We start from the raw sequence: 53,442 nt of genomic DNA, 5'->3' as shown, positions 1-53,442 counted from the left end.
TATCTCCAAGAACTAACAAACTGAAATTTCATTTTAATGGCATTTTGGATCCTTGGCATGAATCAAAGGTCTTGGTCTACTCAATTTTGAACCAACACAGAACAGAAAGATAATCCCTGCCCTGAAGTCTTCAGCTTGTACAGTAGCCAGAATCTCCAAAGCTACTAAGTTCAGCTGATGCTTAATTCTCCTTGCTGTATGATCCCACTCAATGGCACCATGACTGATGGAAAATTAGGTGCTCAAATGACACCCCCCAACACAACAGAATAAATGATATTCCAAGATGAAACAACAGGACACACACCAGCTTGTTTTTAGTGTGTCTGGCCCCAGCCTGTCAGGATAAAAGGCCAGCTACTATGAGGTTCTCCCTTACAGCCAAATTTTATTTCTGAGCCTATGGACTACAAAACAACCCCAGCAACCACTGCCAGCAAGCACTGTTCGCACCATTCAAAAGAAAGAAAACAGAACTGATCTGTCCATCTCCTGAGGCATTTGAGTGAGTCGTATAGTTTCAGGTCAGGCCTGACAGATTAATGGATGTGCTTTCTTCTCCACATCTAGCAAAAAAAGGAGAAAACCAGTTGCACTTGTTAAATTAGCTCACTCTCTTTAATCAAAGCTTCTTTTAATAATTAAAACCGCTCCCCCAACTCCCGTCTTTCTGACGATACCAGACCGTCTGCTTCATAAATAGCTTTTGACTCATAAATAACTACTTTCTTCACCAAAGAAAGAGTGATGATGGTGGACTAAATATAATTAAGGTATAATGAATAATTAACAGAACTAGAAATGCATTTAAAGAGACTTAAGAAGCAAAGCAAAACCCAGGCCCTTTAAATGAAGAAAGATATTCTGCATTCCCAAGCTGCCATGCTGGGCCCATGAAAAGAAGTGGGATAATGAAAACAAGTGAGCACATTTAACCAAGCTTAGCATTGCTTCCCTGCTGCATGCAATCAACCGTATCCATAGCTTTGATGAGACTGCAAAGATCACTTAAATCTCAGCTGCAGGATTTTATGCCAGACTTACTGAAAGGAAGGAAGCAAACAGTGCAGAGGTTTTATGCTTGCTCTACGTTCGAAGCCATCTCTCCTGTTTTTAACCAAACCAGTACAGGGATATTAACACACTGCTAGGGGAGTTTGTAACATGTAACAGGAACATGACATGTTGTACATTAGCAGCAACTTTTATAAAAGTAAAGCAAAACAGAAGCCACAAATAAACAGAGAGCTGATTAAAATAGGCTCTACAGGGTGATTGTGGAATTCAGCTGCTATCACTTCACTGGAGAGTCTCCTCAACATAGATAAATGAGGTAAATCAGCCTCTCGGGCCCACTGCCCTGAGACATGACAGATTCATCAGCTCTAACTGAGAAGCCCAAGAGGGCAGGGGTCTGCATGTCTCCTGCCTAACCCAGAAGTCGGTGGTGAGATGTAGCTATGAAACCAGAAGTCTTCAGCAACATGCTGGTTTCCCACTCCAGCAAGCCCCGTGACCACACCACAAGCCTTGTTTCCCCTCCCCTCCACCACTTCACGCACACCGGTTTCAGCAGTGTCTTCCTTGCTTTAGCTTCTCCCCAGCATGCCCCAGGGGGGCTGCACTGCCCAGCCCTGCTGGAATGGCCACCTTTAGCCCCTTTTGGGCCAGTGTCACCAGCCTAGCTCATCCTGGGGCCGGGGACAGATGCCGCATCGCCTTTTCACCTGGAGCCTGTTCCACAGAGAGAGGTGGGACAGGGAATATCTTAAGGTACGACAGATTCCTGACCACAGCGAGTCACGCTGCTTTTCAAAATAAACAGGCCCCAGGCTCTGAGCGAGCAGAGGCCAGGGAGCCATATAAACCTGTGCCTGTGATCTCAGTAAAGCCAGAGGGCAGAGGATCCAGGCACTGTCCAGATCCTTTTTCCTGTAGGACATACTGCATGTAACACGGACAGCAGCAGAAGACTTAATGGAGGCATGGTCAGGGCCTGATTCCTCACTGGCAGACACCACCTTGATGAACCTGGCACACGCAGATGTCCTACTCAACGTGAAACGCTACACTATTTCTTTCTGCTCGTGAACAGAGCAGACTTCAGCATCACTGGGACAAAATCAGTGGCTGATATTGTGGGCTTTTAAGAGCGACTGCTGCACGTGGGGGAAAAAAAAAAAATCAGAAGACGACAAGTGTCCTCACGGAGATCTCTGCTTCTTATCTGTATTCATCTGTGGTTTAACGACTACTGGTTACCACACACCACTGGTGTGCAGATCAGATGTAAAGGGCTACGAACTTCACTTGGGAGAAAAATCAGGTCATAACTTCAGGCTTTGTAACTGCATCCAACATTTCATAATAACCATTGTTAATATTTATTTAATAATGCAGCCATGAAGTGGATTTTCTTTTCAGACCATGGGAAAAAGCAAGAAAACCCAAAATTAACATTAGCAAGAAATCTAATCTTGACTCCAAATAACAACAGCAACACAGGAGCAAACGGCAACAAAGAAAATCTCTGTGCAGACCTCGTGAGCACAAGCTCAAAGAGCTCTGTCAAACCGTAAGCTGGAAAATGTACAAGGCTACAGAGGAAAACCCAGGAGCTGAAAATATGAAGGAATGAGACAGGTTATGAGTTGAGAGCTTGTCTGTGTGAAGAAAGGGAGAGTCAGCGCTAGTCTAAACAAATATGCCTGTACATCTCTTTCAGAATACCTCCCTCCCTTTGGGACAGCTTTAGTCAAAAGCAAAAGTGACTTTGATCAGGCATAATTCTTCTCGTTTGCTGGAAAAACCCAGCACGATTGCAAAGCGACTGCTATGGTTCCTTTAAAGAGACTTGCAGTACAGTGGCATGAGAACGACTTCGCTCACAGCAGGGGACAGCCAATGCCTGGTCTGAAGCTGACATAAATATGGTGTCATGTGCTCAGGCTGGTAGGTTAAAAACGTACTTACGTGCCCATGTCTGGCCTGGACTAAATCCATTGCATGAGATGATTCAACAACACATGGAGTTGACATTAAAGAGCTGAACTATCGCTTCTGCCTCCCTATGGGCTGTGGGCTGGGCACGCCAGCAGGGAATAGTACAGATAATGATACAGAATGGAAGGGTTTGACCCAAAACAAAACTGTTGAGTTTGGAAATGGGCTACAGAGTCTAAATCTAACGAGTAGGCTGACTAAAAGCAGAGACATCAGGAAAAATGTTTATGCATTTGTAGCACTGTACACCCACTTTACACTCTGTTTTGCTATAAATGACAGTACAAGTGCAGAACAACAGGGAATCAGCTTCTGCAATATATATATGAAGGCTGGAGTCTAGATGCAAAAGTCACACTAAATTAACCTAGGGATGCAGATTTATGACTGATTTACTGTGGCTTGGCAATTCACTCTGCTACGGTAATTGAGTTTGTGCATGTTCTCAGCTGGTGGCAGATGTACAGTAAAATGCTCTAGGTTACATTCCTTCATTATGTTTACATTAACGTGCCTACCTTGCACTTGCTGTGAGTTAAGATTACAGAGAGAGTGATTTACCATGGCTCAGTTAATGCATGGCAACCTGTTTAGCCATGGAGATATGCGTGTGTGTCTGAGCCCACCTATCAAAGGAAATATTCAGGTCTCTGTGGCAGTTCTCAGGGCATCTTGTAGGAAACATGTCTGATTGCCTTTTTGATAAACAAGCTCAGTAAATTACTTCAAAGATGAAACCAGAATCACTCAAGAAGATTACAGAGAGTGAAATACTAGGAACCAGAACATGATTCAGAGATATCAGTGAAAGGGAAAATGCTAGTAAATTCTACCTTGTTCTTAATTAAAAAAAAAAAAAAGCAAAGGGAAGTTTTCCATGAAGCAGACTAATTTTCAGATGCTCTTCTTTGCCCAGCCAGTCTGACAAAGAAAGGCTGTCTGTCTAAAGCAAGGTGCTTGGAAACAGATTTTAAAACCAAAAGCCTTGGAGTAAAGCTGTCACCCTGCAGTAGCAATCACTGCACTTCCACCGAAGTGGCGGCAGCAGTGGGGTAGGGCACCCCCGTTCACGGGGGTCATCCCAGCGCATCCTTGTGCCAGAGGCGAGACCAGAGGCCTTAGGAAGTATATTTACTGCCTGCAAGAGGAGGAGCTGTCTGTATGTGCACAAGCATGCTGGACAGGTTAATTCACAATCAGAAAAGACATTTTTGCATTAAGACTTGTCCTCCAGCTGTCTTTTCACCCTAACTACATGTTCCCCAAAAGTATGAAATCCATGCTTATGTTTTAGGCATAATAAAGTGGATTTGAAATTTTCACCTCTGTCTACAAACACAGTTAGGCCAAGCCATGACCCAGAAGAGAGACAGCCCCGTGGCTGTATGGCGCCCAGGGTAATGGAGTCCATGCTGCAGCATGGCGAGCAGAGGTACAAAGGCTTTTATTTGTTTCTTTTAGGATCTGTGCAGAAAACATTTTAGGTTATTTCCCCTTTTTGTTTGGCTTTTAGAAGGCTAATAGTGGAAGAAACTAACAGCCCTGGTCTGACCAAACCCAAACAAAACCCAGTCCCTCTGGTTATTTAGACCTTTTGGGGAAATCCCTCCTCTTCTGATCATTCCTCAAAGCAGAAAGTCTTCAAGTAAACTCTGATAGGGAAGTTTTCACCTTCCAAGGAGCTGCCAGTCAGTGCCTGGAAAGGCAGCGTTGCAGTGACAGAGCATGCCAGACCCCCAGTCTGTCTGGGACTGCAGACAGAAACCTCTGCCCTCTGGCTGGCAAGTGCAGTAAGCAAAGAGAAAATCACTGAGGAAAAGAAAGGGAGCTGTGAGTCCTCAATGAAGGGATGGAGAACTCAGCCCCTACTGATTGTGTAGGCACAGTCCCACCCTGAGACCTCAACCTAGAGAATCCCATCAGGAGACCCAAAACCACAGCCTGAACGCTTACAGGAAGGGTTGTCACCTCTGGGTGCTCAGAGCAAGTGTCCAGCAGCTGAATGCCGGCACTGAAAGTGGAGCTGCAGCAGGAGTGTCAAGGACTCAGTTAAACTTGGTCACGGACAGTTCAGGTCTCATCACTGTGGTGATCATCCCCCAGTCATTAGAGAGGGGGTTGCACATCAAGCAAGAGCACAGTTTGAAGGGGCCAGAACTGTTTCTCCCTGCTATGGGGTTCACTTGAGTGTTTGGCTGTAGAGGAATGGGTGGTGATGGTAGTTATTGTCTGTCCACATCACAGTCTCACTGCGTTCCTGTCTCCAGACTGTCAGTCTCTCCTCTGGGAGCTGAGACCAGCCTCGCCCACATGCGTCAAAGCTCATCACAATACACTGATGTCTTCAAAACCAGCAGCTTTCAGAAAGATTTGGGTTGTGACTAAGTATATTTATCAGTGACTAATTATGATGTATGTATATTGTTACTTCTCTGTTGTGAACATAACCACTGTAGTGACAGTCCAGGAACTTGATGGTGACTTGCAAATATTTGTAGAGCTGTTGACCCATGTAAAATAAGTGCCTTTAACTTTGGCCGTGTATGGCCTTCCTCCTGCCCCAAACCAGGGTCATCATAACAAGGAGGTATTCCAGAGGAAAAGGCAACTTAAATTCCTGCTCTTTGCTCTTAATGCATTGTCTTTCTGCGTCAGGGTAGAAATTGTTCAGACGAAGAATAGCATTATATGCCACAACGGCAGAAAGCAAGGACATGCAGCCATCACCTTAGCTTCTGCAGACCTCAAGGCTGTCTGAAGATAAACTTGGCTGTACTTCAAGACCTCCTCAGAAAGAAACAAAGGATGCAAAACAGAGGATGCCTGAGAAATTTGTCTGACAGACCCTGCTTGATTTGGGCATCAGTGTCTTTAAAATATTTCCAAAGGTCTAACTGAAGCCTTTTGATTTAATATAGAAAATCTGGGTGACTTGCTGTTAAATGAGCTGATTTTATGGGCCCTACTCACTTTAAAATCCTGGAAACCAGCGCACTGAGCTTCCTCATCCATTTCCCTCTTCTCTTGAGTAATAGCATTCTCTGGGTCAAACCTCACTTCAAATTGGCGCTCAGATACATGTTTCGCATTGCCATTGCTGTTGAACAGCAAGTCTGTGGTCTTTCTGTAGAAGGGGTGCTTGGTCGAGCCAGCTGAACCACAGAGGATGCAATGTATTTTCCACTTGAATACCACCGTACGTCTGCATACTGGGCACAAGCTAAGAGCTGTGCTAACGTACTGTGTCCCTTCCTTCCTCCCAGTCCTGGCTGGGCCCTAACACGCAATTGAGGAGATGCGGTAGTAAGCACCGTAGAGCTGTTCTCAAGGTAAATGCAGTGCGTGCCGCACTGAGCAGCTACAGTACGCAGCAGACTCTCAAGGGCAGCAAGTGGTCACATGCAACCTTCATTTGGCAAACTGATCGCGCTAGGTAAAAAGGCCAAATAGAACTGTACTAAGCTGGGGAGGGAATGTCAACTTCTGTTAGCATGCACAGCCATTCACTTCTAAATTAATAAAAGTTCCCCTGCTCAGATGCAAAGGCTAAAGTGGGTTTGCTCTGTTGCTACTGTATGGATATGTTTATCCAACTAGGCTTGTGAAATGCCCATTTAACCCAGTCCTGCAGCAACATGGTGTCTTGACATCCTGAACACCTTGTTAAATGATCTTGAAAACACCTCTTTTCCAAGAACCTTGCAGATTTTGTCTGAGTTCCACCTTTTCTCTGTTCTTGTCTGTTTGTTTATTTGATGGTGGTGGCTGTTGTTTTTCTCCCTGTTAGTTTTTAAAAATGTCTCAGTGGGTTCATGTCCTGTGACATTTTCCTGCACTCACTGGAGTCTCTAGGGATGAGCCATAAACAGAACACAACTGCGTTCAGTCAAAAGGAGCAATGTATTGGCCAGCAAATAGACCTACTCAGCTCTCCCGGGAGAAATCATGTTGGAAATTAGACAACAAATATTTCATCAAAATAAAGACAGGTCAGTCTTAGCAAAACCTTTTCCAAAAGGACAAATTAATTCCCTGAAGTCCTTATAAGGATTTTTGATTTTTTTTCCTGCTTGGAGGAGACAGAAAAGTTTGTCCAAAGAATAGCAATAAAATCTTCACAGTGATAAGAATAACAATCCTCTGCCTTACTAAAAATAAGCTTGTGCTGAAGAGCAGTAAAAGTGCCATTGAATGAGTCCAGATATGCCCCAAACTTAAATTCTGTCAAAGCTAAGTTGTATCACTATCCATAATGTTTCTCTTTTTCTAAAGTAACAGCACTATACCACAGTGAACAAAGGCTCATTTTATCCTTTATTGCAGCTAATTACTGTCCCTCTTTATTGCTGACCCTGGCCTAATCTTCCTCTCTATAATTGCTCCAGATGGAGATGGAATCTTTAATGTGGTATTTTCTAACTAGTAAAGTTGTCTGGGGTTTTTTGTTTGTTTGGGGTTTTTTTTTTTGTTTTATTTGGCAGGGGGTTATGGGCTTTTTGTTTGGGTTTTGTTTTTGTGATGGGGGGGTTGGTTTGGGTTTTTTGTTTGGTTTGTTTTTATTTTTATTTTTTGGTTTGTTTGTTTGTTTTTAAATTCAGAAGCACAGTTACCACATAGCTCTAGGATGGATGGAGACTTAAGTCATGTTCTGTGGGGGTTGGCTGAGCTTTCTGTCCATTGGATGATTTTTAGCTTTTATCTTCTTGATTTTTTCACTTTTCAAACCAGTTTTCTTTTTTAAAACAGGAATGAAACACTAACTCGTTAAATAAGTGGTAGTTCATTATAGCTGCATGTTAGTTATGCGATTCACAAGTTGCCTCGGTTAAGTGAATTATACTTGTGCAAGTATATCATAAAGGGGTATTCATATTCTAGAGATATTGCAGGCAATGGAGCAAAAAAGCTTGAGGATATTTATTCCAGGAGCTCACACATGTCCCCCTTAATAAGTGGCACTAGACAGAAGGGAGTTGCAATAAAATCAGAGTTAAGCTCTTCACACTGATCCCTTGTGGAAATTGGTTAACTTAAGCTAAGCATAAATACAGGTCAAATCATTAAACAGTGGCACATTTGCAGGTTTGGTACCCAAAACCCCAGTCTGGTAACTCATGTCCGTAAATTCCAACTCCATTGGGTAAATGAGAGACTCGCTTAAAGAAAAGCTACTGCGTCATGTCCTTGCAAAAGCAGAGCAATTTGTTAAACGCAGCAGTACTTAGTGACTCATAAAAGCACAAGCAGTCTTTCCTGCTTACCAAACAGAACACAGCTTTTCAACACAGATACAATGAGCAACTGCCTCTCTACGTCATTATGTGATTAATTCTATTCTCACAGGATTTTATTCTATTTGTAAATCACCTGTGCAAGAGTTTGGCCCATGATCCAGGGATTAGTAACACAAAAGTGATAATGTTTTGCATACTTCTAGTTAGGACTGGCTTATTTTTAGGTGCAATTGTTTACATCCTTATTTAAACTACATCAAGGAAGATATAGATTAAGCTCTAGGTCACTTTTTTTTTTTTGAACTGTAACAATAGTGCAGTGGAATGAATTACCCTTGGAAGTGATCTTTGTAACTGATAGTTTTTAAGGACAATGTGTTTCAGGGATGGTTTTATGTGGAGGACAGGGTACCAGCCTCAGGGTTCCTTCCACCTGTATTCAAAACTCCGTTCTTGGCAGCACCAATCATTGCTGGAGAGATATTTACTTTGAGTGAAGACATCATCCGTGATTCCTTCCAGTTTTGAGTCAGCTAACCTGTTGGGCTAGCAGTACTCTAAAGAGGAGAGAATTATCATGGATTGAGTCCATAGGAGAAGGTTTATACAGGCTGGCTAAGCCTGGTTCTTCTATTATTTCATACTGCTTACTCTGAAGGCAGAACAAGACACATGTCCAAACTGAGGGACATGTGTCCTCTTTCTCCAAAATCCTAATATCAAGTCAGACATGTTGTGGGGTTTTTTTGTTTGTTTGTTTTTCTTTGTTTGAGCTTCTGTTCTGTGTCCATCCCCATCCCCCTTTTCTTTTCCTTCCTCTGCTTCAGCAAGTGTATTTTAGGCCAGAATTTGGCATAAACAACAAGCAGGGTTTGCTGGGCCAGGAGAGGCTGCAACCAGACATGAGAGAAAGCATTTGCACGTTTTTGCTGAATGAAGCAGAAGATCTGCAGTACTGCGCATGGAAGCAGTGCTGCAATTGCATCAGTCTTTTGGATTCAGGTCAAGAAAGGCAACCTCTTTCTCTCAGTTTAATACTCCCAGCTACTCCAACCATTAGCTCCAGTCCTCTCAGCTCTCATTGCGGCCTTCATTTTTACTGAACCAGGTGGCAGCTGCATCCTCTTACTATGCATCCTACCAAGAGATAACAGTAACCAGGTTGGGTGGTCACCTCTAACTGCTCACTGATCGGGTTTATTGACAAATGCAGTGCTCTTACTGTAGAAAGAGCACAGATGCTTCTCTTGGCTTCATTCACATGAGGCAACTCTCGTACTAGGCAGGCTTTCCCATGGTATCTCTAATGGGAGCATTTCTCTGGTGTTTCAGCATTTCTGGGATTTTAGTCCAGCTCCACTCAGAGGTGCAAAAGAAGCCATTTTCTTTAGATGAGGCAGGCTAGGCCTGGGGGCTTCTCTTGCACAGGGTCCTTGCCCTGCATATGGCAAATGTCCCAAGCACAGCTCTATCAGCTGCTGACCATCCCAAACACAAGGCAGCTTCTGCTGGGAAGCAGTTTATCATTCTGAACCCCTAAGGTAGCCTATGTTGCTCATTATAGTAGGAAAATAAATCTCTCTTCCTGGGCCTTGTCTGGGTACAAAAGACTTTTCCCGAGGCCAGAGAGGGCAAGAGGACCAGAAGACTAAATTGCCAGAGCAAGAGTCTGAACCATCATATCTCCTTGCCAGACTGGCTCCATGCTGTTGAACTCAGGCTTCTCTGAGGCTATAACAATACAGAGTATTATCACACTTTAAAACACAATCATTGTTGGGTTGTGGGTTTTGGTTTGGTTCCCCCCCCCCCCCCCCCCCAAAATAAGAGAAAGAGGGGTTATAACTAGGCCAGTAGCAAATTGCAGGAGAGAAGGTTTCATGCTGTGCTCTAAGCCAGAATAAAGGAAAGTAGCAGCTGATGAAAGGATCAAAAGTTGTTGAACTTGCTGGGGATGAAATGCCTGATAGGAGAAAACAGCAAGCACTCCTTGATACCCAGTCAGGCACTTTTTTCCATTACTCTAATGGAAGTTAGCCCACACCTGCATGCAATGATAGAACTGGGTGGAGAGCTGCTTTTTGAAATGATACACAGCTTTATTTCAAAGGAAGAGGATGAAAATACTCCCTAAAGCTGGGGAGTAGCACAGATAAGTGCTGGACAGTCTGGAAAGAGCAGCCAGAGCAGGATTAATTATGTCAGGCCATGAAAAGCCTGTGAAGGGAGTAAGGCATGTCTTACACTGACATCTGATAGACTACAGATCCTACAACCACCTCCTTGTAATAAAAAGAAACACATAGAATTCACTATTTCTTCTTACATTAAAATCACCTCTCCTACATTCACATCATTGCTATGAGAAACACCTTGATTCTCCACACCTAAGGGGCCATGGGGGAAAAAAGCATTTCTGCTAAAAATAGACTTTTTCCAAGCTGTATTTATTCAGATCTATTTTCCATCAAAACGTAGGATTATTTTTATTTTAATTTCATTGCATATCTACATAATTCCAGTACTGCCAAACAAACAAATTGTAGTCACTGGGAAGCAGGAGCTTTCCCTGCTTCAGAGTTTCCACTGCTGAGAGAAGGCCACTTAGAGAAGCAAACACTGGAAACACACCCAGAAGAAAACAGTGACTTCAAAAGGTTTCTGTTCTGAAAATCCACTGCTTTAGAAAACTTTAAGCAAAACAGTAGGACTGCCTATAGAGTTGAACACTGCTTAATCTGAAGCTGTTCGGGTAGAAGCACAAGGCAGCATCGCACAGGCAGAGCGTTTGAAGATCCGTTTATGTGATAAAGGATGTCAAGCAATTTGGAGGCAGCAGGGAATGAAAAGGTCAGGGTTCAGACAAATTTGGATCAGCTGATAGATCTGAGGTCTTACACCAGGATAGAGACAGGACAAAGATTAAGGAGCCTGTGTTTTAATGAAGGTAATTTTTAAAAACAGGAAGAGAGCAACAGACACAATAGAGAGGAAAAGCAGTGTGCATGTACAAGCAGGCACATGGGATCCCAATCAGGAGGTGCAATTTTAATGATGCTGTGCTATGACCATATGATCAGATTCACACCAATAGATCATTCTGCAAATGAGATGTGAATGAGCATGCAGGTAATACCAGGGATGGATTTGTGCTGAGAAAGAACTAGAACTCTTTGATTCCTTCCCAGAGCATGGCATCCACCTGCCTACATTGAATTAATGCAGATATCTGTTATTGGGGGAAAGATTTTTAATTTCCCTCACCCTCTCCCACTCCGGACCATCCTCCTACCAGGCTATGCAGTAAAACTGAATGATCTGAAGGGCAAGAAACACTGAAATCCAGTCATTCATAACAAAAGACAGAAGAATGACACCACAAATGAAACAAGATGATGATGGGATGTTGGGAAGACAGTTTGCTAGGGCTAGACCTGGATTAAAAAACTGGGAAACCTTGAAATCCTAGAGATTTCATTCCAGCTGTTGCGAAGTGCTAAGTGTGAGGCTTGATTCTGGCTCTGAACTTCCCAGACTGCAGTGAATACCTAACTATGCACTTTTCTTTAGGCTAAAAGAAAGGAGCAACTGAGTGATACAGCTGTAAATAAAAAGGGCAGCCAAAAAGAAATACTTTCTTCATATAAGCAGTTTCTCCTCCTAGCAGGAACAATTGTTCTTCCCTTCTCCCATACTTTCACTTTAGACCAAAGTTGCCTCAGGGCACAAGCACTGCTACTTGCGGTGCAAGTGCCCAGCGCTGTTCACCCTCCAGCACAATGGCACTTCAGCATCTGCTCCCCCCACGGAGGCTAGTCCCTCACAAGTATCAATAACAAAGTAAGAGAAATTCCAAAGGCCAGCAGAAGATGAACAAATGTCTGCTGCAGTGAAATCTGTTGAGAATTTTTTCCCCCAGAAAGACTGTGTTACTCTGTATTCAAGACTCTCATTCCTTTAATGCTGTTTCCCAAAGAGCCATTTTGATCAGTGAATTAGGAGGAATAAATTGCAGAACTGCTGGAGAACCATAAATCCTGTACTCGTGACTGATGGTAGTCCTTAGTTTGGCAAACAGTCTCTTACACAATTTTTTTTCATGGTTTTGGAGAGGGGATGAGATAATAGCAATGACTTTCCAATCCTTTCCTCTAACCCTGTTCCTAGGAGGATCACGAGACTTGTCTCGGTGCATGTTAGTTGTAAATTAAAATTAACCCTCCTCAAGCCAGGTACTTTCTACAGCTCTCTTCTGGAAGAAATTAAAATATTGCAAGAATGCAGAATCAAGTGAGAGAGAAGTCTGTTCTGGTGATCCCTCTTCATAAATGATATGCCACTTCCTTTTTTTCCCCCCAGAATAAGCCTTATGACCAATCCTGCTGTCCCAAAAGATTCATAGCTGCCCTATGGCACTTGTGTCAAAAAAGACTTCAAAGGCCAGTTGTGGCCAGCCAGAAGAAATTCCAGTCGTGATATTTGCTTTCATTTCAGATCAGAAAAAATGCCAGAGCACTGCCAATTGATATTGAGCATTATTTTGAATCCAATAGTATCAAAACAAAACTAATTCATGTTTGATCAATGCAAAAGATAAATGCAAACGGAAAGATTTCAAAACATTTTACTGTAGAGTTCCCCACAGAAGTCCTAAACTTTTTACTGAAACGCCCACAAAGCATTTTGATCATGACAAAATGCAGTCTCCCCTGCAAACAAATTTTTCATCAGAAAATTTATTGCTCCATGCTACACATGACAAATCCCCACTTGTTCACTTTCTGTTAGTTAGGTTGTAAATTTCTCAAGTGAAAAATTGTTTCTAGTCAGATACAGCACTAAGAAAGCAGACAGCACTTAAGAAATCAATAACAGTCCTGGCTTTCACCCCTCTGGTAAGAACATGAGATGCAGTAAGACCATTCCTTGGTTCTGTTGATATATTTACTGTTTACTGAATTTGTGTGGTGTTTCTCAAGAACCATATGTGTTAAAAGCCACACCCTGGCCATTTGCCCATGGATCCCTTGGACAGAAGCAGTGGAATCAAATGCAGACAGCTGGTTCAGTATGCCCAAATTACACGGCAGTGGATTAACAGAGTGTGGGATGACTTCGGAAAGAGCTCACAGGAATCAGATTAGTGGTGCCTTCAACCCAATGTAAAGGCCAGTAGTAAAGCAATGTGAAGAAAACAAGTATCATACTGCTTGTGTATTCTTTTTTTTTAAAAGCTAGTAAAAGTTGCTGTGATTTAGTCTCCTAGACAGATCCATATAGAAATACCTATGTCAGTGGCAAGCGTTTCATTAACTAAAGGCATCCGAAATGACCTGAGAACCCAGTCACCTCTAGAACTGATTCTCCATCATCTTCTACCATGCATAGTCCTGAGTAAATGAAAACCACCGCAGAATCAAATCAGTAATGAATTATACCAATTACACACACGTGTCTATAACTCTGCAAGATGCCAGATGTCAGAGATTCTGTCTGCCTAGCTTTAATTTGGGTTTCAGTTTCAAAAGTACAAATCACAGAAAACACAGGTTTCAGCTATATTAAAACCTTTTTATACCATGCACAGAACTAATGTAAGCTGAACATTGCTCCTTTACACTGTAAGATGTTTCATTTCCAGAAGGATTTGAGCAACAAAGAAAGAGCAGGTTTTGAAGAGCAATTGATTTGAAATTATCCCTGTGTTTCACACTGGCTGGAACTGCTACATGACGCAGAGATGTTCAGGGTAGCACTCCTGAGTCATCCCATCAAGAGGCAAGGAGTAAACACTGCAGAATTCCCTGCTATGAAATGCCCATTACAGAAGGAAGCTGCTCAGTGTTATGTTTCACAGCTGAATACAAGCAAAGTATTTAGCAAATTCTCTATTAATTTGCCCGTGGACTGTACATACAGGTTTGCTGGGTAATCCCGGGCTGTTCAGCAGTAGACACAGAGTGTCTCCCCTCCCTTTTTCAGATTTCACCCAAACTGGAGGATTGTAGCACTACATTATTCTGCCAGCTAGAGCCCTGGTTCCAAATGCTTCTAAGCACTAGGCTGCTTGAAATTTGTCCTCCAGATCAACCAAGACTGGTAGGGAAAAGCAACAGCTCAATCATAATAGATTCACCCACCCCACCCCACCCACTCCATACCTAAATCAAACTGAAACTCTAACGAACTAGCCTCAAGTCTTGGAGCAAGAGGCAGATGTTGCTTTTGAGTCAGGTCTGTTATGAAAAATAATGACATCGTGGGCATCCCTGCCATTTGAGATTATTGATAGATGTGTGCTGCACAGCACTGTTTGCCAATGGCACTTTTCAGATTGAGGAGAGAAACTTCTGATCCAAGACCACAGGTCCAAAGAGAGCCAGGGTAAGTTTGGCCTGCATAGGGCTGATGCAAAATAAAACCTGGCACTTCCTTTCTGCTTTCCATCTACAGTTCTCAGTGTCTTTTACAAATATTAGTAGACCAGTGACCTTCCCAACCCTATCACAGGCATCACCTTTTTTCCAGATACTGGGAAAAACTTCATCTGTTTCCCCCCTCCACCCATATGCAATAGAAGAAATAACACTGCAGAAAGTTAGGCATGCAACAAGGAGATGAACATGAAATTTTATTTTACATGTAAACTTAGAGCACTGAGAATCCACTGCTGAAGGTACTGTACAAATGCCCCAAACACAGGCAAGCAAGGACCATCAGCATGTATGGCTGCCTTTCACCCCGAGTTTGGGGTACTGTAGGCAATGCTCAGAGTTATCCCTGCAGTTCAAGGCTACAGGCAGTCCTTTCAGTCCACTCAAGCCTCACCAGAGAGACGTTGCTAATGCTAACAAGAAGAAATATCTTGTGCTGGAGAAGCACTTACAGTTGCCTTGCTGAACAAGTCGGTGGCAAAGCGAGGAACACTACTCTGTTCACCCAAGCAGCTTCAGATACATTAAAGACATGAATTTCATGAGGCCTAAGGGTCAACAATTTTGGTCTTTTGGAGAGTCTAAACAGTGCACTCAAGAAACAAGCTGTTTAGAGGATTTATGTCCTGTTACTGCTCCCTTCAAAAGACACTGCTGGTGCTGCCTTGGCTGTCAGCATTGGCAGTTCTTGGTTAAGAACATGAGATAATCATCAGTATATTTATCAGCAGGGACAAAAGACTGAAATGTATTTGAACAAGGGAAGAAGGGGGGATGGAGACCTACAATTAATTTTAGAAATAACAAGCTGCAAGTTGCACAGTCACAAAGTGGAGGCTGGAATGCAGTTTTCCAGAGTTTGTAAAGACTCATTTAATTTCTATAGAAACTGAACAGCAAACAGGTAATTTTCTCTGCAAATTGCTTCTATCACCTCTGTAATGCTCTGCAAGAAGAATATATTTCCCTTGTGTCTTCTTAATCCCCTGTTAAATAACATTATAAATTTAATTAAGCTCTTCTAGAGAACATTCTACGATATATGAGCTAAGTTTTGTTTTTCTGTTAGAGTGATGACAGAAATGGGCTTCTGAATTACGTGGCAATTGGATTTCTTTTTCCTGTGTAAACATTTCAAATGATGTTGAGCAGTGGAGACATTCACTTTCCCCAGCTGAATCAATACAGCTAAACTTAAGAGAAAGAGCTGTACAGAAAAGGTCTGAGTGTCTGAAGTATGCCTTCCAGTCAGTCCTTTCCTCCTTTGGGCGATGCCCACAGCTGCCATTTTGCTGAACATCTCAAGAGCAGATTACCTCTGTGCAAATCAGGTAAATGCAAGCAGCTCTAGGACCAAAGCTTCAAATGCAGCAGTCTGCACAGCAGAAATGAATCCGGAAGAATATCCTACTCTTTGTTGTGAAATTGGCATTTAAGGATTCGCCCTAGATTAGAGCACAGCTGAACACCGCTTTCTTGCGATAGCTTTTTCTTTCTGTGCTGGCCCTCATTGCAAGATATTATTATTCCAGGAAGGACTCTTCTGAGTGTCCTCTTTGTTTTACATGAGACTAGTTACCAAGCAACACATGCTGTATTATCCATGTTCCAATAGAACATAACTTGAATGGGACACTTCTTGTTTTGGTTTTCTCTTTGCAAATTTTAGAGAGAATATTTATTCTAGGCTAATTCCCCGTTTCTAACATTCTGCTCCTTTCATACAGTTAGTTGACGCTATTGGATAAAACTTATCAAATTACAAGATTACCAGTGTCCCGAGTTACACAAATTGTGTCTGAAGACAGATATTATTATAATTACCATTTATGTTACCATGCAGAGGTCCTCAAAACAGGATCTAGGCTGTCTTGTGTGAAAAACAAATCCATGCTCCCTGCCTCTCAGTTTTCCATTTTAACCAAGTGACAGTTGAGAACATCTGCCTTTGTTCCTGTCTGACAAGCAGCTGGAGGAGTCACTGATACAGTAAAGCCTGAAGTTTTGCAAAGGCTCAGCACTCACAGCTGAGTCCAGATTTCTGAAGACCCGTACAACATGCTTTCTATATTTCAGCTGCAGGATTTTCAGAGCTGGATGTAAGTGTTAAGAATAAAACTCAAACCATCCTTACTGAATAATTAAACCTTTAATACTTATTGTTGCTCAGCATTTATGAGGGATTCTGATGTCCTAAACCTTTCAACTTTGCCTCCCGAGAAGAGTGGGAAGCAAAGAAAAAGATCACGTGACGTTAGCTGACATCAAGGTCAAATATGTAAAAAACGTAGCGATACTTTAAAAAATATAAAATTAGAAGTCCTTCATTTTCCATATCACATTACCATGTTCCCCAATTGTTTTTCTATTATTCCCCTCATCTATCACAAACACCATCATGTGTAGGAATACACAGAGATCAGCAAAGAAGCACATACATATGAATAAAGCACGGGAAAGTGAACCATGCTGCTTTTAGTTCTCATGTCTCCACAACTCGGGGAAAGCAACAAATATGATCAACACAGACAAGCTGGGAAACACGCACTGTGCACAGCAGGCAGAAGTCAGTTCTTCATGCCTCACTCCCCCCAATCTGCTACCTGGAGATTAAAGGGAGTAAAATGAACACCAGAGGTTCCTGTCACAAATTTGAGCCCTTGAGAGCACACAAAACCAAAAAAAACCCCAACCAAAACCCAACAAAAAACCCCACAGAAGACCCACAGTCCACACCAAAAAAACACCCCCATCCCCCTACCCCGACTGGAAAACCTCTCCCTGGACTTAGTTCAGTTACTGCTGAGGTTTTGAGTTGCTATTTGGGCTGTTGGATTTCTTTTTTTTTTTTTTTTAAGACATTACTAGTACAGGGAAACCAGTATTCCCACTGCCAGTCACATCCATCATCTTGCAGAATTTCAAGCATCACTGCTAAGAAAAACATCTTCAAAGTGATATTGGAGCAAAAATGTCACACCAAGGGAGAGCTATCTGTCTGTGACTCATGCTTCTTTAATGTTATGCCTTTGACAGCTTAACAACAGCTAAACAGCTTAGGTCTCAGCACGAGGTTTCCAGGCTATTTGAGTATGAGAAGTATGACATTTTAATTAGAAAAGAAGCTTCCGATTTGCTACAAACACCCCTCTGTTTGAGGCTAAGCATAAGGAACACTGTTTATACAGCACAGCACGTGGCATCAGCAGTGGCTGCATGGGTTTGAGTCCTGCTCTTCCCACTGGAGCCCCAGGCACCGCTGTGGTCAGCGCTACTGGTGCTAATGGGGCCTTTCCACAGAGAAACTGCTTGTCCTCTCCACCCTGCACAGGAGCCATGCCAGCAGCAGGTCGAGTTTAGGATCATCACCATCAGCTATGAGACTGGCTGGGCCACCAATCTCCCAGGGTCCCCATTGTTCTGAACTTAAAAGAAAGGATGCTTGCTGTGCAGTCCTGAGCACTCTCTGGAGAGCCTCGGAGACAGCTCACTGCTGCTCAAGTGCAGTTAAGCAAAGAAAAAACGTGCTTGCTTCAAAGTACTCCTGTTAAATAATGAAGCTAGGGCATCTCATGAGAATGTCTCAGTATGAGGTGTTGAAGGACACCCTTATGGGAGCAAAGTTTAACTATTTCTATTGCAAGTGTTACTAGGAAGGAATCCTCCCACAGAGCATGTGGGGGGGTCTTAACCAGACATCCATTCCCAATTTTGCCATTGTTGATGACACGTAATGCAATTTGCCTTCAGCCTGCCGCAGAATCCAAGAAGGTAACCGTAACATCAGCGAGATGCGTGCAAAGGTATTGTCTTTTTCATGCTCCTGTGACAAAAAGCCATCAGAAATAGAAGATACTAGCCACAATCCTGCTATCTGCATGATATAAGTAATAAAACTATCTTGAATATCAAGCTCATATCAAGGCTCCAAGAAGCACAGAGAGCAGACAGAACACAAACCTTATTGTTTCACAGAGCTCAACAATTGTAACTAGTTTCAGTGCATTAAATTGCAGGCTTTCCCTGATTAATGAGAAGTGGATAACCCCACCAAGACATCTCTGTGTGTGAAAGGTCCACTGCAGGAGGGTGGCATTCTGAGAGTCACGTGGGACCTTGGCATTTAGTCGTCAGTTAGCTGTCTTCTCTCAATTCCTTGGGCACTAACTTAGTGCCAAAGAGATCATTATCCTTCCTCTCTTCCACTTCAACTGATAAGCAAGAAAAATCACTAGCAGCAGAACAGCCTCTTTCAAAACACTGCCTGTGTGCATGCCCTGGACTGAAGACAGGGCACATTTAGCAGCCAACACTGGGAAAGAGCTCTGGATTTCAGAGCTAGGCTTCAAAGCTAAGCAGATGGCTTTAGCTCTTTGGCAGGGAAATACTATAATGACTAAAAAAAGAACAGGGACCGTATTGAGCAAGTGACACTCCCCCATCATCTGAAGGGCAATTCTGCAGATGCTCTCTCTGTGTGTAGTCCTCCATTCTTACAAAAGTGAACATCATCCATGAACAAGAACTAAACTGGGAGTTGTCTGAAATAATCCAGCTTATGCATATGCAGTCTTTACCTTACACAAGGTGTCCCTTGGAGATACAAATGGGGAAAGAAAGGGAAGAAACTAAGGAGATACTAGCACAGGTGATAGAAAGTTCACTCCATATTGTACAATGGGTAAAAGCTACACAGTTCTTTCATCTCAATTATAGCAGCCTCTAGTCCCACTCTGTACATCCCCTTTCCTCCTCCATCTCTTTGAAAACTTGCATCATAAGCTGACTCTGGAAGGTAGACAGCATGAGCAGGTAAGCAAATATTATTTCCATTCCTGAGGAATTTCCAAATACCTCAAGCTTGTTTTTGCTGGAAAAAAAAAAAGGTACATTTTTAAGCTCCCTGCCAGCATTTCAATTCATAACCCACACAGCTCCTTGCTTCACCAATGGCAAATGTTAAAAAGGAATCATTTTAATAGAATCCATTTTTAAATAATATCTAAAGGTTTTGCTTCGGTGTCAAAGCATCATGAAAAACAGAGTTCAAATATATTATACATTAATATTTTAAGTGGATGTAAAAATGAAAATGAAATTAGTAGAGGTTGGGCTTTTTAGCCTTCTCAAGGTTTGGGTGTTATCAGGCAGCACTTAATGAATCTCTTCAACTGTTTCCATAAGTAATATCACCCATTTCCCCACAGAAAATGGTTCAATTGAAAACAACATCCTCTATATCCCTTCATAATGCAATAAAGTTAGTCTTTTGTGCACAGCCAGAAGAAAATCTTTTTGGCATACAAAAAATTTGGAAGGTTTCCTTCAAGATCTGAAGGCAGATAGTCACAAGGCCATACTGCACAGATACTAATTGTATTCCTGCTGCGCAAGGCTGGGTATCGGACCTCCCATTCAAGCAGGAGGCAAGCCTGGAAGCCAAAAGACTTCTATGCCCTGCAGCAGGAGGGGACAGTAAACTGGGCAGCTTCCTGCCTTTGCAGTTCAGGAAAGCACCTTGCACCCACATCTACTGTTCTCCAGAGTTGCGGCAGAGATCCAGTCTCTCCCACAGAAAAGCAGCCCGTAGCCTGCCCTTAGGGATGCAGACTGCCCCCTCTCTCTACCCAGTTTATAATAATGTCCTCATGACATGTTCAAATGTCAAAAGGAAAATAAATGCATGGGAAGTGACTAAGAGATTTTTAATAGCAGGCACTGTCATTACAATCATCCCTTCTGATCTTTTATTTAGTGTAGTCCAGAGAGCTTCAGGAGGTTAAAGCTAACCTAAGGAAAAGCACGCTTTATTAAACAATGTATTAAACAATGAAATATAGTTATGACTGACACATCACAGTAGAGCTTAGTTCTCATAGACCATTTTAAATCTGATGTTCTGCTCTGTCCTGATCAAACAACTGCCAGATTTGCCTGGACAACAAGCATTTCTCAGACAACACCAAGCTTAGACAAAGCCACTGAACAGAACCTCCCTGTACTAGAGCAATTCTAGTTGTTGGCCAGAGCTGAAAAGGAACTCCCTTTCGTATGCCATTCACCCTTGCTCACAGAAGGTAAAGAACCAGTACAACATTTCTGAATGGCTAAAGCACTAAAGACGACACTGGAATACCAGCAGAGCAAACAAGAACAATTACTGATGTTGAGCTAGAGGAGACAGTCTCCAGCACAGTTATACTTCTTTTCAGCCCAAGCACAGCTACTGGAGCTTTAACAGCTCTCTGTTCAGACCTAGTAAACCTATTTGCCTGGAGCCCACCATTCTCTCCCTGTAGGAAGCAAATTACATGCTTGCATTATTGCTTTGGCTTGCTTGCCGAGACCTGAAGTGCGCTGCATGCACAAATAGACTTTTCTATTTCTCCACCTATAAAGAATAAAAAGCAACACTTGCTAAGGTAATGACTCCCAGCTAATAACATCCATCAGGAAAGATGCATCTTCTCCCCTGCAGAGCTGTGGATTATTTGTTTACATTGCAGCATCTTTCCAGCTAAGATGATGAAAGAAAGTCATCATCCCAGGCACATTTTGGAAGTGCTTAGCAAATCATGGTAGGATTGTCACAAACTGCACAAAAACACTACTTACTGTGACAAAAGAATCAAATCCATGAAGAGTATGTGTTCTCCAGAGAGGTAATCAAGCTCTAGAACATCTTCCCGACAGAGATCAAGAATTATTTCCCAGCAGAGACAAGACATAAACCTTGACCTGAAAACAGCCAGTTCTCTTGTGTTTTAGCTGTTAAGTGACGACAACTTCCTTGTGACTAGAAGGTCTCCTTTCCTCTCCAGCCAGCATACTGGGTGACCTACATTGCTACCTAACTTACTGTTGAGCAAGTTCCCTGATTCTTCACCTCTAAAATCAGCCCCAACACATAGAACCAGACATAAAAATGGGCTGCATTTCTCACAAAGCCTGTTCTACTCATCCACAGAAGCATCTTTTCAGCAGAAAAGATTGAAGCTAGGCAATTGAATTCAACACCTTAAATACTGCTTTCCAGAAGACCCCACCTCCTCAAAGACTACACAAAACCTCTTCAAGACTAGTCTTTTAAGCTAATACCTACAGCTGACCATTATAAGCCTCACCTGTCCATTTCCACAGAGTAAATACCTGCTAACTTTCCCAGCTGTTCAGTGCTCTTAAAAAAAAAAAAAAAAAAAAAAAAAAGGCTACAAGGATATGGGGTAACCAAAATTAGATACTGCTTTTCTAAGTGTGGACTCTTTCAACCAGTCTATGAAAATCCCACAGCAGCATTTTGTAGTTAAGACTGGAGATTATTGGTAGCCCTCATAGCAGGGAACACGGTTCAGAACTGCACCTACTTTTTGGCTTGTCCTTAGAGCCATCTCTCTAATGACAGCCTCAGTGTTTAAAGTCTGAAGCATGGAGGCAGTCAATAAGTAATTTGAATGCTTAGGAAAAAAGCTCTTGGTTCTTTTTTTCTGAAGGGGTGGAGTGGAATTATTCTGGAATTTCTTTTCTCTGTGTTGCATCCATTTAAATACTTTCTACTATTGATTTTTCTTCCTTCCTTGTTTTATTTTATTCTTGCTACAAAAATGAGATGTCAGAAAATCTGACACATTGCTGTACCATATGCTTACTGTCTATTTCCAGCAGCAGGTGACAATTTCATGATTCAATGCCCACCTGTGCCAAGGCCGTCTTACACCAATCTGGTCTGTAGGAAAACATGGAATAAAAGCAATAAAATCTGTGGAAGACATGTATATATGGGTTGCTGTGCACAGTTTCAGCATTGCCCATTTGAAAAGGGAGTGCTTACATCCATTTCCATCCCTGCACACTAAGTATTAAAACAGGAAAGCATTGCCTAACGCCAGTATCACCGAGCCAAAATGTTCCACAAGGTTGGTCAGACTCTGGAAAATAACTTGTTGGCTTCCTTCTGCAGCTCCATTTTCTTTTTCTCTGTTAGTGTTCATGCTTAGAAACTTCCATTAAAAAAAAAAAAAAAAGTATTTTCCTGTAATCACCAGGTGGACAGGATATGGTGGCTTAAGGCACAGCACCTGATATTGGAAAACTCAAGTCATAAATGCCAGACTTGATGAATCTACAAATCTGTCCTTTCTGGAACAAATATGGGTCTTGAAATCTTAACATCATTCACCAGAGTCCTATTCCCCAATTTGTTCATCAGTGAGTCCTTGCCTTGAAGCAGCGTAATGATGTTTTCTCTCTGATGTCTAATTGCCAACTGGAGGGCTGTACAGCCAGTGATATCTTCCACGTCAAGCAGAGCACCAGCCTTAATCAAGGTCTTCATAATGGCCATATTGCCCTTGAGGACAGCAAGGTGCAAGGGTGTCCAACCCACTTTGTTCTTAGCATTGACATCTGCCTTGCACTCCAGAAGATTGATGACAGCCAAAAAGGAGCCCCGCTGGACTGCAAAATGGAGGGGGGTCCACTCTGACTTCTCAGCGATGTTGGGATCTGCCCCACATCTCAATAGCTCACAGACTACCGGCTCATCACTGTAGCGAGTAGCCAAGTGAAGTGGCGTCCAGTCCATGCTTCCTTTGGCGTTCAGTTTGGCGTGGCTGTCTTTTAGCAGGTGGATGATTTCAATGTGTCCTTTGAAAGAAGCCAGGTGCAGGGGAGTCCAACCTTTGTCTGTCCTCAGCTCCACATTGGCTCCATATTTGATGAGTTTCTCACAGATGAGATACTTCCCCCTCACCACAGCCAGGTGCAGGGCACTGTAATGATTTTGATCCAGGCTGTTGACAGAGGTCCCGTTCTTCAGCAAATAATGGACTACCCTGAACTTCCCCCTCTCCACAGCAACATGAAGTGGGGTTCTGTGGTTCTTCTGTTTTTTCTCCAGGTCTGCTCCTTGACTGGCAAGCAGTTTCACCAAGCTGACATGTCCAAAGCAAGCTGCCACATGGAGGGCAGTTTTCCCATCAACCTCCTGGGTGTTGGAGTCAGCCTGGCGAGATAGCAGTACTCGGGCCACATTCTCAAAGTTGTTCTGTGATGCCAAGTGCAGAGGGGTCCACCCGTCATGCTCTTGAGCATTTACCTGTGCTTGGTGGTCCAGCAAGAGGCGTACAATTCTGTCGTCCCCATTCTGAGCAGCGAAGTGAAGAGGTGTCCAACCATCATCATCAGGCATATTGATGTCCGCATCATGCTCTATCAGAACAGAGCAGATCTCTGGTGACCTCTTCTGAACAGCCATAATGAGTGGGGTGTAGCCACAGATTACCTGGCTGTTCACATTGGCTTTACAGCTCAGGAGAAACTTCACCTTTTCCACATTTCCCTGGATCACCATGAGGTGAAGCAATGTGAGGCCATTTTCATGGACTCTACAGATTTCCTCAGACAGGATGTCCTCTGGACTTTCAGCCTCACTATAAGAAGGTGGGATACGAACCTCCTGATTATCAGTTTCTAAAGACAGGGGAAACAAAATAGGAGAAAGAGAGTAAGACCAAATGAAATAGCTTGGTGTGCACAAGATGGAAGGGAAAGCATGTGAATCTTCATAGTATGAAATGAAAAAGAAGTTATTATAGAGATAGGGAATATGAAATGAGGCAAGACCGCTACATGCAGTCTCTTAGAAAGCAGTGAGACATTTGGCCTCTCCCTCATGGGAACTATATTTGCTATTTCCTATACAGTTCACTTTCCTTAACTTAAAAAGAAAAGTCACCCACATGGAAAACTTTCTTGAGCCACATCCTTGTCACTGGAGAGTGAGGAAATAGGCTATTTTTTGTAGGCTTCCTCTTCTTCATTTTTGAATTATGAAGAAAGTCCCCTACTCACCATCACTTCTGGTGTCTTGGGGAAAGGTGAACTCTTCTTTGTCACTCTGATTTTCAGGAAGGGGAAAAGAAAAAGCCGTAAGACAAAGTTGCTTATTTGCATTCTGTAATGTTTGCACAGAGTTCTTGTTTGCTACTGCTCTAGAATTTTGTATTATAATCCAAGTGGTTTTTATCCAATCCTGTCATTGCATCCAAAACTCAGCAGAGCAAATCATGACACTAACAGAAATGTGGGAGCCTGAAAATGATCTCTGGGCATCAATGAGATTTTTCCTCCTCTTACTCATTTGCTCCCAAACATATATATATTCTGCTTCCTTATTGTAGCACATGCCCATGGCAGCATCTCAGCTAGTCATTTTCTTTGTTATATAGAGAACCCAAACACCCCCACCTCCTCAATCCTCTATACTCAGGCATCTTGTTTGTTGCTGACTGCACAACTAGGCAAAACCTCAAAATAGCAATAGTTCTCAATGGCTACTTCTCCCTGTGTGAAGCTGACTTCTAGGCACAATTACACTCCAGTAGCTGGGCTAAAATTGTGCCTATCCTGAAACCTGATTTTTTTTCTTAGTCAGAGAAACACAGGGATTTAATTTTTTTTTTCCTACGAGAGTTTTTTAAACTGGAATGTCCTCAGTTCCATGGAGATGCAAAATGGTCATCTAAGCACATGTGCCAGTGCCATGAGCAGAACCCCTGTGATTCTGTGTCTGCTTGAGCTTCTTTTAATGACTGAGGCCTACATGATAAACCCACTCCATCTGAGCAGGTAGAAATAAGGGTCTTCCTCTCAGACTGTCTAGCACTCCGACCAGCTTACTAAATTTGTTTGCACGTTTCCTATCCCCATAAATGAATTACAGATGTACAACCTATGCAAACACACTGCGCAAAGGTTGCTGAGGTGCCCTTGTCATCTGATGATAAACAGTGATGAGAGAGGAAATGCATTCTCAAGAAATGGTAAGAACAGGGAGACAACTCAGTGGAATTTCCTGAGCAGTAGTGGGAAGCCTTCCTCACCTGCTGGTTCCCAGAGATGGCAGGCTTGTGGGACATCTTCCTAACAAGGCGCTCATTCTCTGGATCTACTACAAGGCTTTGTATCAGTGACAGCAGCATGTCTGTTTCTACAGGGATATCTACCAGAGCAAAAAGACTGTTAGCTGTGCAGACTACCCAGATGTTCAGAACCCAGTCAGTACCCAAGGCTGTGGAAGTCTTCCACGTATCCTCCACACAGGGAGGAAGGAAAGAGGGAGAAAGAGGATGTGCTGATAGCAAATGGATACCAAGCATTTCCAAGGCAACAGGCAGTTTAACTGGCAAAGAGTTATACACAAGCTTATCCCCCCACTTGTTAATCCATGCAGTTGACCCTTGGCTGGATCACAATCAGCTACTACACCTGCAAAGCTTGGCCTTTGCTTAGGGTCTTGGTCCCAACACCTCTTCATCAGGTCAACCATCTGCTGGCATTCCCCTGGCCAGTCATTGCTGATGGGTTCTAGGCAGGGCCTTTTCCCTGCTGCAACCTTGACTATAATGGCCATCATGTTGGCTCCTGAAAAAGAGCAATGTGCACTGGGCTTTTTCTCTGTGAAGATGGCTAAAATAAGCATTTAATAAGTGCAGAGTATGTAAGAAGTGTTCATATTTACCTGCATAAGGTTTCTTCTGCATAAGTACCTCCCAAATGACAATTCCAAAGCTGCAGGCAATGAGAGATCGTGAGCAATCACTCCCATATGTATACAAACTTAAAATTCACTTATTGCTTTCATCTTCTTGAGAAATGGGAAAATTAGGAAAGTTGTTCTTCAGGATGGAAGGATTTCATCCCCCACACAAAAAGGACAAGATCTTATGAATCATCACATACATCTCTGATGCCTCAGCGAAAGGGTTGGTGTAGACAATGAGGGGCTTTTGACAAATGAGAGCATTTCCTGCAAAAGTCAGGCTCTCAGTGCCTTTTTTTCCACTTTATTCATACTGGGTTTTAGAGCCCTTGACTACTGCAAGTCTATGTAGCCATGTAAATCCTCCTTTGCTTCGTGTCTTGGGTTACTGTGTAGTGTAGTGGCTAAGGAGCTGACAAATTTCCAAAACGTATATATGTAGCTTGTGTGAGTGGGCTGCAAAGCACTTTGGCCAAAAGGAAAAAAGTAAAGTTGAAATCTTTTCTCCACCTGTTACTGACCAAAATGAAGCTGAATACTAAAGTAGACAAGCAATATTACAGTTGTTTTAAAATCAAAAAAAATCTAAGCAGCAACTGCTATGAAAGAACAGTTTGTTCTGTTTGTTCTGTTCTCTAATGTTACTCCTTTTCTATAATAACTTCCAGCAATCTAACAGGGCATGATGGAACCTAAGACAATACAGTCTGCAGCTCACATGGGATTGGTGCTGCACAGAGGTGCATTGGGTACGAGATAGAGGATTATCCACAGATAATCCCACTCCCCCTCACTCTCCACCACTGAGGTGGGAGTACCACATGTCACTCCCAGTGTGTTCCCCACCAAGGACATTATGCAAAGCAGAGACCCAGAATATAAACAAAATGAGGCAATGTGCCAGTCTCTCTTGCTGTGTGTAAGAACTAGGTGGCAACCCTGTGTGACCTCTGAACAGAAAGGCAGCCCTTACCTGTACACATCATATTTGGTTCCTGGGGGCTTGCTGTTCTGGAGAAACATTTCTGGGGGGATGTAGCTCAGAGTGCCTCTCAAAGCACAGCTTTCAATATATTGCATTCGGCTAGACTGCTCCATCCATTTTGATAGCCCGAAGTCTGAGATCTGAAAGCAGAAAAAATGAGAGCCTCCCCTGTAATGCTCACAATCCACCCCTCCTTATATTAGCTGGGAGATACCTCCATCTTTCATGATCAGGGATATGAGGAGGTGCCTAGCAGCTGAAAGTTCATAAAACCCTGGTAAAATTGTAGTCAGTGCTTTTCACTGAGTCCAGCAGATCAGCATTTCCTCCTAAGTTGGAGCCTTAAGTTCCCAGTTCTGGCACAGGTTGCCTGTATGATCTTGAGAATACCATGTAATTTGTTTACCAGCTGCTTCTTATAAGCCCCACTGGTCAATCTTTCACTAAGTGTTCCTGAAGAACCTAACTTATTATGATTCTGAACTCATTTGGCAAAAATAGCCTTTCTCTTACTTGAGAAATAACCTGTCCCAACAAATGCAGCATTAAGGTCATACCTTGACATGCATATTCCCATCTAGGAGAATGTTCCCTGGTTTCAGGTCTAAGTGCAGCAAAGGAGGTGTCATGCTATGCAGGAAATTCATAGCCAAGCCCATCTCATGGATAACCCGGAATTTGAGCTGCCATGACATTTTGTGAGTGGGAAGAATTTTCTCCAAGGACCCTCTCGCCATATATTCCATCACTATCCCCAAAGGGCTGTTGCAGACTCCGTAGATAGTGACAATGTGCTGGAATTTGATTTTCTCCATCTTGGTTGCCTCTTCCATTAGACAGTTCATACTCGTCCTGGAAAAATAAAAAATTAAAAAAAAAAGTGGAACCGAGAAATGGTATCAGTCGATTCACAGGCTAAGTTACTGTATAATGATATCCAGCCTTTCCAAGCAGCCCTGCCTACCCCAAAAAGATTCATTCCAATTTGCCCCTTGAATTGGTGATAATGCAAGCACATCATGATCACATCAGGATTGCTTGCACAAATTCAACCACTAGGCTCCTAGAGGAAGAGATTAAAACTCCTATCTTAGTCCAGCTCTTAGAAGACCTTCAGTGATCATAGAAAGCCTTGTCCATGTGCTTGTTTTCACACTGTGGTGAAATTCCCAAGTGATGTTTCCCTGAAAGCATGTCAGGAGCCGGCACAGTATGGTGAACCATGCCTTTTTCATACACCACGTGTCCACATGGTAGCCTCAGTGATAGCCTGCACACTGCTTGCAGGCAGCCAGGGTCCAATGACACACTAACGTGCTGCGCTTGAGTATACGGAGGCTTGCATGGCCAGAGGGTGTGTCTTGACCATACCTATACCTGTGCCTGTGCCTGCAGCTTTCTGTCCATGAGCACGGTGAATCTGGTCCCAAAGGGAGTCTAGACATGTCTGTCCATTGTTGCCAGTTTTGTCAGACCTGTTTCACTAAATCTTTACTTTTCCCAACTTGCTGAACGAGTTGGGGTGCCCAGAGCATGCTGACAGCAGCCAAGCAGTAAGGTGCCAAAACTGCGTTTAAAAAGCACACCCTGGGAATGAATCTGAGCTTGCAACAACATTATGCCAGGCCATTAATAGCTCTAAATATAGTTCAGCTACGCAAATCCTTCTGCCTGACTCCTAGCAGGCTCCCCACAGTAAAACATACCTCCGTATTGAGGATTCTCAGGTATTGTCTTTCCCACCGTGGAAGAAAGGCTTAACAAAGGAAGACAGTTGGAACCTGCAGCACAGAGTGTTGCAGATTGACTCTCCCCCCTTCCAGGAAAATGAGGGGTGTGGAGAAAGAAGTGACTTCTGTGATTTCTGGTTCCCTTCCTGGGACAGAGTCACTGGGCACAGCCCCTGTCCGCCTCCCTCCCAGGCACCCCAGGGGCTTGTGAGAGCTGACCTGCACAGAAGGTTAGGCTGGATCCTGTGGCAGACCAGCGTTGTGGGCAGCGAGGTTAGCCCAGGAGGAGGCATTTGCACCATTAGCACAGATTCGTGAGAAGGCAGCAAGAAGGTGGATGTTGGACCAGCAGAAGAAGTCCCAAGAAATGAAGCTTGTAGGGGAGAAAAGCAAGAGCCCCAAAGCAATTCCCATATAAGAATTTGAGTGTTTCAACCCTCTGAGAAATACTGTGTCACAATAATATGTGACTGCATCTCTGGCTGTATTTTCTTTTTCTGTGGGTTCCCTGTGATTTTTTTTCTCTCCTCAGCCTCAACAGACCTGCAAACTATGAGCCTTTGCAGCTGACAGAAGTTGAGGCGAGACCCATCTTCCAGCCACTCTCTTTCCTTCTCTCAGGCGATACATAGATTCAGCGGCATTCACTGAGCACCTGCCCTCCTTGCTTTCATGTGCCCACAGGGATGTCTTCCATCATCCCACAAAATCCATCTTCTGTTTTGTCCTGACAAGCAAAACCATCCAAGGTTAATAAACTTGCTGTCAATTTGCCCCATCATTTTGAATGAACAGTGTGAAGCAGTTGGTTATGCGTCAAGAATGAGCAGATGGAAGTCGCCACACCATTGTCTTCATTCATAGCTACTGACGAGACACATTGGTTTTACAAGCCCACTAACAGGAGTGCTAAGGACTTTTAAAAGCTCCTCTGAAACTTTTGCAGCCCTTACCAGACAACTGTGCTGCTGTGCTTTTTTCAAACCACTGAGTGGCCTGGAAGCTTTCAGTTTTGCATTTGGGGCTTGTACTTAGCACTGACAGATAAACCAAAACCATTTTATAATACACATGAGAAGGCTTATGACAGATTCATATGCCATGCTCTCAAAAATGTTCTCTGTGGCTGTGTGTGTGTTACACAAACTGCACACAGAAGGTCTGCCTCCCACAAACATGGAAACCTTCTAAAGCAAGTAGAAATAGCCATTGAACAATACCCCCCAGAGCCACAGGACTACAGGACCAATGCTGGCCCTTCTTACAAGCCCCATGGAAAGGAAGGATTTTTGGCACAGTGATAGTGCAGGACAGCACGGTCTTGCCTTGTAATCCAGAACTCACAGGGGTTACTGAAAAGTATAATATAAGTCAGAGCAGCCTCAAGGCTGTTTGGACATATGTAAGGGGTAGGAAAGCCTTTTATAACACTACACTGCAGTGCAAACTTGTTTTAATGACAAAATAGTATAATTTCAGTCCCTAGGAGACCAGCACATTGACTATTAAAGGCACACGTACCGTTAGATATTTTTCCCAAACTCAGATTTTCAGATTTAGTTTTTCAAATCCCGGTGACTGCAGACATAGTTTAAAAAAAAAAAAATTAAAAAATCAGTGAACATTTCTGTTCACATTCAACCATTCTTCTGGAGTGTACACTAGAAGTTGAGATAATCCATGAGAGCCATACAATTAAATTTACTAGAATTGATATATGCCGAAGTAAAACTGATTAACCTGACTATTTTTTTTTCCCAAAAGAGAATGAAATGCAAACATCTGAAGAGCATAAGCAGTGCAAACAAAAGAGAACAGTCACCGCTCAGATTGAACCATCTCAACTGTTGTCAGTAACATGACAAGAAAAGTCATATGAGCATGTGGTTTTTAACCAGGCAGGATCCTTCCAACTTGAACGGAATAAAATTTTGGAATAAATAACTTCACTGACTCAGTTGTTTTTTCATCAGGACTGCCTATATTGTATGTGGGATCGGCAGTGGTTGCGATTACCTGGCTTTGTTCTATCTCCAGACCCAAGGTAGTCAGCAGAAGAGTGTCTGCAGGTGAGAGACAGAGCAAAAAGCAAACTGAAGGTGCAGGCGCACCATCAAGAGAAAAGAGCATGTCCGGAGGGTAAGGCAAGTGCGGGAGCAGAGTATTTTGTGAGCCCAGCAAAAACAGCTGGACATTCTCTGCCCTTCAGCTTTAAACCTGGTGATTTTAATGACTAATTTAGTTTAATAGATACCCATTAGCCCCAATGTCCAGTGAAAGCTGCAAGTAAGTAAGCAGGCTGCTTTTATCCACATGCCCATGTTTAGTTTAAGATGCCTACTGCAGCCTCCAGATTTCAATGCTAATTGTTCTGAAGACGCGTTCCTTTCCCACTTGCACATGCACATACACACTTAAGAAAGAAAAAGGCAGAACTCCAGACCACTAGTGTTTTTTCCACTCCCTTTGGGTACCAAATACTTGACTTCCCAGGGGGAAGCCATATGAACATTTCCTTCAGAGTTTTAGCACCAAATCACCATAGATGGCCCTAACTGACAGTTTGAACTGCTGAGCTAGAAGAGACCACGCAGTTACCTCTCCATGGTGGAGTCCTGCAGCAGGTACGGAGAGCATTTCACTGCATAAACTGTTCTCCACCTCTTGTGCTTGACTTGGTACACATGCCCAAAGCCCCCGCTGGCCACTTTAATCCAGTCTTCTTCAAAATCCTCCTTATTAAAGACAGTTAAGCTGCCCAGTTGCCGGTCTCTCTCCGAAGTCATGACAGAAAAGGCAGTCTGGCTGTCTGCCTCCTGCTCAGGCAGTATCAGAAGAATAAAGGAGCTCTTCCTACTTCCGGATTGCATAGGGAGGTACGGAGTTACCCGAGATGAGCTGTGTTATTTACTGCCAAGAGGTGGATCCCAAGTGTCACTGTCATTTGGTATGCAGAGCAGCTGCATTATTTAATTCCAGGCACTCATGCCAGGCTACGGAGAGAGCGTGGCCAGGCTGGGTATACGTCTACATTTCCATAAGGCTGCCCTTCTCTCTCTTATTGAGCACTGGGTGGGAAAATGCTGGAAGAGTACAAAATGAAAAACAGTGCAATGCAATAACCTTTTAGCAATTGCAATGGGCTGAAGATGGGATTCCTCACCTGAAGCATAAGTACATGCTGGGTGAAAGTGGGGCAAACTGACACTTAAAGGGAAGGAAGGCGGTACACAGGGAGAAATCTGCAAGGCTCCTGTGCAGCATTGCATATGTGAGCTGGATGAAGAAAGAAAGTGGAAAAAACTCCAGAAAGAAAAAGAACGGAGAAGACCCCAGAACTAGCATGTGGCAAACGTGAGTGCATGAGCCTGAGAAAATACTTAAACAGAAATACAACAAACTTGGTGAGCCAGAGTGATTACCTCAGGGATAAAGTATGCTTTTGAATGCATGCAAGGGGTATTTGAAGGAACAAGACAATACTGAAGAGCTGGTCTGTGCAGTTTAACCATTACCATGTGAGCACTAGTAACAGCATGCATGCTTTTAGTTGCTTTATGCCTTGAGTCCCCAGCTGTAAAAAGGGTTTAATGACACTCATCTGGGTCTTGTGCATTTACGTCTTTAACAGCTTAGCACAGGGACTATCTCTCTAGGTAAGCCAATGTCAAATACAGCGTGGTGCTGGTTTCCTTAGCGCTACTGAAATACAGAATCACGGAATCACAGAATCATTTATGTTGGAAAAGACCTTTAAGATCATCCAGTCCAACCATTAACCTAACACTACCAAGTCCACACTAAACCAGTTAAGGGGAGAGTAGTCATGAATTTCATGTTTCCTGGCTTGGTGGCTGGGTTATTTTTTCATGAAAGTAAAACTAGGAATCATTAAGGTTGGAAAGGACCTCTAGGATCATCAGTCCAACCATCAACCCAACACCACCGTGCCCACTAAACCATGTCCCAAAGTGACACGTCTACACATTTTTGAACACCTCCAGGGATGGGGACTCCCCCACCTCTCTGGTCAGCCTGTTCCAATGCTTGACCACGCCTTCAGTAAAGAAATTTTTCCTAATATGCAATCTAAACCTCCCCTGACACAACTTGAGGCCATTTTCTCTCTTTCTATTGCTAGCTACTTGGTAGAAGAGCCCAACACCCACCTCACTGCAACCTCCTGTCACGTAGTTGTAGAGGTCTCCCCTCAGCCTCCTCTTCTCCAGTTCCCTCAGCCGCTCCTCATCAGCCTTGTGCTCTAGATGATACATTTGATCAGAAGAAAACTGTATTTTTCCAATGAGCTGTTTGGCTCCCCAAGTATCCAAAGTCTTCTACAAATTCCTTGAAATGGTCAGACGTATAGTTTTACAATTCCCATGAACACTATGTGGATTCTGCTGAACTTTTCAAGCCAATTTCCTAAGCCCCCCACTTGGGTCTATGCTTCACAGCTGGCAGGAAGAACATCTCCTTCCCTCTAGACAGCCTGGCTGAATCACAATAATTAGTATTTCTGAAGGGTAATTGTCATTGAGTCTGGACCTGGAATTTTTAGCTACATATTGGACCTGAAGAAATTCTTGGAGGAAGACTGATCCAGGTAGAAGTGCAAGCTACTTCTCCGTTGCATTTGACACGAGGTGCTCTGGCAATGGCCCGTCACTCACAACTGCAAGGCTTTAGGGAAAGAAGGGAAAAAGCCAGCCAGGCTCTGCAGCTTTTTAGATAAAAATAGCATTAGAGCCTGACATGTGACTGTTGCTGATTGCCTACCACTCCCTAAGAGCTGTCCACCAAGTGTGATGCTTCTGGCCCAGGTACCACCCCCGACCACCTCCACTCCCACTTGCCAGCACTCACCTGCCAACACAACTTCAGAGCCAAGGACAAGCACGATGGGGCTCCATTCCCTCCTGTTCAGGCACAGGCAGGACAAACCCTTACTGAAATGCTCAAGTTTTATTATGGAAAGTTCAGGAAAAGGTGAGGGAGTGGAGAAAAAAGCTCCATGGTTGCAGAGTGGCAGCTGCTGCTGCTTCATTTCCTCCACAGAGCTTACAGATGTGCTACATTTCTTGGCCATTAGCTCAGGCACGTTCCAGGGTCTGTCTCAACTTTAATGGCATTAAAATAAAAGGTGAAGAAGTGAGGCAGTCATGCCAATCATTTACACCTTTGTTGACAACAGCAACTTATATTTTTTTGAAATGAACCTTTCCTCCTTTTTCCCCAAACTCATTTCTGGAAACCACCACCTGATGTCCCTGAGATTCCCCTTGCAACCAGCCAGGACCAACACACAGAGAAAAAATTCCAGTGCTTGCTGAAGGTTAAAATCACATTAGCTGTGCAATTTTGCTGGCATCCGTTAAAGCTCAGTTGGGCGGCATCGTGGTTTAGCCCCAGGCAGCAGCTCAGCACCATGCAGCCGCTCGCTCACTCCCCCTACCCCGATGGGATGCATGGGAGAGAATCGGAGGAGTGAGAGTGAGAAAACTCCTGGGTTGAGATAAGAACAGTTTAATAGTTGAAATAAAGTAAAATAGTAATGATAATAATAACAATATAATAATAATATACAAAGCAAGCAATGCACAATGCAATTGCTCACCACCTCCCAACTGATATCCAGCCAGTCTCCGAGCAGCGATCGCTGCCCCCTGGCCAACCCCCCCAGTTTCCATACTGCCCATGACGCCGTGTGGTATGGAATGGCCCTTGGGGCAGTTGGGGTCAGCTCTCCTGGCTGTGCCCCCTCCCAGCTTCTTGTGCCCCTGGCAGAGCATGGGAAGCTGCAAAGTCCTTGACTGGCATAAGCAGCACTGAGCAACAACTAAACCATCAGTGTGTTATCAGCATTCTTCTCATGCTAAATCCAAAACACAGCACTGTGCCAGTTACTAGGAAGAAAATTAACTCTATCCCAGCCAAAACCAGGACAGGCAGGAAAGTAGCTAAATGGGGAACACACAGCTGGAGAAAGCGTTTTATTGGGTACCCCCAGCACTGAATAGCTGGGAAAAGGCCGAGGACAGAAGCTGTTTGGGGACAGAGAGGAGAAACATGGTTCTCCGGAGGCTGAGGTCCACGGGCTTCCTCCCCCATGCAGGTGCTGAAGGAGAAGCATTCAGAACAGGGGAAACCACCTCAAAATCCCTGCTCTCGAGTACTCATCCTGCGGCACGCACACAGCCTCGAAGGATGCTTCGGGTGTCTGCAGAGCCCTTCCACTCCCCACAGCTGGTGCAGCAACATCAAGGTACAAAAAGCAGTTTTGAGACAACTTTGGGAAGTCGTGTCTTTTTAACACAGAATCGGAGCAGCTTCTAAAAATCTCGGGAACTGCAATGAGCCAAGTACCTGCTCGAGAGGCACAGAAAACATCCCCAAAGGGCCAAGGATGCTTTAGGTGACCACAGCCCCCAAAACAGGGAGATCCCTTTCCCTCTCGCCCCTTCTTCAGCCCGCTGCCGCTCCTCCTCTCGCTCGCTCTTGCCTCACAGCCCCTTCCACACGCGATGGATGCCTCTTCTTCCTCCACCAGCGGCTGCTGCAAAGGCAGGACACGGTCAGGACCGAGAAGCCCCGGCTCCTCCGCCTGGAGGACAGAGGGATGCCGGGCCGGCCCCGGAGGGAGCTCCCCGCAGCACCACCCGACTCCCGGCACCGCACCCCCCCCACCCCCCCCACCTCCCCCAGAAAAGAACTCGCAAATCGTCTTTTCTCACCGAACTGATGCTCCGGTGCTCCCCCGGGCGCCACCGTTGCTGCCTGCGGACTTCCAGCCGGTGCTGGAGCTGGGCTCGGAGGAGGGCACCCTGGGCAAATGAAGCTGGGCACGCAAAGCAGCGGCCAAAGAGGCTGCACCCCTGCTTACAGGGGGCTCCAGCCGCTGCCTGGACTGCAAAGCGCCCGGGACTCCAGGGCGCTGGCCGGGCCCCGACTTACAGGGCAGCCCTGGTCCCAAAGGCCCGCGGAGGCTCCTTCTCTCCGACTCGGGGGCACCCTGACCCGCACCTCGCTAACGGGGCGGGCACCCCACACAGGCTGCCAGCTGAGCACTATCAAGAGTGCCGGGCACTTTCTGCCCTGGAGGCAGGTGAATTGGCAGCAGTGGCTGGTGACTTTGGCTTTTCCTGGGAGGTTTTGGGGGCTTGGGCAGAACTTTCTGAGGTGGGTTCCTCATCACTTGAGAGAAGCTGCCGCTTCAATGCGGAGCAGCTGGTTGGAAAGTGGTTGTTGTTTGGGGCCTGCAAGTGCTGCTTGCCACCCTAAATCTGCTGCCTGGCCCTGCCCTGCCCTGCCCTGCTCTATCCTCCCCGGCCCTGCTCTATCCTGCCTGGCCTTGCTCTACCCTCCCCTGCCCTGCTCTATCCTCCCCTGCCCTGCTCTATCCTCCCCGGCCCTGCTCTATGCTGCCTGGCTTTGCTCTATCCTCCCCGGCCTTGCTCTATCCTCCCCAGCCCTGCTCTATCCTCCCTGGCCCTGCTCTATCCTCCCTGGCCCTGCTCTATCCTCCCCAGCCCTGCTCTATCCTCCCTGGCCCTGCTCTATCCTCCCCGGCCCTGCTCTATCCTCCCTGGCCCTGCCCTATCCTCCCCAGCCCTGCTCTATCCTCCCCAGCCCTGCTCTATCCTCCCTGGCCCTGCTCTATCCTCCCCGGCCCTGCTCTATCCTCCCCGGCCCTGCTCTATCCTCCCTGGCCCTGCTCTATCCTCCCCAGCCCTGCTCTATCCTCCCCGGCCCTGCTCTATCCTCCCTGGCCCTGCTCTATCCTCCCCAGCCCTGCTCTATCCTGCCCGGCCCTGCTCTATCCTCCCTGGCCCTGCTCTATCCTCCCCAGCCCTGCTCTATCCTGCCCGGCCCTGCTCTACCCTGCCGTGCCCTGGTCCCCTTTCGCCTGCTCTCAGCCCCAGGAGCAGCCTGGGAGGAAGAGAGCCACCGGGGAAGGCGGGAGGCTGGGGGTAACAAAAGGGGCCCGTTCCGGGCATCGGGGACTCGCCTGCAAGTGGAGCCCAGGTCCTGCCCGGGCAGCCCTGGCACTGGGAGGCATTGAGGTGTGCCCCTGCCCCAGAAGCAGGGCTGGGGCCTCTGCTCTTTAAGCCCCCAGGCTGGTGGGCACCATACGGGTAGAACCGTGTCTGACGTGGCTGAGCCCGGGGGGGTAGGGGGCGGAGGGGGAGAGGACGGCCCGGGGCCAGGGACCGCTGCAGGGAGGTCCCTCCGGGGGCTGGCGCCCCTCAGTCCTCCCGGAGGAGGAGCTGGCACCTGACTGCACCCCCCCTCCCTGGCAGCAGGTCCGGGAGAAGAAAGAAAGAAGAGGCTTTTGTCGTGTGTGGAACTGTGAGGCAAGAGCGAGCGAGAGGAGGAGCGGCAGGCTTAAAACAGGGAAAGAGAAAGGCGCTCTGGGCAAAGGGACCTCCCTGTCACCAGGGCTGCAATCACACAAGAGCATTCTTGGCGCTTTTGGGATGTTTTTCATGACTCTGGGGGAGGTACTTGGCTCAGTGCCGTTCCCTAGATTTTTAGAAGCCATTCCAATTCAGTGTAAAGGAGACAAAACTTCCAAATCTTTGCCCTTGGAAGGCCGGGGCCAGAGATACCCGCCTGGTTACAGGGGGGTCCCTCCAAGCGCCTCCCGCCGAGCGCGGGGGATGCGCACAGCCCTACTTACAGGGCCGTCCCCCTCGGCTCGGCACTCCCAACAAGCCCCACGGAGCCCGAGGCTCCGACCTGCGCCCGACTTATGGGCTGGCCTCCTGGCTGCGGCACACCGCCATGTCTTCAGGAGCTCCACTTCCCCCTGAGGTGTGGAGACGGTGGCTCTCACCCTCCTTACAGGGTCGCCACTCTCTCCGGGCAGCCTAACCTTGGGGCAACATGGCAAAAGGCCAAAGGCCGAGCCCTGGTTACAGGGAGGTCGCCCAGCTCAAAGCCAGCCGGGGCACCAAAGGTGTTGGCGGCGCCCTCGTGTGACCACAGCCCCGGTGACAGGGAGGTCCCTTTGCCCAGAGTGCCTTTCTCTTTCCTCCACTTCAGTCTCCCGGGCTTCCTCTGCTCCTCTTCTCACTCGCTCCTGCCTCGCAGTGCCACACGATGGATGCCTGCTCTGCCCGCTGCACCAGCTGCCGCAAAGGCAGAGGGACGCGGTCAGGCCCGAGAGGGACGCCGGCCTCCGGAGGGAGCTGTCCACAGCACCACCCGCCCCCCGGAGGGAGCTGTCCTCAGCACCACCCGCCCCCCGCCCGGCCTCCCGCCCCCATCCCCTCCGCGCTACACCCCCCACCCCCCACCCCCCCCCCACCAAAACCGTCGCGGATCGGCTTTTCTCACCGCACTGGTGCTCCGGTGCTCCCTGCGGGGACGAGTGCGAAGGGCGCTCTGCTGCTCCGGGCTCCCGGCCGCTCCCGGCGGGGGCTGGCCCCTCCGCACCCCCTGGGCGATGGCTGACCGCGGCTCCCCGGGACGGCGCCAGAGCCCCAGCCCTCCCCACGGCGCTCGCAGCCCCCCCCGACGGCGATGGTCGACCCCCGCCCGCCCCGAGGCGATGGCCGACCCTTCCCCGGCGGCGCCGGCGCCCTCCCGCCCCACGGCGATCGCGGCCCCCTCCCCACGGCGCCGACGGTCGAGCCCCGCCCGCCCCGAGGCGATCGCGGACCCTCCCCAGGCGGCGCCGACCCCCGCCCGCCCGCCCCTTCCCCAGGCGGGTCCCGCTCCCCTTCCCCTCAGGCGGCCGCTCGCCCCCTCACGCACGCGCACGACCGTTGGCCAGCGCCGCGCGCCGCGGCTGCTCCCGCCCGCCCCTGCCCTCGCGAGACGCCCGCGCGCCGCCCGCGGGAAGGGGCACGCGCCCCGCGCCCCGCGCCCGCCGCAGCCCGCGCGCCTGCGTGCCCGCCCCGCCGCGGGGACCCGTCTGCACGGCGCAGGTGGCAGCAACTCGGCCTGCTCCTGCCGCGCTGCGCCAGCGGCTGCCCCTGCCGCAGCCACCGAGGCACCGCCGCAGCGCGGCCGGCGCTCGGGATCGGCGAGCACCCTCCGGAGGCCCGGCACGGACTCGGCGCTCGTGGCCGCCGCCTGCATCAGCTGCTCGCAAAAGGCTCCGCTGGCGCGCGGCTGGGGCCCCGCCGGCTGCACCCCGGCGCTGGCAGCCCGGCACACACCGTGCTCCCGCGGGGGCTCGGCCCCTGCGCAGCGAGCGTGCAGCGCCCAAACCGTGCACGACCCTCTGGGGACAGGAAGATCCGCCCTCTTCCAGCGCACTCGACACAGCCGCCGCCAGCGCAAGGCGCTGGGCAAACGCGAGCAGGAATGGGCAAAGTGGATCCTCAGCAGTGAGGAGATCAAGTCCAGTCTCGCAGGACCCTAGCAAAGAAAGGCTCTGCTTTTGAAAAGGAGGTTTCATTGCACACACGCGGAGCAGGAAGGTGCTTGCTCTTCACTAACGGCAATTTCCACAGTTAGAATGCGTGCGGGTACTTGAAGTCCACACCGCCTTTGTAAGAGGCACCGCGATAGCGCACAGTGTTAGGTCCGACAAGGTGTAGGCCACATTTTCCAGATCGGCAACGAGCGCAGATGCTGCTCCAGCACCTGAAAACAACATACACAACGCTCTACCGAAGAGCTACACGCAAGCGTTGCTTTATTTCCTTCCGAAAGAGCAGCTGCATCTCTGCCACCTCCCGGCGGCTCAGTGCCTTGTCACAGGACCGAAAGGTCAGCCTGTAGCAGAGGCTCTTCCGTCCGGTCTCTGGCTGCTGGAAGCTGTCGATTAACTGGATGGATACGACCATTTCACCTGACACCCGCCTAGCAATGGTGTGAAAAGCAACTTCATCAAATTTTTCCCCATCAGGAACCCAAAAGCTGACATCACACACATAGGAAGGTGGACAAAGAGAAAACGCTTGAAAAGCCGCATGGCGGTTACCCGTAGCCTGTACATCGACAACCCTGGACTGTCTCTGTGGTTGAAAGAATGAAAATCACTCAAGACAAACCTGGCTCTTCCATGTGCCAGCAGTTGTGCTGCTCTCTCCTCAGCTGATGAGGTGTGTCCCCCCCCATTCACTGCAGAACTGGAGGGAAAGCCAGACAGTAAGGAAAATTCTATTAGGACGCTCAAAAGCTTTACAGTACCAACAAAAGATCTGCAAAGTGGTAGAAAGCCGTATCACTGCAGTCAGCATAGCACTCTATCTGGTTTATTCACTGAAAAAAAAAGAGGGCAAAATGCTGCTGCTGACCAGCCTCTGGGGTGGCTGCTGACTCTGAACCCCCTCACACTGCGATGCTTGTGTGTCCCCCCGCTGCAAGGTCGATGTTGAACACCCCTTCCCTGAGATGCTTGATTACTGTCTCCAAAAAGGCTGTTGCCAATCCCCTTGAAGACGGTTCCCAACCTGCCCCCGAAGATAGCTGCCAACTCTCATTGCCAAGGCAACGGCTCACGCCTCGCTGCAAGGCAGCTGCGGACACCCCCGCTACGGCCTCCGTCGTACCACTGTGGTGTCCAGCATGCGGCACGCCGTTCTGCCTGGGGCTGTACCCGGGCACCGCGCCAGACTCCTGCAGAACCACAAAGCCCTTCTATTTGTGTTTCTAAGAAGCTGCTGTACTTCAAATTTGACTGCATTTCAGGTGCATTTTAGTGAAAAAAGCTTTTTACATTGTATTCCTTTCACTGCTATTTTGTACAGAACCTGCCGTGTCAGTCTCAGAGACCGTGTTTACCAGCTTATTTCAGGAAAGAGAAGAGTCCTTTGGTTAAAGAGCAGGGTTGGGGCACAGGAGAACTGAACCCCTTCCCAGCTATATCAAAATATTGATGTGTGCATGCTTTTAGTTGCTTTATGCCTTGACTCCCCAGCTGTGAAAAGGGTTTAATGACACTTGTCTGGGTCTTGTGCATTTATGTCTTTAACGACTTAGCACAGGGACTATCTCTCTAGGTAAGCCAATGTCAAATACAGTGTGGTGCTGGTTTCCTTAGCGCTACTGCAATACAAACAATAATTAGTATTTCTGAAGGGTAATTGTCATTGAATCTGGACCTGGAATTTTTAGCTACATATCAGACCTGAAGAAATTGTTGGAGGAAGATTGATCCAGGTGGAAGTGCAAGCTACCTCTTCGTTGCATTTGACATGAGGTGCTCTGGCAATGGCCCCTTTCCTGCCTGCATTTTGGCAACAACAGTAAAGAAACTGGACCTGGAAGTTGAACGTTCTGAGTTCTTTTTATGTGCTCTCAAATTCAGCCTTGCAGACAAAACTTTTGCATTCTTAACTTTTTCCCACTATGTGGATTTTACCAACAGGCAGTTAGTGGAAACTTGCTTCCACTGAAAGTGAGAAAACAGTAACATGAGTAAAGCAAAAGGATAAAAGGACAGTTCCTTCGATGTGAGAAAAGCTGCAAAGCTGAGTGGCTGGAGCTCTGGAGCTCTTGGGTCCTGTCCACATTCCCAACCAATAAACTTGGGTTTCATCATTTTTCCTAAGAATCCATTCTCTTTGATGGCATGGCTCTAGCCTACAGTGCTTTATTTTACATGGCTCTTCTGCACCCTGATTTCCTGTCTGCTTTCCCATTTCTGTGAACAGACTGTGTGCTGGTGCTTGTACATACTGCATTTTAAGCTCTGGTCTCCCTTATAGCTGGACCACTACTACAATTCTTTCCTACTTTGCAGTTTGTGGACTCGCTTATGCAGAAGGAAAGAAAGGAAGGAGAGATGTGCTTAAAGCAAAGACTGGATATCTTGCTCCCTGAGACAGCAGAAGCTCTACAAAAGCAATACAGTGCGCAAAGCAAAATCAATTGCTTTTCTGATCATTGTAGCAGTGGCATGGGATCTACAGGACCAGTCAGCTGCTCGCAGTTCACAGGCCATGGATGTCTCCAAGTTGTGGATAGCGTATGGTTTTGGTTTTCTGTCTATGATGCAACCAAAGGCTTATGAAAGCAGTGCCCAAGACAGCAAAGCCAGTAAGGGATCCCAGCAGAATGGGTACCAGCATGGCAGAATCAGGACCTGGAAATAAAGAAAGAAGTAATCAAGCACTGAACAGTGTTAAGAGAGGGAGGGAGAAGAAAGAGAAGGTTAAACTCCCATTCATCTTTACAGCATGCCAAGCAGGTATGTCTAGGTTTCTTTCCATAGAGTAGTCTGAATGGGAAGTGCCTTTTCAAACATGCTACCTTCTTTGCCATAAGATCCCAGCAGTAAATATTCTTTGCATAAACAAGAATTTAGGTGACTCTCAGGGATGGTGCCAGTGGATTTAAGAAGTCTCTCATGCTCATGATGTGCCAGGTTCAGTGTCACTCCTTGCTAATAGCTGGACAACATCTAATTAACATTAACCAGCTGCTGTATTTCACCTATGAACAGAAAGAAAAAAGAAAACGTTCCTGACTCATGACCAACCTCATTCTGCACCTACCATTCCTAAGTTAGATTTTTGTCCAGCTACCTGTGGATGGTGTTTCCTTGCTCTACCGGATAACTACCTGTAAATACGGGGACTCTCCCTAAGCTTTGTACAAAAAGTGACTGCATTGCTCTTTCATCCTAGAAGCTGCAAAGCTAACAGAAACAAATATTTAAAAGGAGGCCCCTGTACCCTGATTCCTCCCATCAGATCTCACCTAAAACACAGACACCCGAAGGAAAGAGTTAGTAGATGTCTCTCACAATTATTTTAATGACATTCCTCATCCTCAGTCAACATGTTTCACCAAAATACTGCAGCATACAGGAAAATTCTTTTCAGCTAGAGGACATTCTGCCTTATTTTTCTCCCTTCTCCTCCTTCTAAAGCTGAAGTTCCTGCAGAGGATACATTTGGCTGTGTCTCTTGTCTGAAAGTCTGTCAGATCTGATACTGATTAACCATCATAGAATCATCGAATCGTTTAGGTTGGAAAAGACCTTTAAGATCATCCAGTCCAACCGTTAACCTAACAATATCGAGTCCACTACTAAACCAATTAAGGGGAGAGTAATCATTAATTTCATGTTTCCTGGCTTGGTGGCTGGGTTATTTTTTTAATGAAAGTAAAACTACAACAGAATCATTAAGGTTGGAAAGGACCTCTAGGATCATCAGTCCAACCATCAACCCAACACCACCGTGCCCACTAAACCATGTCCCAAAGTGACACGTCTACACATTTTTGAACACCTCCAGGGATGGGGACTCCCCCACCTCTCTGGTCAGCCTGTTCCGATGCTTGACCATGCCTTCAGTAAAGAAATTTTTCCTAATATGCAATCTAAACCTCCCCTGACACAACTTGAGGCCATTTCCTCTCGTCCCAACGCTAGTTACTTGGGACTTAGGAAGGCCAAAACAAAGATGAGGAGTTATTGGGATATAATCTAGTCATGCCAGGTGGCTGCCAAGAAAGTTGTTAAAAGTGTACTGTTTTTCTTACAGTAGGAAAAGTTGAAGAGAAACTTCTGCAAGAGAGAGATAAAGAAAGAGAAGAAAAAAATGGGAGACCCACCTTCCACAGGTTTATGTAGAAACCTGTTCTTCCTTCTCAGAACTGGACCGAATGAGATCAGGTTGTGCAGGTTTCCATAGCTGTTCCTGTCATTTGGCTGGAGGATTGGCTCCACACTTTCAAGGCAGTCCTGGGAGAGACACATGAAAAACATTTGAAAGCGTACTGGCAGCGCCTGAACAGAACCTCCGGCACTGGTGACTGTGCGCAGACCACAGCAACCACAGTGCTGACTGGAGCAGGTCTCCTCAGATTCAGTCTTTGTCCAGCTCTGCTGTCATTCCAAAAAGTGAGTTGCCTAATGCTTGGACCAGCCCATACATAAATCTCTATTCCCTAATTCCTTTTCCCTAGTGATTAGCACCTATTGCTACCATTTTTTATCATTAACCCACCTTCCAGACTTTTAACAAGGGGAATGACCAGATATGGGATGATCCTGATGACTTTGTTACAGGAGATGGCTGAGTTCTTTCCCAGAGAGTCCAGCTCTCTTTTTAAGCCCAAAGGTTGTGCCTGCAGGCCAGGGAGTACTGCTAGAGTAAGCAGAGCACATGCAAGATGCAGACATTTATCCTTCATGTGCCCATGCCACTGATTTTCTAATTCCTGCCAAAGCTTCTTAAAAGCAGTCTCAGACTGACTGGCTGAATTTTCAGAGCTTTTCTAACTCTACTGTGCAGCTCAACCAGTCAAACTTCCATGAATCTCTCTTCTACATCCATCTCAAACACTTTTTTGCACTACTTCTGTAGCGCTGTGCCTTTTAAATCCACAGCATGGCCTATGGTTAAGTATGAGACACTGTGCCAAGTGTTTCACACAAGCCTTATCCCTGAGCCCTCCAAGCTTATGGAAGCCTTCCATATCCCAGTCCCATGAAAAACCAATATAGAGATGGATTTGAGCCCTTTCATGTAATTCTACAATGCAAAATTATATAGGTCTGCTGAGCCTTTTTCTTGTGATTCTCCTGTAAGGTTGGTACTTGCTTATTCGTTGATATGCTTCTTATGTTGATTGCACAAAGCAATGGTAAATTCTTTGTGGTCGTAAAGTGAAAATAAAAGCACTGTGAGCTCAGTTAGCTTAACCGAGAGTAGAAATTCAGCTGGGGCTTTAGGAGACACAGAGTATGTAGGAGATTAAGAAAGAACTGTATGAGCTGGAAGAAGGTCAAGCTCTATAATCTACCATCAAGATTCTTTACTGAATTGGCTCTACTTGCTAGAAGCACCAAATCTTTCAAAAAATTCTGTAGACCAGTGAAAGTAGACCCGTCCCACATACCTGTTCACACCCTGTTTTTCCATGCAGGCAGACATTAAGCTCACAGTGCAAATAGGCCACTGAATGATTCAGCATCTGGAACAGCTGGATGGTGAAGCTAGCAGCTCTGGACTTACTGCTCTGCAGTAACTGGATGTGTCTGCATTCAAATGGCAACCTGGGAAGGACAAATGACACACAGTTTCCAATTCCAGCTCTCCCTGACTAAAGGCAGGGAAGAGGGGGATCTGCTGACACAGGTCTGCACAGGTTCTAAAGCCAGGTACCTGCATCTACAGAGTCAAACAAAAATCCACAAAATGGCGGTGTCACAGGCTGTACCTGTCCCTGCTGTGCAGGCCATAGTCCTAGAGCAGCAGAATTGTTTCTTGGAGGTTGATTTTGCTACAACCATTAAAATGGCTGCTGTAGTGTGATAATCATTCCTTGACCTAGACAAATTCAGAAGCACTGCAGGTGATCTTCCACTATAGCCAATATGGGCAAATCAGAAAGCTCTTTTACTGATGACAGTAATGTATAGCACTTCTAATGCACATGTCATGCCCCAGTGGTTTTACAAACATCAGCTAATGAATCCCCCAATTCCCCTGTGCTCAACCCTGACAGGTTAGGCAAAAATACCTGTGAAATGCTGATGGGGAAATGGAGGCCTGTGGAGAAGCCTGGCTCCCATCCTTGGGCTGCTCTGCTCCTAAGCTGTGCTGTCCCCTAGCAGCAAGTGCAGGAGGATGCTGTAAACCTGACATCTGTGGCAGCACGGTGTGGAGAAATGGGACTGCTTATTGACATAAATCAAAAGGTGAAGGGAGATGTTTTTCCCTGAGGGTTCTTTGTCTTATCAAGCCCCTAGTATTAATTACAGGACAGCTAAGGGACCAGAGCACTCTCGGACTCATTCTCACTGCTTTGAGCTTACTCTGAACTCCAGAGAGATCAAACTGCAGCCACAGGATACAATAGAGAGGGTCCTCTAAGGATCAGCCCTTTCCCAGCCAAGGCCCAAAGAGCCACGTGAAGCTATGCCCATCCCTGCAGCTCCGTGTCTGACCTGTGGAACAGGCAGCACATTGCGCCCGGTCCCCCTGGGCGGGCAGAAGGTGTCACACAGCATGACTGGATCTGGAGCACGGGCTGGCTGCTGTTACTCTGCACAGTGATTAAAGCCAGGAAAGTCTCCTGGGAAGGCGCTGACCCTTCGACCTCAGGGTCTGCTTCTGCAGCAGGGCGCAGGCTCATCTGCACGGTGTAGTTACCAGAGCCGCAGACATCATCACTCACAACTGCAAGGCTTTAGGGAAAGAAGGAAAAAAAGCTGAGGCCCAGCTAAACTCCAGAGCCTGTTAGGAATAAAACAGCATTAGCGTGAGTTTCCTCAGTAAAACCAACCAATCAGTTGAAACAAATGAACAACATGTAGACCCTAGCATGACAGGGCCTCCCATGACAGAACCACCTTCTGCCTCTCTGCACAGTGAAATCATTTGAACTGAGGGGAACTTGGAAGTATTTCACCATGTGGGAATATCTGCCTTCTTTGCTAGCACATTTTTGATCACTTGAGCAATATCAAATGTTCCCACTTGCAAAATTGCATGTAGATTGCTTTTGGGAGGAGAGGCAGAGAGTTGAAGGCTATTCTAAAAAAGAAAACTAGGTCTGAAGGACAGTATTAATACCAGAAATGTGAAAAGACCCCTTTTTTACAATGTGATGTCATTGCTGAACAAACTAAGCATTTTTAAAACCACAATACAGCATACCCATGTTGCTGAGCCCATGGAGCAATTTGGTTATTAACCGCCCCTCCTTAAATCACACAGCATAAATACACAAGGGCAACTATACTGGGATAATTACCCATTCAGAATGGCAGCATCTGACTGCAAAACCCTCCTCGGATGTGATTCACTCAGCAATGCACTGGGCTCCGAATCCAGCAGTGTTAGAACAGTTACTACACCTTCAGCTGCTTCTTCTGTTACCTTGTTCGTTCTAACCATCTCCTCTGCCTCTGTGTTCAAGAACAGCCTCTCAGATTGTCCAGCGTTTCCAACACCCAGCAAGGAATTCCCCTGTGGCAAAAGCACTACCAGACTCCGAGAAGAATACGAGGGGCTCTCTGGGGTTGGAAGGAACTGGATTAGATCTCTGGCTAGAAGCATCTCAGCATCATTGACAGCTACTTTATCGAAGACAGCTGGCTGATTAGTAGCCTTATTTACAAGCCTATTAACAGAGCCAGAAAATGCTTTTGCTGTAGATGGCCCAGTGGCATGCATAAGAGTGTCAGGGCTAGAATGACCAGTCTCATGTTCAATGTTATCTTCCAGTGATACCTTCTCCAGAGGGCGTCTTGCTGATGCCTGATGCGGTGAAGACATGGGTGCCTGGGTGGGCAGCTGGCTGGCAGTGGCTGCATCTCCTTTCAATAACATGTCCTTACTCTTCTCCATTGATGTAGAGCCCACAGTTGATTTGTTCACTCTGGCAACTGTAGGCAGCACCATGTTTGGATCAGATCGGATAGTTGATGCTGGCAGCAGGAACACTTTTTTCTTTGTAAGTGAAATAGTGATATAATCATTCTTAGCTGCAGAGAGAGGAGTCATTGCTAATGGAGACTGCAATGTGGTCTGCATCAATTTAGGCTGTCTCTCAAGAGCAATAATAGATCCTGCAGACACAGATGGTTGTACTGGAGTTAAAACAACCTTATTCCCAAGAACTGCTGTGGGGGGTTGCTGTGCCCTTGTGTTAAACATGGCTGACATAGACAAACTTGTTCCCAAGATTTTACCAGTTCCTCGTTTTCTTGCACTTGTGCTGATTTCAGTTGGCTTTGTATTTTCTCCCATGTTGGCCCGTGAGAACAGTTTAGTTGGGGCTCGATGGATTTGGTCACGTTTCATGGTTGATAGCAGGGGAACACGTGTAGATGCAGGTGAAGGTGGGCTTGCAGGAGAGTTGGTATACATCCTTGGATAGGCAATTGTAGCCAGAAGTTTCCCAGAAACTGCTGTTTTCATTTGGACCTTTGCTGAAAATGGAGTATGCACTGGTGGTATTGTTGGTCTCTCTGTCATTATAAAGGGCTTAGACACAATGGGAGTAAATTCCAAATGTTTAGTAAGATCAGGTTTTATAGAAGTGGTGTGGGTTTGTGCTGCTTTAGCATGCACAGTGCCTCCTCCTGAACAGGCCATGCTGCCCGCTGCTGAATCTTTGTGATCATTTCCAGCTGGAAGTGTTGAGAAAGCTGATGATGTGCTGGGCACAAACTGAACTTGTGACGGCAGCCTTTGAAGTGACTCGGTACTGAAGAGACTTCGCAATGTGGACTGCAAAGGCATGATGCTTGTGAACATCTTTAATGGGTATTTTATGGTTCTAGCTGAGCGCAAGGTCAAACACTCTGTGCATTGTGCATGGACAGAGGAAGGTGTGGTCACTGAGCCTTGGCGATGGCTGGTACTTTGCACCATTAGTTTCTTACTGTGCTGAACCTGATCCACAGCCCCTGTGATAGTTAATGGAGGTTGGGCAGGCATTTGAAAATCAACGAGTCCCTTTGCTGACCATAAAGGAATTACAGAAGAAGAATGTGACTTTTCAGCAGTGAAAAATACTTTGGGGGAAATACGGGGGCTATGCTGTACAGACACCACTAGTGGTGGTGCCGTGGAGGTGAAAGGCTCTGCTAACATACCGTTAAGTAAAGGAAAATCAGTCCCCTTGGCCTCTTGGGAAGGTGGAGCAGGTACCTGCATCTTTTCAGGCAGCTCGTGCAGATGCATGGCCTGCACCGTAGTGCTAATCCTCATCTGTGGGTCCAGCAAATGATTTGATGCTGAGGTAACAGCTTGAAACAAACTAGTGATGGCTGTATAATTAGGATTAGTTAGCACTGGCTGAGAAATTACATTTGTTCTCTCTGCTTGTTGGTTAGATGCAGCAGAGAGACTAGTTTCAGGCCTCAAAGACTTACTAGTGGGATAAGAGGACATAGCTTTCATTGGGATATCATGGCTGCTTTTGGGGGTACCCAAGTTCAGATCTTGCTTGTTTGTGAACAAGAGGGCAGTTTTGTGGTCATCTTCACCCTCAGGAGAGGGCACCATCTGTAAATCTGGTCTGTCAGTGGGCAAAAGGATAAATACAGGCTTAACCAGGATTAAGCTAGTAGGCATCAGTTTTTCTAAGTTTGCAAGGTCCAGCGCTGCAGAATTTGATGCTGCCAGGATTTGCTGAATGGAAACCAGACCCCCAACACTAGTATTTGGGAACTTTGTAGGTAGAGGGGAATCTTGCATGGGCTGCAGGCATATCATGCCATTAGTACTTTTAAGCAGAAAGGACAAGTATGGGGATGATGGTAGCATTGTAAGTTGATCACCTCTAGAAGTGCTGAGGTTTTTGGTAGCTGCATCATACGACATACCAAACTGCTGCACCAGTGCTTGTGCTAGATATGTTGGGATCTCATCAGAAACACCGGGCACCACTGGTTCAGGATGTGCTATTGTTGATCTGGACTGGCTTCCCTGTGCATGGAGCGAGGACAGTTTTGAAGCAAAATCTGCCAGGCTGCCAGCTTGCTGGATCTGGGATGCTGAAGGGGCAAAGCTGTGAATAGGAACTTTCTGGTTCCCGTTATCATGTAGTCCAGAGGGGCTGGGGCTGGCTTGTGGAGTCAGTGGGGAAGAACCAGTTTTACCTATCTGTTGCGGGAGACTTTTCTTTCTCTCGGAGTCCTCCACTGTGCTCATCTGCAGCATCATAGGAAAGGCTTCCTGAGCATTGGCAGAAATGCCTCGAACCTGAGACCCAGAACCAGTAGACATGGATGAAGTTGGTATGAGAAGTCCCTTCTCAGCAGAAGCGAGGACGCCTATTAGCTGCAATCCAGCATAAACAGGAAAAGGTGTACCTGTTTGCTGAAGCCCTGCATGAACAGAATCAAAAGCGCTTACAGGTTGAAGGGCTGCATTCTCAAAGGTAGATGTACCTGGAAAAAGTGCAGATGTTACTCCTTTTAGCTCTTTAGTAGTTCGGGCAAGTTTTAATGTGGAAATCCATGATTGGCTTAATGAGGATGAATTAGCAGAACCCTGTGGGCTCTCAGGGGATCTGGATTTTTCAGGTTTACTTGTCATCGTCTGATGATCAGTATCTCTTTGCAAAACTAGAACTGTGATTTCTTGAGAGTTCCTGTTCGTTTCTTGGGAACCATGTTGTTTAGTACAGTTGAGAGTCCGAGACAAAGAGAGGGGCTGTTGTCTATCAGTTGTGCTAATGGGCCCTTGAATTGGAGATGGAAGTAAGTCATCATGAACTAGAGCTGCCAGATGCATCAATAATGAAGAAGAATGTACGTTGCCTTGTGGGAGTGTCTGAAGGTCAGGCAACTGGGTTGGGTGTCCAGAACCAATTATTACAGCTGTTGCTGAGTTTCTGGCTTTACTGCCTGTTGTTTCTTGTTTCACAGATAAAATAGGGGAAAACTGAATAGCACTTGTCCGTGTCATTCTGGAATAGACTGCATCAAGGACCCCTGAAGGCTTTTGTAGGAATGCAGAAGTTGTAACTTTAGCATCCATACTCTGAGTGTTCTTCAGGTATGCAGGTGTCACACCAGCTTTGCTGTCAGGCTGGACTTGTGGATTTGCATCTTTTGGCCTTTTGCTAGTGGGAGGTGTTCCTGTTGGTAACCAATCCACTGCTGCACTTTCAAGAGCAATCTTAGCAGCACCTCCATTTCCCACTGGAGTTATTTCTTTCCTTGGAGGATGAAAATTTACCGTTGAAGTCAGAAGAGACATTTCAGGACTTGGCACCTGCGCCTGCTTGATAATAGGAATGGAAGAGAAAGCTGTAAACTTGGGAGAGTCTTGATGTGTCCCTCCACTGCGAAAGGGCTGGGGCAGCCCAGCATTAGAGCTGGTAGGACTGAAACCAGCCTCACTAATATTTTCTGGTTTTCCTTGCAGTGACCTGTCTGGCTGTTCCAGATGCACAATAGCCTGTGATCCTTGTGTGGAGACAGGGATACTTACGCTACTCAAGAGCTTGCTAGGAAATGTGCGTCCATCCTGGAGTTTTTTTAAAGCTGCTGCTTCTGTGTGCAGTTGCTCAGGCACCTCCAAGTTTCTAACCAACTCCTTAGGCAGCATGGCTGCTCTTTTTGCGGCTGTCTCTGTATGGACAGGAATGAAATCAGCTGTCATTTCATTGGTAGGATCAACTGCTGGACTCCGAAAATTAAATGTCACCTCATCTGAGTTATCTTCTGTAATGGAAAACACTTCACTGGGCGCCGGGCTGCTCTCAGCTCTTGGTTTGGCTTCTCCAGGAACGCTCAGGCCTAATACTTCACTGACATGACGTTCATTCCTGGAGGCACCTAATGAACAAAAAACAAGCCCTTTGCCCATTCAGTTGTGCATGAACTTTTAACAGCTTGCAGCAGCACTTTGCAACAGGCTGAGCAAGAAGTGGAGAGTTAAGCAGCTACTAGCTCCATTCAGAACCATACAGGAGGGAGGATGGGCAGCTCTGGCACCATGATTCTTACAGCATGCTGTAATAAATCTGATCCTCTGCTGTTTATGTTCAGTGTCATATGAGGGATGACACTTCATAGTCCTGCCATACTGATGCAAAGCATTAACCAGCCAGAGAGGAACCCTTTATCTTAATTGTACAAGGATATAAATGACAGCCAAAGATGCAGGTAGAATGAAACCCTCGGGTTGCCCGAGGCCAGGCTGGTAGCTCTTTAATAGCAAAGCAAGATTCATGTATACATGAATGAGCTCACTCACCTGGCTCTCCTTAACCACTCTTCCTCCTCTAATATCCCAGTCTTATGATAAGTTTCTTGATTAATACTGGGTGACCAGGCAGGACAAAGCTGGTTTGTTTTATGGAAGTGACACAGAGGAGACAGAACATGGTAACTTCTCTACTTTTAACTTCTCAAATCGAAAGCAGACACTTTGTCATTTAAAGAGGCAGACCTACAGTTTAAAAGGCTATTGTTTCATCCACACATTTTACTTTTTTCTGTCTTCACATTCAGAAGGTTGACATTCCCAAGTATACTTTCCAAACCATGGACTAAAATATTAACGTACTTTCCTCTCCAAAGACATTAAGCATTTTCCCTTAGGCACCTGCCAGCAAAAACATGTATCTATATAAATATATATATATATATATAAAAATATAAATAACTAAAAAGTTATTATGTATTTAAGTGTTATGCATTTAAATTGTGCTTTTCACAAAGGCAAAGCAGAGGTTTAGCAGTTCTGCTTCAGATGAAATCCCTGAGGTTGGCATCCAAGTGTAGTGCCTTAAGAGGAGATCACAACTTCTCTGTGGTCATTTGGAGAACCAGTACTACTTTTAGTCAACAGTGAGCAGGGTAAACTGATATAAGGGAACCCAAAAAGCTGATATATTGCTAAAAAATAAATGGAAGTTAACAGATTATGAAGACGTGTATGCTAAATCTATAAAATATTTTGAATTGTGGTTTTGTATAAACAAATGAAACTCCCATGGTTTAGCCCCAACTCAGCAAAGCAACATAAGTGATCTGTCTATAAAGACAAGCACCTACTGAATCAAGGTCTTGTATAAAGAAAGTGGTGTAAATATCCACAAATACACCTTGCAGGGGGACAAGTAATTTTTTAAAAAAATAACAAATGAACAAAACCACAAAAAGAATAGAATTACTCCTTAGGTAGAAAATGAGTGACAGCAGCCCTAGGAACTCGTTTGAGGCATGACAGCATTACAAACTCATCATTGATTTCATGCTGTCAGAACTATTTGGCAGGACAGCTGTTCCCACAGAAAATGCAGAACAATGTGTTACTGCATGGTGAGGAGGGGAGCCCATGCTTAATGTGATAAGCAGTGGTGCCTGGAAAAGTATATTCTGAACAAGGCTTCAGCAGACATGAGTTTGATCCTCAGTTCTGCTATAGACCTACTCTCTGAAAAGTGACTCTATTTTTCCTTTGCTTTCCCCCACCTGAAAGAGAGAACATATTCTTTGGGAAATGGACCATCTCTTAGCTTGGGTAAGCAACACAGCTGTGTCCTGATTTGAGGGCACTAATAATCCCACAACAGAAACCATTTTAAGCAAATCTTAAGCCTTACAGCACAGCTGCACAGAAGTGGCTCCTTCATCTCATTGTTGTCACACACCTGAGTGGTAATATTTAGCACAGTTTTTCTGCTCTCTGATAATAGAGGAAAAGAAGGCAGAAAGACAGCAGCTGAGGTTAAAACAACACGCATCACTCACCAGATAAATCCAATAGTCCAGCTGCAATCAGAATAAAGATGGGGAATTTTTCCTGCATCTTGTGAAGCAGCTCCTGAGTCACCGCAATAACAATATATTCGGACAGGAAGCAGCTCGCTAAGGTGTCACTCCAGCCTCTTAGCAATGGGCATTTGCTGGGTTTGTTCTGGAAGGGCAGAGTATTGGGTTACTTTATAAGAGCTTAGGCCAGACAGAAAACAGCAATCTGTTCCAAAAAAAAAACCAAACACCAAACCAAAAAAACACACCCCACCAAAAAAACCCCACAAACCACCAGCAACCCTGCACCAATTGGAATCAATCGATTTCTAACAAAAGAGGAGAATGTGTTCGCATGCGTGGCAAAGATGGAAAATGTGG

General features: G+C 45.8%; 1 protein-coding gene across 1 annotated transcript; it reads right to left on the bottom strand.

Annotated features, from left to right (window-relative positions):
* Positions 1 to 22,790: 22,790 nt before the first annotated feature.
* Positions 22,791 to 31,711, bottom strand: ANKK1 (ankyrin repeat and kinase domain containing 1). Its single transcript, XM_009479651.1, has 8 exons — positions 31,524 to 31,711; positions 27,753 to 28,047; positions 27,184 to 27,335; positions 26,190 to 26,239; positions 25,937 to 26,092; positions 25,552 to 25,670; positions 24,521 to 24,566; positions 22,791 to 24,139 (listed from the first exon to the last, which is right to left on the bottom strand). The coding sequence occupies exons 1-8, from the start codon at positions 31,709 to 31,711 to the stop codon at positions 22,791 to 22,793; spliced, it is 2,355 nt and encodes a 784-aa protein (XP_009477926.1).
* Between the last annotated feature and the right edge of the window lie 21,731 nt (positions 31,712 to 53,442).

The sequence above is a fragment of the Pelecanus crispus genome, chromosome 19 (genome assembly GCF_030463565.1).
Source record: "Pelecanus crispus isolate bPelCri1 chromosome 19, bPelCri1.pri, whole genome shotgun sequence".
In the NCBI taxonomy this organism is placed as follows: domain Eukaryota; kingdom Metazoa; phylum Chordata; class Aves; order Pelecaniformes; family Pelecanidae; genus Pelecanus; species Pelecanus crispus.
The sequence above is the reverse complement of the archived record's forward strand: the minus strand, read 5'-3'. Positions and strand labels throughout refer to the sequence as shown.

Bases quoted from the DNA above. Each gene is read 5' to 3' on its own strand.
- ANKK1 (XM_009479651.1), bottom strand. From the start codon at position 31,711: ATGACTTCGGAGAGAGACCGGCAACTGGGCAGCTTAACTGTCTTTAAT. The intron at 24,567-25,551 runs GTGAGGAAGGCT...CCTGAAAATCAG, and splicing joins CCATCTCTGGGAACCAGCAG to AGTGACAAAGAAGAGTTCAC. The intron at 24,140-24,520 runs GTGAGTAGGGGA...CCCTGTCTTTAG, and splicing joins CCAAGACACCAGAAGTGATG to AAACTGATAATCAGGAGGTT.